At 37.6% G+C, this 64,232-nt stretch overlaps 1 protein-coding gene and 4 non-coding genes across 5 annotated transcripts; all 5 read left to right on the forward strand.

Annotated features, from left to right (window-relative positions):
• Positions 1–6,112: 6,112 nt before the first annotated feature.
• On the forward strand, positions 6,113–25,361 carry LOC111811914. Its single transcript, XM_023698972.1, has 11 exons — positions 6,113–6,529; positions 9,829–10,051; positions 12,512–12,659; positions 13,152–13,247; positions 16,028–16,185; positions 17,120–17,285; positions 18,359–18,495; positions 19,828–20,515; positions 22,042–22,154; positions 24,334–24,589; positions 24,726–25,361. The coding sequence occupies exons 1-11, from the start codon at positions 6,352–6,354 to the stop codon at positions 24,999–25,001; spliced, it is 2,439 nt and encodes an 812-aa protein (XP_023554740.1). The 5' UTR covers positions 6,113–6,351; the 3' UTR covers positions 25,002–25,361.
• Positions 25,362–36,218: 10,857 nt separating this feature from the next.
• Positions 36,219–36,291, forward strand: TRNAA-CGC. Its single transcript has one exon. It is a non-coding gene; the product is annotated as a tRNA-Ala (tRNA).
• A 1,655-nt stretch (positions 36,292–37,946) lies between these two features.
• Positions 37,947–38,019, forward strand: TRNAA-CGC. Its single transcript has one exon. It is a non-coding gene; the product is annotated as a tRNA-Ala (tRNA).
• Positions 38,020–48,473: 10,454 nt separating this feature from the next.
• Positions 48,474–48,546, forward strand: TRNAA-CGC. Its single transcript has one exon. It is a non-coding gene; the product is annotated as a tRNA-Ala (tRNA).
• A 109-nt stretch (positions 48,547–48,655) lies between these two features.
• TRNAA-CGC lies at positions 48,656–48,728 on the forward strand. The gene has a single exon. It is a non-coding gene; the product is annotated as a tRNA-Ala (tRNA).
• Positions 48,729–64,232: the final 15,504 nt, after the last annotated feature.

A 64,232-nucleotide genomic window follows, 5' to 3' on the forward strand; every position in this document is an offset into this window, starting at 1 on the left:
AAAAAAAAAAAAAAAAAAAAAAAAAAAAAAAAAAAAAAAAAAAAAAAAAAAAAAAAAACATCTGTCCAATAAAAATACCTACAAATATTCTTTAAATACCTTAACCAGTAACCTCGAGCCAAAAGATGAAAATTCTTCTATTCAAATTTTAAGTTTTAAAATGCAAATTTATATTTAAAATTTTAACAAATATAATATTTAACGTTATAAAATTTAAATTTAAATAGGTACGATATAATATATTAAACATGTTTATAAATCATTTAATAGGAAAAAAAATTAAAGTTTTTAAAAATAGAGATTTAAAGTAACACAATGATTAAGCATATTATTAGGCTCTCAAAACCCTTTTTACTGTCAGCTTTTTGGTAATGATATCACAATCATAATTATATATATATATATATATATATATATATATTCCCAAGAAAAAGAAAAGGGAATCACTGTCACAGTTTGGTCAAACACAAAAAATCATGCAAAAACACAACACACAAAGTCAAACACAAAACACAAAACCAGGGAAAATTTGTAGTCCTAATACATGTTCATGTTCTTTTATGTCAAGTAATTAAGGGAGATTCTACAAGAATGTTTTTTCCATGAAAAGCATATATTTTATGGTACCAAAAGGAAAGAATCTCGCTTTCTATCTTTCTTTCTTTTCGTGTTCTGTGTCACTNGTCTCTCTCAAGATCGCTCTCGTCACCCTCTTAGTCTTCTTCTCATGTTTTGCATCGTTCACTCATTCAGTTGGTGACGATAACTTCAAGTAGTTTCACGACTATCTCTAACGGCAAGCAAACATCGGCCTAAAACTACTCTTCTATTCAATTAAAAAAAAAAAAAGNCTTCGTAATTTGATTAATTCTCATTATTTAACATAAAAGCTCAGGTTTAACGTTAAATTTTTTAGAACGGTTTGACATTTTTTTTTGTTGGATTCTCGAAAATAGGGTTACAATCGAACCTAACCCTATCATACTTTTGAAAATATTTAAAATATTTAGTGATGGTAACTGATCTTAGTGATGCATTGTGACTTGTAAATGTTTGATATTTGAACGTCAGATAGTCAGATAGTCAGATACTCCAACAACCCAACTCAAAAAATAGAGAGTTGGTATGGATTAGCTTGTGATCTCGATTTGGGTTGCTCGGGTGAACTCAGATCACCAACCCAACCAACTCAAAATTTCGAGTTGTTCCAAAAGATTTTTTTGACCTAACCCATGTATACCTACCGACAACAAAAAGAAACCCTAACACACAAACAAACTAACAAATAAAAGGAAAAAAAAGAATCATNAACCAATATTTTACCAATACATAAGCAGCAATGACCCTTAAAAAAGTCAAAATTTCAAATCTCCAACTAAAAAAAAAAAAAAAAAAAAAAAAAAAAAAAAAAAAAAAAAAAAAAAAAAAAAAAAAAAAAAAAAAAAAAAAANACAACCCAACTCAAAAAATAGAGAGTTGGTATGGATTAGCTTGTGATCTCGATTTGGGTTGCTCGGGTGAACTCAGATCACCAACCCAACCAACTCAAAATTTCGAGTTGTTCCAAAAGATTTTTTTGACCTAACCCATGTATACCTACCGACAACAAAAAGAAACCCTAACACACAAACAAACTAACAAATAAAAGGAAAAAAAAGAATCATATATTTACCTTTTTTATTTCAACGAGAGATGGAGACTTTTTCTAAAGAGGTGTTTGGTTGACGGGAATGAAGCCTGGTCCGAGATCATATACCGAAACAATCAAACAACAACACCAAAAAAAAAAAATGGAGCTTTTGATACAAATACGTTGAATATACGATCCTCGAGCCAAACAACATTCCCATCAACCTCAACCTCTTTTTCTTGTACCACGGTCGACTCCGAGTGCGAATTCGAGATACGAGTTTGATATCTTAAACACGAGTTCAAAAGTTCAAATCTATGTCGACCCGAACCAAAGTTGGGAGGAAGAGATGAAAGAGAGAGAGAGAGGCATTTAGGGTTTGCTTACCCTTTCTCTCAATGAAAAGAATCCATAGAGTTGACGTTTAGAAAACCCTAGAGAACATCACTTTATAGAGAGACGATAAGAGGTGCTCTCCTCGGTTTTATAACCCATTATTTTATTTTCCTAAATATATTTCTTTTTATTTAATTACAAATTCAAATTCAAATTAAAACTCTTTCTCTCTCTTAAATTTGACAGCTAAAGGTTTTACCTTAAAATATGATTAATTTTTAATTATTATTTTATGAGTAAGATATACAAAATTTGGTAGTTTGAATCGGGTGAGGAAGACAACGAGTCGGGTTAGATCCCCACCCAAGACCCGGTCCACATCTCCAACCTAGCACAATAGTCATTAAAGCCCAAGCTCAAGCCCACACCCAAACCCAACAAAGTCCATGCTTGACATGACCCAATAGTCATCATATGACTCGAGGCACATGTAGACGTCAACTTGCATGTAGCTCGGAGGCTTGTCCTAGGTGTGCAACTTGACCTAAGCTGCTCTTTGGAAATGGTACACACACAACTTGGGCATGTTGCGTCCCCTATTACTGGCTCGATTAGGAATTTGGTGGCTCCCCGGCTACGTTTGATGTTTTAGAACGGTGCTATCGTTGTGTTTTTGGAAGAATTTGAAATTAGTAAGGCTATTATTTTGCGAATTTAAAAATATTTGGAGCCAAATTTAGATTAGTTAACAAAGTGAAGAGAATTGGTTTTATTAATGACGACTTAAATATGATGTGATGGGAATTCATATGTGGACTTGAACTTCAAGAGCAAGATCGGGCTAACACTAACCAGTGGTATTTAGTGATTTTAGCTTTGACCAATTGTATATGTGGATTCATTATTAGAATGTCTTCGAGCCAGGTTAGATAAACGGAGTATTATATAAATAACACGTAATTTATGGTCTATCTACATGTTATTTGATGTTGTGATATGATATATACTATTGATTACCTTATGTTTAAGAATGTTATGTGATGGAAAGCTTCATTTTAATGATAATATAAATAATATTCTACCAAATTTTTAGAAATATCAAAATTTAACATTACAACTTAAATCTATATAAAAAAAAAAATTCAACCTAGTTTAAATTTAAATATTAGAATTATAGTCTCAAATCCATTGATATTGTAGTATATAAATAATAATATTTATAAAAAGCCCCGAAATTCATAGTTTTCGTTCCAAATTTCATGGGTTTTTTTGTTTCGGATTTAGACTTGGGCAAACATGGTATCCAGATCAACTCATGATGTTGGGATATGGAGCCCTGATGCTTAGATTTGGTAGAGATATATTTGGAAGATATTTCGAAAGATAGGATAGAGATATATATGGTAGAAATTTGGTAAAGATTTGATAGAGATATATTTGTTAGATTATATCAAGTAGGTTTAAATGTTTGGAAGCTATATTTAGTAAATTGAAACCATATATATACCCCATTAGGTCATGCTGTCAAAATGTACTTCTCTTCATTCTCTGTATTTTCTCTTGTTGTACATATTTGAAGTCATCAATACAAATTCTTTAGCCAATATTCCTCCTTCTATTTATTTTCGCTCTCCTGTTCTTTGTGTTCATCTTGATCGAGTGTGTGCGTTGTTGAGCGATCCTAACAATTGGTATCAGAGCTAACAACTCGTATCGATCCTAACACATGAGCCTAGCTCAAATCGCGTCTTCGGCCAAACTCAACATACTGCGAAAGTTGATTCGCGTGCACGCTCGATCCGTTTACTTAATCGATAGTAACCCGCGTGTTTTCTTTGTAACCCACATGCGGTGCGCATCATTTAGCTGCTTAGTATGCGGCTCACCTCGGCTCGCTTGTCTGTTTAGTCCTCTACGTGTAGCTCACGTTTGACTTGACTTAAGCGGCTCATTATGGCTCAAATTAGGGTTTATAGTATTGATTCTTATAGAGCTGTTTTTGACCTCATTTGAGGCATTTAAGGTAAGTATGACTTATAATTACTCGTTTTAAATTATTTTGATCTAAAACTTGGAATTATTTGATAATTTAGGTATGCTAAGTTTGTTATGATGTCTTAATGCGATGCAGTGGGTCCACCTAGGTTGAAACAAACTTTGAAGGATGGAATTGAACCAACATTAGGAATATTTAGAGAGTCTGGCTTAGACCAACCAAGTAAGTGACTTTACTATCGCCTTGGTTGGATGAATTGCATTATGTTCAATGCATGCCCCGTGGCCCCTACACGTGCATATGTATGAGTGATAGCTTGACGATCATAAGAAACGTAAATATCGTAAATCAAAAGTCATTAGCTTGACGATCCATGGGCCTAGTTTGACCTCATTAGCTTGACGATCTAGGCCCATGGATGTGCAAGCTCGCCTGGTGGGCCAATGCTCGGATGCATGGGCCAAGTGAAAAGAAGTTCTACACATCCAACCTTGCCTTGAAACTGAAAAGCTACCGAAGGACATGCTATGATACGTTAAAAAGATAGGTCCTGCCATGTTGCAAATGTTGCATTCTCGACCTCAATAGTGAGGCTATTTATTGAGTATTTCTTAAAATACTCAAATCATGTGTTAATCTTACATTTCAAGTAAAGGTAAGACACCCCTCTACGAACTACAATCGTCGTGATGAAGGCCACGAAACCAGTGTTAGGAAAATTACGTTTATGTCTATTTTGTAGCCCTTAAGTTAGATCACAACATTATTTTTCTTATTTTCTTTGTTTTATTTAAATTTCACGTTATTTATATCCCGTTATTTTGTTTTAAATCTTTTATTACGAACATTTAAATCCATGACATTGTTTTTTAAAAACATTTTAAACGAATGTTTTCACACTTAACAATCTTGTCACGTTGCATAAATTGACTAAGCATACGACCTGAATAAACTATGTCAGGCCTAGTAACGGTCAAATATATTAATCTGTCAATCAACCGTCTGCATGAGCCAAGAAAATCACATTGGGAGGCAACTCTTCGAGTTCTGAGATACATCAAAGGTACTCCTGGTCAAGGACTCCTACTACCATCTGAAAACAATTTAAGATTACAAGCATACTGCGATTCTGACTGGGGTGGTTGTCGAACTTCCATACAGTCTATTTCTGGGTTATGCATTTTCCTCGGAAATTCAATTATTTCTTGGAAGTCTAAAAAGCAGACTAATGTGTCTAGATCATCAGCAGAAGCCGAGTATCGAGCTATGACAAATACTTGTTTAGAGTTAACTTGGTTAAGATACATTCTTCAAGACTTGAATGTTCCACTATCCGAACCAGCATTATTATATTGTGATAATCAAGCAGCATTACATATAACAGCCAATCCAGTTTTTCACGAACGTACGAAACACATTGAAATAGATTGTCATATAGTTCGAGAAAAGTTACAAGCTGGAATCATCAAACCGTGTTATGTCTCGACTAAAATGCAATTGGCAAATGTTTTCACTAAAGCTTTGAGAAGACATCAGTTTGATTTTTTGAAGGACAAATTGGGTGTCATTGACATACACCCTCCCAACTTGAGGCGGAGTATTAAGATATGATATTTGGAGAATATATTTTAATAATTAGTTATGAAGTATATCTGAGATATTTTGGAAGTTGTTAGTAGTATATTTTATATTATTTACAAGATTTAGGTAGTTATATATTCTTGTAATAGTTGATAGTTTGTATTCTATTTAAACGTTGTAAACATTAATAACGATCATGCTTTCGATCCCAATTTTATTTCTATTTCTCATTCTTAACACATGTATATAGTAGCGGCTCCATTTCAATAGAAAAATAGAGTCATTACATTATTAGCCAAAATAAATGTATCGGGTTGAAATAAAATGATGAAGATTCTCTACCTTATTCCGGGGAGCAAGTAATTAGACATCTATTGAAAGTTGAAAATAAATTTTAAATTTAATAGATAATTAAATTATGAAAATTTTAAAATTGTAAAATATTTATTAGAAATTTACAATCAAACCAATACAAAACAAAACAAAATGGTAAGCATTAGCGATTTGAAAACACAAAGAAAATTGGAGTTGTATACGTTTATGTGGAATCCATATCCATCAATTGAATCCAATCATAGAATACGCATACGGCAGCTCTTCTATTCCGCCATCTGTAAGGCCGATCGGCTTTTGTTATATCGGGGTGGAGGATTTTCTTTCTCTTTTCGGAGCAAAAAGTATCAAGCTGAGGTCATTTTGCTTTCAATTTTTCCAATACAACCTCCACATGGAGGTTAAGATTCTTCTACTTCAGCATCTCCCATAAACATGGATTCCCATTTCGAAGGGTCCTCGAATTGAAACAGAAATGCTCTGTAAACTCCCTTCCACGTCTTCCGCAGGATTGGATCCTTCGATTTCTCACCATGGTTATAATCGCAAGTTTGGGTGTTCCACTAGAAAGAATGTTCCAGAGCTCAAGTATCGGTTTAAGATTGTGGGTCTTTCTAAGGGAGATAAATGGCCTCTCAATGACATTGATGCAAGTGAGTTTGTCAATACAATTCTATGGATTTGAGTTTATTTTGTATATCTGTTTCTGTGTTTTCCTGGTATAGCTGTTTGATTTCTACTTATGTAGCTTTATGGTGAAGAGAAATTACTCTTGGCTGTGATTGAACACTAGATCATTTCATGATAATTTTACTTATGGAGCTGGAAAATAACATTTTAGATTGAATGCTGATAGTCAATAGACATGGAAACTCTAGGTGTTCTTCTTTGTTATGGTGTGTGTGTATAATCTGTGGCAGCTTTGATATTGTGAAAGTAGGAAATTTTTAAATCAGGAGGAGGAAGTTCTTAGGGTGTCATCCTTTGTGTTCCACGGTGAAGTGGAGATGAACGGAGGGAAGCGATGAGGTTGTGAACTTCTATGAAATTTGCTTAGTCATAGATGACAATTGTTGGTCATGTAGTGTCATTTGAAATGGTTGCTAGAAGTTTGATGCGTGGTGTCATAGTCATGCTTGTCTGTGACGTATTGCCTGTGGCTGCATGTTGGATGTTCCGATCATGCTTGTCTAGGGTGTGTTGTCCATGGCTGCATGCACGTTCCAAACCCCTTTTACTTACTTTCATGTGTAGTTAGGTCATGATTATTCTTGTCATGTCAATATGGGGGTGTATGACCGTTCACCAAAATCATGTCTATGCTCGCTAGGGCTAAAATGCCCCAAAATGTATCATAGGGGGATGTGACTAATTGTCAATTCTTCCTACCTAGGTTATACCTATCAAAGCCATGGTTTTTGCTTATTCGCTTTAAGCCTACAACATTATTTTCTTTCAAATTGTTTTCAACCCATTTCCTCGCTCATGTTTTCTAAAATATTTCTTAAGCGTCACTTGAGGCTTGATCATACGTCAAGATTGTCTGCAAAGTTTGACTCTCACACAGCTGACTAGTTCATTGGGTTCGAATAATTGCCACACAGTTGCTGTCTCGCTGCCACAAGAGTGCAATTGTGACATGTGACACTATGAGTCATAGTCACTAATATAGTTCAATCGTAAATGTGAACCGTCGACAAGATAAATCTAAGCTAACCAAAGAACTTAAAAGATGAGAGATTTCAAGAAAATGGCATGAGAAAAATAACAAAAAGAGAAGACAAACTAAACTGACATTTAATGCTTTAAACTGACAACACTAACATAATTAATTAAAATGATAGTGTTCGGTTAATATAACCGCAGCAACATTGTTTTGCGCTAACATCTTAACACTCCCACTCTAACCAAACGATAAGGAAATGATGTGGTTTTGTGACGCAGCTCAATGAACTTGGCCTCTGATAAAACTTTGGTTAGTCCTTTTGCAAGCGATCAGTGCTGGGATCATGCTGCACTTGCAAGGATTTGTCAAGGACTTTATTGTGAATGAAGTGTATGTCAAGTTCCACATGTTTGAAGCAAGGGAAAATGCGCTGATGTTGTTACACCAGATACTTGGTGTAGCAGCAACTGATTTCATTGAGAAGAGACTGAAACCAGCTAATCTCAGTTACTGTGCGGGCCAAAGAATGGTATTCTGATTCTGTGTTGGACCTTGAAACATGTTGCTTCTTGGATGACCAAGCAATTAGAGAATGCCCAAGGAATACTAAGTGTGAAGCTATAGATTTTCGATCATCATGTATGAGCACGCCCAATCTACATCTAAGTACGCAAAAGTGGAGAAGTCGGCAGATTTGGGAATTTGTAAGCCATGTGATACCTTTGATGTTATTGACGGCTTGCAAATGGACGGATGTAGGATTCAGAAGAAACTGACTTAATTTGGTGATGGTAAATCAAATTTTAATTCTTGTGTGTGTAAGGTATCGAAGGGTTCAATGGCAGTTCGATTTACAATGTAGGATTTTCCATTAGTTATCCTGCATTGGCTGTTAGGCATTTCTAGTGATGGCTGGTGTAGAGAATGGCTTGATGCGAGCTAGGACCAATCTTTCGAGAAGATTCGATGCATACTTGGTCTGGTTGGAATGGATTCCATTATTGTCACGATGAACTGAAATACCAAGGAAGTAGGATAGATTTCCCAAGTCCTCCAAAGAAAAAGTTTTGTGAAGTTCAACAACAAAATAGTTGATGATAGCAACGTCAGTCCCTGTCACTAACATGTCATCAACATAGCTTAGAATAAAGATCTTAGTTGATGCAGTAACAAGCAAAAATTAAGAATTATCAGCTCTTGAATTTTTAAACCTGCATAGCAGTGGCATTTGTCCAAGCCTCTCAAACCAAGCCATCAGGCTTGTATTAATCCATATAAAGAGCCTTTTGTAGTAATTGCAAGCAGTCAAGAAGCCACCACAAGCCCTAATTTCATCCATTCCATCACAAGCCCAGATTTCCTCTCCTAGCCAATCACTTGCAAGATGACGACATTATTGAGCATTCATTTGACGAGGCTCTTCATTCCTTATTCAAAAAGGAAAATCTAATTAACGCTTCAGCAAAGAAAAAAACTTCTGATTTGAGGATTTCTAAAGCCCTATTAACAGTAAGTTTTTTCGTTTTCTCCTTCCATACTGGACAAAGAAATTCCCTTCATTTCTTGAAGTTTGTGGTCTTCAAGTTCGTGAAGTTATTCCAACATCAGAAGAAAAGGTCAGTGTTTGGCCTTTGGGTTCCCTCAAGCCTTTCATGGATCATCTTTTTCGAATTCTGTTAAAAGGATAAAGATGTTTTGTTTTGTTTTGTCTCTTCTGTTGGTGTGCTTGGCAGCAGCATTTCTTGGGGTTTTGTTGTCTCAAGAAAGTGGTTTTTAGCGTCTTTGGCTTCATAGATTCTTTGTAAGCAAGCCTCTTCTTTGGCTAGATCACTTTGATTCCGCTAGTGTAGAGACTTCCTCTTGACTTTATCTATTCTAGCTTTTTGTTGGATTTTCTTTTCAGTTTAATTTTTTAATATGGGATGATTTTATTTTTTTAATTTCTAGTTTTTGCTAATTCCTTATGAAGTTTGTATCTTTGGAGCATTAGTCTCGTCATTTATCAATGAAAGTTTTGTTCCTTGTTTAAAAGAAGGTGTACTTCATTTTCACTTTTGACCAATAGGAAGTGCTTTATGTAGATTCCTTGGCAGGGGGTTGTTTAACTTCTTATTTTATGTAATTTCATCTTATTAAAAAAATGAATATTTCTCATAAAATAAAAAATGTTGATATGTCATATGAAGGTCAATGGTTAATTCTTATTGCCTTTTATCTTAGTATTGCTTTTTTTCCCCTCCTCTCTCCTAACGCAGTCTTCTCCGTGCTCTATTCTCATCCTGACAGACGCAGTGCAACAAAACTTAAACAAATGGCTGCTGAAGACGCAAAACTTCTTAAATGAAGTTACATCTCCCCGGGGAAAAATCAGTAAGAACAAAGATCATATTCCTACAGGAGCCTCCACCGACATAGAGGATCTAGTTATGGAGGAATATACTGTTAATATCAGGACACCAAATGGCCTCCTGTCTTCTACTGCTGTTGTATCCATTGAGCAATTTAGCAGGTCAGATAATTATAAAATTTGGTCATTTAATCTAAAGATAATTGACATATTGTTACCTTCTTGACTTATTTTTCATTTTAATGGCCCCTCCTATTAGACATCATCCATTACAGTGTTTAATTATTTAGCAGATTTGCCCAAAATTTGAGATCATATGAGCAACCAAAGCATATAATTGTCATCATGAACATCGTAATAAGATGGAAATAATGAAATTGTGCCTCTGGAAATCATTATTCAACAATGTGTACATTGAGTTGCAATAACGAGGCTAGTTATGTGTGAAGACTTTGTATATAAATCATTTATGTCCCATGCATATTTGTTTATGGATGAAAACCTTGTTATGGCGTGGCAACAGTTTCACTTAAAATTGTTGAATCATCAAGTTTTATTGATGAAAAGAAGCAGATATACAGATCCAAGTATTTCCTACCAGGTAATAGAAACTCAGAGAAAGCCAGGTAACTAAGTTTCTCTGGAGTTCCTAAGACTGCAAATAAAAGGTCCAGTTGTTCATTAACACATTTTTTCTGCATGCATGGCTAGTTATGGCCTGCATACGGACGAAGAAAGAAACAGAAATCCAGAGATCCCTCGACACAATTTATAGGAATCTGAAAAAGGAATAGTAAGCTTCTAGAAGGAAACAGTTTAGTCCTGTTATTACAGCATTCACTGATTTATTGTCAACTAGCTGGAAGAAAACAGGTTTCTGATTATCTGTCACGTGAGATGGCATTACACTCTCCCCTCTAGCTGATTCAAAGATATTCTATCGGTCCTGTCTTGCTGATTATTTCCTGAAAGACCTTTGGCAGTGGTTTAGTTTGCTCATGTGCAAGTTGATTTTGAATGGATGCAAAAGGAGTGCAAATAAATCTTGCTTCCAACTTCTCCTCATAAAAGAACAGACCCTCTAGGATATTGTAGAAGTAGAACCAACATCACAGACATATCCCACTGGGTTGTGTTCATTACTGATGACTACTTTGTTATTATATTCAAATTTAATCGGAGGTTTACTGTATATTTCAAGTTCTTCCAATAAGATTAACACTTAACCATTTTTTTTCTTTAGAAACTATACTTTCATTATCAAAGAAGCAAGGGAAACCAATTGTTTAGTAAGCTTCAGTTTTCTCGAAAGGGGGTTGTCCCAGTTTCTTGAGTTTCTTAGAGTATTTTTTGTTTTTTTATTCATTTTCTGCTGGTTATAGATACAATTTCTATTTCATTTCTATGGATTCTATTAAGCTGGTACTAGGAAGAGATCATGGGAATGTATTTTGTATCTAGGAAAATGTTGTTGGGATTAGGAAATATTCTGGAGTAGATGAAGAATGAAATGGCAGCCATGGTTCAAAAAATATGGAGGAGATGAAATCAAGACTCAAGACTATGAAAAAGATGGAGGTTAGTTAGATCGAGGAGGTGAAACCCTGAGGGATTCCACATTAGAGTGAAGAAATAAGGAAAAGAGACAATTGTTCGATCCAAGAAATACAAACCTATACAAGTTTTGAAAAGATCTTAGGGACTCATGGTAGGGGATTTAGACTTGCAACAACAACAATTAGCAGCAAGGAGTGAAGCTATCTATGTCATTGTATTGAGCTGAACACAACATTTTTTTGACAAGTTCTCTTGAACCATTGGAAAATGTTCTTTCATATATGGCATTTTCAACTTCATTACCTTTTAAACTCGATGGTTTATTATTTTAAAGAGGGAGGGAATTGATAGGGTATGATCTAGTAATTTAAATTTGAGTTTGTTAATTGGTTTTAGTTCTTGGATTTTTAATTAGTTAGTTGATTTAGTTACTGGACTAGCATCCTTTAGCAAGATTTTATCTCTTGTATGTGTAATCCTTTCTAAATAATGACAAAGACTCTCATCAAGTATTTTTGAAGATTAAGGAATGGTCTCAATGAATATTTGTGTAATCCCATTAAATGAGGGAAGTAGACCTCTGTATTGTTACCTAGATTTAGCTAGATTTTCTTGTATCTATGGATTTAGTATTAGATTTACTGTTACTTAATGATACTGGGGAGTATGATTTAGCTAGATTTAGTGTTTCCTAGATTTCATTAGCGGAAAAACAAAAACAGTAAGATATTTTAGACTGAAGTAATTTTGAAGATTATTTTCTTATAACTCTTATATTAAAAAAAAAAGATTATTTTCTTATAAGTTAGCTGCATGATTCACCCATATTTCCACTTCGAGGAACGAGACCTTTTCGTTTGCTCTCGTTTTAACCTGTCTACTTTTTCTATTTTGCAATAAAAAAAGTGAAACTATAGTGGTTCTTATTAGCCTTAATAAATTTTGATTCTCATTCCAGATTTGTTTATTTTTCGTTTCCCGTCTTGTCTAGGTTTTTCTTTCATTTAGTTGTGAAGAAGTACGGTATATACAATTTATTTTACACAGCCATGTCATGACATGCAGGATGAATGGCTTGACTGGGCAGAAAATGCAGAGGATATTTAAAGCCCTTGTGCCTGAATCTGTTTACAATGATGCTCGCAGTCTGGTAGAGTATTGCTGTTTTAGATTCTTGTCAAGGGACAGCTCAAATCTTCATCCTTCCCTCAGTGTAAGTACTTCATTCACCCTGAAGTTTCAGACCTTGTTTAATGATTCAATGATGATTAGATATGGAGTTCTAATTTATTTTAGGGAAAAATTAAATTTGTTACCTCTGTACTTGGAAAGGGTAATCAATTTTTTACCTAAACGGCTGTATCTTAAGCTTAAAAGAGGAAGATCTTAAAATTTCCTTTTTATTTTTGGGTTTTTAATTTCAGTACGAAGAACAAAATTTCTCATCTTCTGGGAGGCTGTGGACTAAAAAGGAAAACAAAAATTCTTTGGATTAATATTTCTTAAATTAAGGTCATTCCTTCGATATAAACCACTAAACTTTTTGTGTTAATAGGGATACAACCTTCCAATGAAGGATGTCATCAAGGAACTTGACGAAAGACGAAAATGGAAAACCCCTTTTGATATTTTCAAATGAGTATATGTTGATGACTAGAAAACAATACTTTCTTTATTGATGAATAAATTCTGTTTATTTATGCAGGAACCCACATTCCAGAGATTGATATTTATAACAATGCTTGCTTGGGAAAATCCATATCACGAGCATACTAATGCTTCAGAGGAAATTGCTTTTCAGGTTTCAACCTTATTAAATTCTTGCCATATTTTTGTATTTCATTGTTGTGAGAGAAGAACTCGGGATATCTTTTTTGTCATTCCGAAAAAGAGAAAAAAAAAAAAAAAATTACGGATATTTTATTAATGTCAAAATTGATGTGACGTGACGTGACGTGACGTTAACAATTTTAAGCGAAGCGTGAACTAATTAAAACAAATGTGTGTTATGCAAGAGCAGTGGAAAATCTTTGTGTTATCTCCTCCTCCATTGTGACTTCAGTAGTAGAGTTTGGATTTCTTTTTGGAAATTTGTTCGGGCGTACAATGGTGTAAACCTCTTTGCTTGGACGATTAGCTGGTCGAATTCCTCAATGGTTGGGGACAGAGAAAAGCAAAGGTGTTATCAAATGTGGCTTAAGCTATTTTGTGGTTAACTTGGAAGGAAAGGATTCACAGAGTTTAAAGATAAGTTCAACTGTTTTGTTTATTTTTGTGAGTTTGTACAGCTCACGGGACTTTAAGCATGACGTCAAGACAATTAAAACAATTGACCGTAAATGGTAAATCGGAATCGAGTAAACCTTGGGGGTAGGAAAAGTTTGAGGTTTGAAGCAAATCAAAGAGCAAGAATGTGTTACAGGGGAAAACACCACTTTCTGGATAATGCACGAAACAGAGCATATTGTACAAGAATTCAAGAACAACATTTGGAAGGTCAAGATTCTGATTTTTGATGAAAGACACTCTGCTCGTGGTAACAACTAGAACGTAGAGCCATAGAAATAATAAATACCAAAAACATGCAACACTCGGGTCGAAAATCGACTTACCATCCTTCTACGACCAAATTTATCTTGAAGCTTCTTTTTTTATTGCATCTAAAATGTGGAGAATTCTTTGCAATGACACCAATACCCCTGAGTGCGAAAAGGTTAAACTAGTGGCCTTGAAATTAAGGAGGAGCTTTTGCTTTGTGGGGTTAACTTCAAACCAATAGAAGGTGAAGTGGAAGATTCTAGTTCAAAAATGGCCGGGAATGCTACGTCAAATGGAAGATGGATTCCTACCAACAAACTATGAGCAACTACTCTATCAACGATACCAACGATCCAAACAAGAGAGAGAATTTAGTCGAGTATATAAGGAATTCCATTGCCTAAGTTCAAGAACAAACTTGGCTAAGAATGAAAACTTCCAAATCTGTTTAGAGAATCTGGTTGAGTATATCGAGGAATTCCATTGCCCAAGTTCAAGAACAAACTTGTCTCATAATGAAAACTTCCAAATCACAAGATTTATTGGTGAACTCAAAAGAAGAGATCCAAGATCAAATGGATACTCAACCTATAGCCTTTATGTTTGATGTCATTACCTTAGGTACCTGAACTGAGAAGAAGTTTGGAAAGAAACAAGGTAAGTGAAGGATGACCTTCGTTCAACCATGCGGCGTCGTGATCTTGACACACTCACGACCAACCTTGTGGGTAACCCAAGCCCTATATATACATTTTTCGCCCAACTTTGTGGCTTTGTCAAACTTTAGGCGAGGCTTGTTCAACATAACATGTGCGGAATTCAAGCTTGTTAGGCTGCCTGTGTGTGCATGTTCTATCATTTGCGACATAATCGACTTGCCTCTATACTAGGCCAAGTCATTAGGCTCGACCTCGCCTCTACTCGGGGCCAAGGTCTCTCAACGAAACATCACATCTCATCATGTCATCATCTAGGTTCCTGTTTAACATGTCCCACATGTCTTAACGCCATCCCAAGTCATGAGGTGTCGTCGGCCGTCACAGCTCACTCTGTCATGCCATTGAGAACGGGCCCACGTGTCGTTCATAATATCAGGACATCTTGAACATCCATTCATCCGGGTTCTATCGAGGCATTCTTTGTGTCCATGCCATGTCGTTTACGGACTCTGTACTAGATAGCGGGTGTATGATCTAACCTCCGACACATGGGCTGGGGCACAATACCAACACACCCATGCCGCTCGGTACTGTCCTTGAAAAACCCCATTTTAAAGTAAGTCGCTCGAGGCACTCGTCTCGCAACGCTCGCTCTCACTGTGACTCACGTATGTGCCACAGGGCCCAGGAATGGTGGAGAGTTAACATCATGCCTCCCCCTATAGTACAATTTGAGGCATTTCCAATCTAATGAGTGTAGACATGATTTTGACAAATGGACATACGGTGTCATGGAGCGTTTTGGCGAGCTTTCATTTTCATACTTTCATATTTCACATGGACGAACTTGACTCTAGAACCATTTGTTTAAATTCCCTTTGGGACCCTGACTTTCGAGGTTAAGGCTCGGGGCCCTATCTGACCCTTCGTCAAGCCTATATGTGACACTCAAGTCTACTCATTGCTCCTATCTTGCTTATGTCTCGTCTCCTCTTCAATGCACACATTATATGGTGTGTTGGATGATGGATTGTCCTCCTCGGTCCCATCATACCACTATTCTATATTGGCCCTCGCATGGTCAGATGGGCACCTCTTGAGAATCGACGATTTGCTTGTCTTGTGAGGGTCAGTAAGTTCAAATAGTTTTTTTTAATACCATTGATAACTTGAAGGAATATGATTTTATAAATGCTACCAAGTTTTGGTTGCTGGAAACGATGGACAAAATCTCTGATGTTATTGTGTGTGCCTCTTGTCTCATTTCTCCCTGTATGGGGGATGACTTTTTTTGTTTGATAATTGTTAAAAAATTTAGTAAATCATTATTTGATGAATAGATCAACAAGCTTTATATCAAAATTGGTTCTTTTTGGCATTGCAGAAGATGTTAGTTGGAGAAGAGGCTTTTACACGTATTGCACCAGCTATTTCTGGTGTTGCAGATCGATCCACAGTACATCATCTATTCAAGGCACTTGCGGGTGATGAACAGAGCATCTCTTTCAGTTTATGGCTCAAATATGTTGATGAACTGCTCAAGTGAGCATCATAATTCTTTCTTTGTCTTGCATTTGGCCATGGTACACTTATATAAGTCTATAATCTATAAAGTGAAGTGAAATGAAAATAATATGTCGTATAGGTTTCTTTTTCTTATATCAAATTTCTTATTATTTCTCCCTTTGAATTTGCTTGTCACCCGTTGGGATATGGAGCCTGATGACTGTAAAAGATCTGGTAGAGATATATATGGTAGATATATGTAAAGATCTGTAGAGATATATATGGTAGATTATATTTTGTATGTGGCTAAATCTGTTAAAGCTATATTTAGTAAACTGAAATCATATATATACCCCATTAATCAGTGCTTTCAAAATGTACTTTCTTCCTGGGTGTATATACCTGAAGTCATCCATAAAACCTTTAGCCAATATTCCTCCTTGAATTGTCTCTCTCCTGTTTTTTGTGTTTATCTTGTTCGAGTGTGTGCGTTGTTGTGCGATCCTAACACCATACCCCATTGACCCTCAATTGTTGCCCTTCTCCCTCAATCTCCCTCCATCGTTGGCCACTCACTCTTCGATCCTTATCATCAGCATCCTCCCATGGCCTCTTTCCATTGTTGCTGCTTTCCTTCTTCCTTGTCTCCTTTCCTCCCTTCCCTTCTCTCATCTTCTCCAACCCCCTGTCTTCCACGCCTTCTCCTTGGACTATGTGCCTCGACGGGGAAGTAACAAGAATACATAGAGAGGAAGATTTACGAGATCAATAAGAAAATTGAAGGCATGGATCATCAAGCCTGAGCAACTGTCTTGCATACAATATAGAACTTGGATTGATTTTTTATTTTATTTTTAATGTTCTAATTCGTGTCAACATTGTTGTATGGCAGTCTAAGCAAACATTAAATGGTACTGAATCTTAGGTTTAATTTGTTGTTCTAACTTAATTTCTATTGGTTTGGCTGTAGGGTCCATGAAGGACGAAAATTATATCGAGTTCGAGATAACAGACAGTTCTTTGGTGAGAATATTCTATGTATTGGTTCCAGTAAGAAGCGACCCGTCTTAAAATGGGAGAATAATATTGCATGGCCAGGAAAACTTACTCTTACCGACAAAGCTGTCTATTTCGAGGTATAATTACTTTTCAGTTGACATAATCTCTGACTAAATAATGTCACAGTATATAGAAAATAAATGCAGTTCTAGATGCATAACTAAGGACAAAAAGCTTACAATAAACTGTGATCTTGAAAAATTTAGACAAGAGGAAGAGTATGACCAAATGCCTTATTCAGCACACTGGGCCAATTGATAGTGGACCTTGCTAATACATCTATTTGTTCCATGCATTTAAGTAGGGATCATCCTAGGGCAAAGGTGTTGTAAAGGTGTTGCAAGTATAAATTATCTTGTTTACGTTTCTTCTTAATTTTTTTTTGAAAGCTACACGTACCTAGGAAAGACTAACTAAATAACTAGATGTTAGGTACCAATACAGAAAAATAACTCTAACTAAATTCCTCGATATTAGGTAACAATACAGACATAATTAAGGTTATGGTTACATATATATATATATAATTGAGGTCATTCCTTTTAACATTCCCCCTTAAGTTGCGGAATAGATATCATCTCTTCCTAGTTGGGTGACTAACTCATGAAACATTGAGTTGTGAAGTTCTTTTGTTAGTGATCGGCCATTTGGATTGTGAAGGCTCATAACTAGTGCAAATTATCTCTTTCTCCAATTTCTCCTTGATAAAATGTCGATCAATTGGAATATACTTTGCATATTATGCTCGATTGGATTACGTGCAATATTGATCGACACAACTTCATTATCAAGGCTGACTTCATCCGTAGTTATGAAGGTTCTGAATAAATTTTATCAAGGTGAAAGATCGGTAGCTATTAAGCTATTAAGGCTCCTAACAATTGTATAGTCTCCTTTGAATTTTGTTCAATTGTACCATATCTTCTCTTTGAGGTTAGTCAGCATATGCTATTATGTAAAGTTTTTTTCCTTCAAACATTTTTGTATGTTTTCATAAATGAGAAGTTCATATATTATCCAAAGAAAAGTTAAATCAACAAACTCATTGTCATCTAAAGGTTGTCTAAGTAAATACCTTAAAATATAGTGTTAGCATTTCTAGTGTTTAAGAAATATTCATTCATTTCGTTCTTTTTGTGAATCGGTATAGGCAGTTGGAATCTTCGGGCAGAAAGATGTCGTGAGATTGGATCTTACGAAAGACGGTGTACAGGTGGACAAGGCAAAAGTGGGACCTTTTGGCTCTATTCTTTTTGACTCTGCTGTTTCAGTAGCATCCAGCTCAGAGTAGGACCCTTGACTTTCATTTTTATTTTCCAAACTGCATTTGTATATTTCTAGTATGCAAATCTAAATAATCTTGCTCACATTGCTTCCCGATTTTAGAGAGGTACATATGCTTTTATAGTATAGAAAGGCTAACTGAATACCTAGATACGAGGTAACAATAAAAAACACCTAGATACTTGTAACAACACAGATATAATTAAGGTTGGAGTTTAGACAGATATAATTAAAGTCATTCTTTAAGGTTGGAGTTTAGACAGATATAATTAAAGTCATTCTTTCGCTCCTCCTCAAGTAGCGAAATGGATATCATCCATTCTCAACGTGGATACTAACCCATAAAACATTGAGCTGTGAAGTTCTTTTGTTGCCACATCTCCTAGTTGAAGTGCGAGGGCATGTAACTAACGCAAACTATCCTTTTCTCGAATTTCTTCTTGATAAAATGTTGATCAATTTGAATATGATTTGTCGTATTATTTTGGATAGGATTATGTCAATATTGATTGAATGATTTTGATACGCGACTTCAACGTCATGACACGACTTTAACAACTATGAATAAATTTGGTTAAGGTGGACTTCAACCTCAAGGCTTTAAATAGTTTTTGTTAAGGTGGAAGATTGGTAGCTATGAAGGCTCTAAATAAATTTGGTCAAGGTGGAATCTCGATATCTATGAAGGCTCTGAATAAATTTGGTCAAGGTAGAAGATCGATAAGTATGAAGGTTCTTAATAAATTTGGTCAAGGTAGAAGATCGATAAGTATGAAGGTTCTTAATAAATTTGGTCAAGGTAGAAGATCAGTAGAAGATCAGTTACTATGAAGTCTCCTAATAAATTTGTTCAAGATGGAAGATTGACAGCTATAAAGGCTCCAAATAAATATGGTTAAGATGGAAAATCGGTAGCTACGAAAGCTATGATGATGAATCAGACCTCCCAAAAAAGAATGTTGCAAGTCTAAATAATCTTGCTAACCGTTCTTAATTTTCAAAGAGGTACATGTGTCTAAATCCTTAAATACTAGGTAACAATACAAAAAATAAATCTAACCAAATCTCTAGATACTAGGTAATAATATCGAAGATTATATCTAACTAAATCCATAGATATTAGATAACAATAATAAAAAGAAAAAAATCTAACTAAATTCGCAGTTCCTTGGGTTTTAATGTTTTATGTATAAAAATCACCATAAATTTGCAGTTCCTATGTTCGCATTTGGAAATCCAATAAGCTTCTTAGTGTCATTATTGCTATCAATGTATCGTTTTATCTCTTGTTATTCTTTTTTGAAAAGGAAACGAATCTTTTCAATCATTTTACAGGAAGGAAACATGGGTTCTAGAATTTGTTGACTTGGGAGGTGAAATGAGGCGAGATGTCTGGTATGCTTTCATTAGTGAAGTTGTAGCTTCACATAAGTTTATACGTGAGTATGGGCCCGAGGATGACGACAAAACGCGCTTTCATGTGTACGGTGCTCATAAAGGAAAAGAAAGAGCTATGAGTAATGCAACTAATAGCATATCCAGACTTCAAGCCCTTCAGTTTATGAGAAAGTTATTGGATGATCCAATAAAACTCGTGCCATTTTCGTTCTTACAAAACGCACCTTACGGTGATATCGTCCTTCAAACATTGGCTGTAAATATTTGGGGCGGACCCTTGGTGAAAAACTTTCCTTTGGAGGAAAATCAGGTAGTTCAAGCAGCAAGATCTTCAGATGAAGTATACGAAGGTGGTCATCACGTGTTTGACATAGATGGAAGTGTTTACTTGCGGAATTGGATGAGATCGCCCTCCTGGAGTACGAGTGCATCCATTTCATTCTGGAAGAATCCATCAATGAAAGAAGGGGTTATATTAAGTAAAAATCTTGTTGTAGCAGGAATGTCCTTAGTTGAAAGGGCAGCTGAAACTTGCAAACAACGATACCAAGTGGCTGAGAAAACGCAGGCTACAATTGATTCGGCAATGATTAAAGGAATACCTAGCAATATTGATCTGTTCAAGGTTAGTTATGTTTTTTACTTATTTTATTTTTGCATTTGGGTGATCGAAAGTTCACAGATCCAATATTTCAGCTCTATAACTTATGAACTTGATAGCCCACAGCCCCACTATGGCCATAAATGTGTCAAAATTGTCCTGGAATTTACGGTGGTTTTTAAAAGATCTATGAATTGTTATATCATTATTGTCTCTTTTGATTGAAGGTCTCTACTAAATACTATGTTTTTCATTCTTTTGGCCTCTTTAGCAATTTTTTGGAATACTTTTTGTGAGTTCCCACGTTAGTTTGAGAGAGGAACGAAGCATTTTTTGTAAGGATGTGGGAACCTCTCCCTAGTCGACGCGTTTTAAAACCTTGAGGTGAACCCCGAAGGGTAAAGCCCAAAGAGGACAATATTTGGTAGCGGTGGACTTGGGCTGTTACAAATGATATCAGAGCCAGACACCAAGTGGTGTGCCAGCAAGGACGCTGGGCTCCCAAGTGGGGTGGATTGTGAGTTCCCACATTGGTTGGAGAGGGGAATGAAGCATTCCTTGTAAGGATGTGGAAACCTCTCTCTAGTGGACGCGTTTTAAAACCTTGAGGGGAAGCCCAGAAGGGAAATCCCAAAGAGGACAATATATGCTGGCAGTGGACTTGGGATGTTACAAATGGTATTAAAGCCAGACACTAAGCGGTGTACCAGCAAGGATGCTGGGCTCCCAAGTGGGGTGGATTGTGAGTTCCCACATTGGTTGGAGAGGAGAACAAAGCATTCCTTGTAAGGATGTGGAAACCTCTTCCTAGTGGACGCGTTTTAAAACCTTGAGGAGAAGCCCGAAAGGGAAAGCCCAAAGAGTACAATATCTGCTAATGGTGGACTTGGGCTGTTACAAATGGTATCAGAGCCAGACACCAAGCGGTGTACCAACGAGAACTTTGGGCTCCCAAGTGGGGTGGATTGTGAGTTCCCACATTGGTTGGAGAGAGGAATGACGCATTCCTTGTAAGGATGTGAAAATCTCTCCCTAGTGGACGCATTTTAAAACCTTGAGGGAAGTTTGGAAGGGAAAGCCCAAAGAGGACAATATCTGCTAACGGTGAACTTGGGCCGTTAGTTACATTAGTTACATTTTTTTTACTTGTATTTTGAGCACTCTTGCAAGATAGGTTCTCATATATTCCAAATTACATTATGATGTGGTTTGACTATGTAATTTGTTTTCCTGTTGTGGTTGTTCTGCATCATATGCATTCTTTCTCATGATAATTAAGGATCTATGCTTTGCCTCTTTTGTTCATTCTCTCCTAATTAGGAATAGGAGGACCGTAATGGGGCCACATGATGTTCCCATTCGATTCTTATGATGGATTAAACTTTGTGAAGTGGTAAAGCAGATACCGTTCAATTAAATGTGTAGCATGCTCGATTATCGGACTTGTTTAACTATGTCGATTTTTATGTACGATCTTCTTGGCCTTGTGCATCATTTAGACATCTCTTTGGTAGAAAGTGAAAAATGTATTTTTATTTTGCATATGGCAGGAACTTATACTCCCTCTAACCATGATAGCCAAGAGCTTTGAGAAGCTTCGACGTTGGGAGGAGCCACACTTGACCATTTCCTTTCTTGCAGTTGCATATACAATTATCTTCAGGTATACTTTCTGAGAGGTTTCATGCATGAAGTTCAATCATTTGTCGGCTTGTCTTGGTCGTAGTCCATATATGTGGTAATATTTGTGTAATCCCATTAAATAAGAGAAGTAGTCGACGTTCTTAATTTAGATTTATTGTTATCTAGTTTACAGGAGTTTATTTAGATTAGATTTATCGTTATCTATTATCTAAGGATTTAGTTAGCCTTTTATGAAAAGGCACCGTTTGAAATTCAATATGAAATTAGATAATTTACACTTGCAACAAGGTATCAGAGCGTCCATAGCCAATTAAGTCTAAAGTCTACCCTTATCGGTGAAATCTTCAAGCTAGCGATCTTCTACCTTGACCAAATTTATTTGGAGTCTTCATAGCTACTGATCTTCCACCTTGACCAAGGTCCATCATTGGAATAGCATTGTATAACAATCAGTCATCACGTAAAAGAGTATTCACAGCAGGAAGGCTGTATCATTAGCATTAGCATTCCTAGCTTCATTCACCGCAAGTGTGGAAACAAGCCCAATGTCAATCCATTCATCCATCAATTCACAGCAGGAGCCTCTTTTTAATGAGAGAACATAGAGATTTAAGACGGTCCTTGGGAAATTATTGAACCCCTAGACACACTAAATAACCAGCCCATGAAACCAATTATCTATCGACTCTAATTATGAGTCCACCCCCTACTACTGTAGAGTTACCAACTGAGCCATATGCTCCACCTCCATTGCTAGATTCGTTGTTGTTTTAGGTATATACAAGAAGGAAAGTCATTTCAGAATGGATACAATTCCAAACATCAACTCTAACTCAAAATGAGGATGTAACACAAGTACCAAGAGATGATAGACCCGTAGCTCTCCGAAAACTTACCAAAGAATGCACAAAACAACCCTTATACCCCTATCAAACTATATCTCTCTTGAAAGGCTATCCCTATCACACCAAAGTTTCATTGTGAGTCTAATCTAAATTCAATTATTATACCCAACATAGTTTTTAAAGATTTTTCCAAAAGAGAATGGTAGGATGTTGTGAGAGAAGGAATGCATGCTCTAGACGTGGGAAGTTGTGGATAGGTCAAAAGAAAAAAGTTGTAGTTGCGCATACGTGGCTTTTCACAGTGAAGTACAAGGCCGATGGAACGCTGGAAAGGTATAAGGTAAGGTTAGTAGCTAAGGGATACACTCAAACTTACCGTATAGATTACCAAGATACATTTGCTCCAGTTGCAAAGATGAACACGGTAAGAATATTGTTATCCTTAACTGCCAACTTAAATTGGCAGCTCTCACAGTATGATGTAAAGAATGCATTTATTCACGTCAATCTAGATGAGGAAATCTACATGAGCGTTCCTCCCGGATTTGAAAGCTCAAGAGGTAAAGTTTTCAAATTGAGGAAGGTTCTTTATGGGCTAATATGATCATTAAGGGCGTGGTTTGGAAGATTTACCAAGGTGATGAAAGACTGCGGGTAGAAGAAAAATAAAAAATATCACATTCTATTTATCAAGCATTCAGAATCAAGGGGAGTTATAGTGCTTCTTGTGTATGTAGATGACATCATAGTCATCGGAAATAATGAAGAAGAAAAACTGAACTAACATGGTATCAGAGTCATGCCCTTAATTTAGCCATATCAATAGAATCCTCAAGTGTCGAACAAAGAAATTGCTAGCCTCGAAGGTGTAGTCAAAAGGGACTCATGTGTCAAACAAAGGGTGTACTTTGATCGAGGGCTCCAGAGAAAGGAGTCGGTCCTCGATTAAGGGGAGGCTGTTCGAGAGATACATAGACCTCAGGGGAGGCTCTATGGTGTACTTTGTTCGAGAGGAGGATTGTTGGGAGGAAGTTTCACATTGGCTAATTTAGGGAAGGATCATGGGGGTTATTAATAAGGAATACATTTCCACCGGTACGAGGCCTTTTGAGGAAACCTAAAGCAAAGTCATGAGAGCTTATGCTTAAAGTGGACAATATCATACCATTGTGGAGAGTCGTTATTCCTAACCATCTTCTCCGGTTTTGAACCAAATAAACTATAAGCGAGTCTGAGAACAGTGATTTACTCTTTATCTGGTATTTTTACCAAACTTGCTCATTGGGTGCTTATATTTTCATCATCTCTGTTCATCATTAGTTGTTGGAACTGAAATGTTGATTCTTTAAACAGAAACTTGCTATCATTTGTATTTCCTACAACATTAATGATGGTAGCAGCTGGAATGCTGACATTGAAAGGACTCAAGGAGCAAGGTCGTCTCGGCCGATCTTTCGGCAAAGTAACCATTCGTGATCAGCCACCTTCTAATACCATTCAAAAGATTATGGCTGTAAAAGACGCCATGCGCGATGTCGAGAACTTTTTGCAGAATCTGAATGTTTCACTCCTGAAATTACGTACAATTGTTCTTTCAGGTCAGACTCAGGTATGAAGCTTTTCTTTTTCTCCTTTTTTTTTTTTCACTGGTTGATTTGAAGAATATTAGTGATCGAACAGCTTCCATATCGTCTCTGTCCATGTCGAACGGGGTTATTAATTAGCTTGATTGAATGCCTTTCCAGATAACCACTGAAGTGGCACTGGCGGCGTTGTGTTCTTCAATTATCCTCCTTGTTGTTCCTTTCAAGTATGTGCTATCTATGTTAATATTTGATCTCTTCACACGTGAGTTACAGTTTCGACAAGAAACTGTAAAGAGATTCATGAAATTCTTGAGAGAGCGTTGGGATTCTGTGCCTGCAGCCCCTGTGGTTGTCTTGCCATTTGATAATAATGATTTGAAGCCATCTTCAACTCAGCAAAAGGAAGTTGAGCAGCAACAAAAGCCAAAAGATTAGACAAATGGCCGAGACTACGGGAAGGATTCCTCTTTAGATAATAGGTACTGTAACTGGTATTCCTGTGATCAGTTTAGTCGGTATTTTCTTTTATAGTTCATATTCTGGATTAGGTTCATCTCTGTAATAATTGGATGAACTGAGTTGTAGACATGAAAGCTTAAGAACTCAACCGGATCCCCTCGAATTAAAAAAGAAGAGGGGGTAGGTCCCGTTGAGCAGTGCATAAAGAAAGAACTGTATATTAATATGTATACCAATAGGGTTGTTTCTAATGCAAGTTCCCTCTTGGAAAGAGAAAGAAATCAGCTTATTTCTTGGGTGCTGGTAGTGTTTTCTTTGCTTGACAAGCTGCATAAAGATTGTGTTGATTTATTACTTTAGTTCTGAAGTCCTTTTTCTTTGTTACCTTGGGTTATAAACTCTAATATTGTTGTGAACTGTTAATTAATTTCATTGCACGAATACACCACGGATCTGTTTCAGGGATTGACGACTTACCCATTTAGTGACTTTGGCACTGGACGTTCTGAAAATGGGTACTATCAAGTCGGGTGAATTCAATCCAGTGTTTCTTGGTCGTGAATATCTGAATAGGACGAACCGTCCCGTGGATTGCTTCGGAACAGAACAATTAGAATTAGGCTCGTTGAACTGGAATGTGTATTATCCATATAGGGGATCATTCAATGGGAAGATCCGTCAACCTAAGAGGAAGAAAATGGTCTATCTATTTTACTTAGTTAAACCAATGATTCGTTATTGTAACAGATAGCAACAAACATTTCATTTGGCATGCGTATTTTTTCGTTTCCCTATGGAAAGATGATCAAATCCTTCTGGATTCCTGATGGTGCATATTTTCTCAGGTAAATCCCCTCTATTAGTTATTGTTTAAATTATTTTTGCCCATATCATTCAATTCCGACCATGCGGTGATGCGTTTATACGAGCGTTACTTCAAGAAACTTCAAGAACGTCTTAGATTTCTTGATGAATCTTGTGGAAGTTTTTCTGTTTTACTTGCTTAAACTTCTAAGCTCGCCTAGATACAGTGTGTCACTACATTGTGGTATTTATATTGGCATATTACATTCAACTTCTGGTCGCAGGAAAGATCGCCAAATACCTCTTCCAATGTTCAGTTCAGTGCTGCAGCCAAAGTTTGGGGTTTAGAGTTTAAGGTTCGAGGTTCAAACGTAACTTCGTGCTCAAGTCTATGTAGCAATGACCGAATTACAAAATTCCTGTCACCATCAGAGAATTGTAAGGGTTTAAATCTTTTTATGTTATTATGGTTTATGCTTGGCATCAATTTATTTAAAAGTTCGCAACATAGCTTTTATTTTGCTATTTTGAAATGTTATAGTTTATTGGTTGAAATAGTATATTGTCTCTAATGACAACTTTGGTTTGTGAAGAAATTGTGATATTGAAACTCACTATTTGTAGGTGCATACAAGTACTTTAAATGTCACAAGTAAGGGAGAGAGGTAGGTAGAGGAACACGGTGGCCGGATCTTAGGTGGAGGAACGCCTGAAAGGATCTAGGGGAAAGAGATAATTTAGGGGAGAAAATGGGAGAGTCGGGCGAGGAAGAAGGGATCCACGAGTCTCGAGTCGGGTCTGGATTCAGAGCAACCCAAGTCCAGCGTGCCAAGCCCACAACTTAGGAGCACAACATATAGCCCACGAGAAACTTGAACCCGACCCAATTTATCGTTTCGTTCGAACGCAGATATGACCCACGTGCCTGAGTTTTCCCATGACTCGACTCGATTCGGTAACCTACACGCGCATCCTTGCCATTGCATGTGCACGATGCGTGCTTCCACCCCAGCTCGCTCGTCAACTTGATTCGCTACTCGGCTTCATCGCGGCTCGGCAGCACCAGCGCGCAACTTGATAGCTTATTCGACTTGTTAAAGGATATTTGGTACGGTTTCCTATGTTTTCGACTCTCCCGAAACTGATTTTAACCTTACATGAGACATTTGAGGTTAGTTTAATTCCTAAATGCTCAATTCAAGTCATTTTGAGCTAGAAAATGGAAACTTTTTAATAAGGTATCTGTGGGATTATTTCTTAAAACGAGCATGTGGTAATATAGGTTGAAGTAAACGATAAGGAGCATTCCAAGGCCAATTAAGTAAGTGGCTTCACTATCGGTTTGGTTGGAAGAATTTTTTTATGTATTATGTGCCCAATGGCCCCTGTACGTGTTATGTGTGATATGCTTTGATATGTGATGTTATGTTATATTACGCTATATGACGTGCCAAATAATATTATGGTATAAATGAAATGCCATGTTATGTAATGATAAGCTATGTTATGTCATGACATGCCATGATATGCTATGTCTTGGAAGCTATTTTATATATAAAATGATGTATAAGAGTTATGTACGCATAATGATCAAATTTTAAAATGGTATGAAAGAATGGAGTTTGTCTTGCATAATTTGTTATGTCATGATGGGAAGTATGGGGACCTCATGCAATAACTCCATGTTCACGTGCATCAAGATACTTTTCCATTATGATGTGTATGGATGCGTATATTATGAGACTGATTATGACCATCATGTTCACCATGATGGCACGATGGTCGCTATTCTCTCCGGGTGTCCAGCAGCACAAGTCCGTCAGCGAGTGCTAACCCCAACCAATAGGCACATGGGATGTGCTAGCGCGCCTAGTGGGTCTACATTCGCACATATGGATCGTGTGTAGAGAAGTACCACACATCCAATTTAGCCCAGATTGGAAAGCCGCCTAAGAGAATGAAATGATGTTTTAAATGATAGGTCCCCCCATATTGTATGTGTTTGCATTTCATGACCCCTGGGGTCACTTACTGAGTATTTCTTCAAATATTCAAGTCATGTGGTACTCTTACATTTTAGGTAAAAGATAAGACACCCTTGTACGGATGATGGGGGCGTCGCTCTGAAGCCCATGGAACTTGTGTTAAGATAGTCGCATTTTATTTATTTTGTAGCCTTTGGGTTAATTAGAGTGATTTAATCTTTTCTTTGATTTATTTAAGTTTCACATTGTTATGTTTTAAGGTTTTATTTTGAACGTTTAAGTCCATAATATCGTTTTATGAATAATTTTAAATGAATGTTTCTAGATAAAAAGGTCACGTCATGCATGTAGTAGTGCCTCTATTTCAGTAGGAGCATAGGGTCGTTACAAGATTGTACCGTACATGTTTGTATTTAGGGAGGTTTCATTGTGTTTTTTTTAATTTTAGAGTAATTTTTAAGGTTTTAAGTTACAATGAGTTAGTGGTCGTTATAATATTGATGGGCGTGCTTATGCTTATTTTCAATGCTATAAATAGTCATTAATGTTTAATAAGAAAATTTTGAATATTAAAATGAGAGTAGAGTTTGTAACTTTACATTTCTTATTTCTTACTCATGAGTTTGTTCCTTTACATTTCTTATTTCTTACTCATTTCTTACTCATGAGTTTGTTCCTTTACATTTCTTATTTCTTACTCATGAGTTTGTTCCTTTACATTTCTTATATTTAAATTTGTATGTTAGAGTCATTGAAGCGGTGTTGATCAAATCTTTTGTAGAGTGATTCGAATTTTGAGGTTAGAAATGAGTTTTCTTTACTTTTGATCCATCACGATAGTCTGTTCCAAAATTTTTATCCAAAACTTTTCTTTAGGTTGATTCTTTATTGTTTTTGGGGTTATTGAATAATTTAGATTAGAAGGTTATTGGATCAAATTTAAGGGCTTACGGGTACAACTTATGTTACATCTTTATAAGAAAATATTGTATCCTCTTGAGATTAAATCCTTCCCTACACAAAAATATAATTACTCTTTATCTATAGATAATTAAGAAAGTTATTAATTTTTCACATAATGAAAAATAAAAAAAATTCAAAAAATTTAGAAAGAGAATTGAAAACTATGAAAATTTGAAATACATTTGCCGAGGTGCACGAGGGAGGCGAATCATTGGAGGACACATGTAAGGCGAGATGAGGTGTTGCGTGACCCGTTACCAATGGGACACGTGTCACATTTTGAGTGGAGCTACGTGTCAGACATCTAGTGGTGAAGCGTCACGCTAGATCTGGCCCGAATTCATATTTGACTTGTCGACCCACATACGACTCAATTCAGTACCTGTGACCCGATCCATCCGCTTCACTCAACCTATAGTTTGTATTTTGCCTAAGTGTGCATAATGTCATCTTATAATATAACATAACATAATATAACATTTCATTTATACCATGACATTTCGTTCGGCTTAGCTCGGTTCCGACACGGCTCCATGGCTCAAAATTGGCGTATTTGGCTCAAATCTAGAACTTTGACACCGTTTCCTACGTTTTGGACCCTCTTAAAGCTAAATTTGACCTTATTAAAAAGATTTAAGGTCGTTTTTTATTAGTTTTAAATTAAATTAAGTTAAGAATTCGACTTTTCCTTAGGCTATTGAGCGAATATTCAAATAGGTGAAGAGTCTTGACATAAGTGAGAACGAATTCGAAGGAAGAAAGCAAACTAAATTGGAAAGAGAACGTCGGTTAAGACCATCCAAGTAAGTGGTCCTACTATCGAGTCAGTTGAAAGACTTATCTTATGTATGATGTGTGATGTCCCACATTGGTTGGGGAGGAGAACAAACCACCATTTAATAAGGGTGTGGAAACCTTCCCCTAGGAGACGCGTTTTAAAGCCCTGAGGGGAAGCCCGAAAGGGAAATCTCAAAGAGGACAATATCTGCTAGCGGTGGATCTTGGCCGTTACAAATAGTATCAGAGCCAGACATCGAACGATGTGCCAACCTTCTCGTTGTTCCTCGAGGGGGGGGGGTAGACACGAGGCGGTGTGCCAATAAGGACGATGGGCCCCAAAAGGGGGTGGATTTGGGGGCGGTCCCACATCGATTAGAGGAAGGAAAGAGTGCCAGCGAAGACGCTGGGCCCCGAAGGGGGGTGGATTGTGATGTCTCACATTGATTGGAGAGGAGAACAAATCACCATTTATAAGGGTGTGGAAATCTTCCCCTAGGAGACGCGTTTTAAAGCCTTGAGGGGAAGCTCGAAAGGGAAAGCCCAAAGGGGATAATATCTGAAGCTCGAAAGGGAAACCCAAAGGGGATAATATCTGCTAGCAGTGGATCTGGGTCGTTACGTGATGACACATGCTCATTGGCCCCTGTATGTTGATATGATGTATTATGATGATGTAGTATATTATACTGATGTGATTGACTATGATGTTATGATATGTTATATTATGATGATATGATATATTATGATGCTATGATACGTTATGATGATATGACATAGTATGATGATATTTCATGTTACGATGATGTGCATGTATGAGATTTCATGTTGCATTATGATAACGAATAATTTTCTGATACACAACCCCTTAGTAATGTTATGAATGATGAATGTACGAAAGCTTATGCATGCATGTTACCTAGGGTAATATGTTATCTCATGTTACGATGATGCTTATGCATGCATGTTACCTAAGGCATTGCTATTTTTATATTTACGTATTTTATTTTAATATTTCTTTTGTGCTGTTTTAAGACATTTTCTTAAACATATAAGTCAACGTTGTTTTGTTTTATGAAGTTGTTTTAAATGAATGTTTTCTTAAACATATAAGTCAACATTGTTTTGTTTTATGAAGTTGTTTTAAATGAATGTTTTCTTAAACATATAAGTCAACATTGTTTTGTTTTATGAAGTTGTTTTAAATGAATGTTTTCTTAAACATATAAGTCAACATTGTTTTGTTTTATGAAGTTGTTTTAAATGAATGTTTTCTTAAACATATAAGTCAACATTGTTTTGTTTTATGAAGTTGTTTTAAATGAATGTTTTCTTAAACATATAAGTCAACATTGTTTTGTTTTATGAAGTTGTTTTAAATGAATGTTTCCGTATAAGAAGTAAACTGAAATCTGGTAAATCTATATATAGTAAACTGAATCATATATAGTAGAGCTTTGTAAATGTACTTTCCATTCCCTGTATTCTTTACTACTGTACATATCTGAAGTCATCAATATAAAATCTTTAGCCAATATTCTTCTTGCATTTTCTCTATCATGTTCTTTGTGTTCATCTAGGTCGAGTGTGTGCGTTGTTGTGCGATCCTAACAATTGGTATCAGAGCTAGGTGGAAGTCACCACGATCTGTGAAGATGGAAAGTTCAAAGATTGGAATTGAGAAGTTCGATGGATCCGATTTCGGTTTCTGGAAGATGCAGATTGAAGATTATCTGTACCAGAAAGATCTTCACGAACCTCTNACAAGAAAGATCTTCACGAACCCCATTGGGGGTGAAGCCGGATACCATGACCACGGAACAGTGGAAGCTCAAGGATCGACAAGCCTTAAGGCTGATCCGGTTGACGCTATCTAGAAACGTGGCGTTCAACATTATCAAGGAGAAGACAACGTCAGATCTGTTGAAGGCGCTGTCAAATATGTATGAAAAATCGTCGGCTATGAACAAGGTGTATTTGATGCGGATCATATAAATGAATTCAATATGATCGTAAGTCAACTGAGTTTGGTGGAAATTAATTTCGAGGATGAAATTAAAGCGTTGATTTTGATGTCATCTTTACCCGAGTCATGGGATACTGTTGTTGCCGCAATCAGCAATTCTCGAGGATCTGATAACCTGAAGTTTGATGAAATTCGAGATATAGTTCTCAACGAAAGTATTCACAAACGGGATATTGGAGATTCATCAGGCAAAGCTCTTAGTGTTGATCGAAGGAAAAGAAGTAAATCAAAGAGCTCAAAGAAATATGGGAGATCAAAATCAAAGAATCGGGAAAAATCTCCAAACAAACCCAACGTAACGTGTTGAAGTTGTGGAGGAAAATGACACTTTCGGACAGATTGTACAAAACTGAAGAAGAAGCAAAATCATAAATCTGAAGATGATGATGATTCTATATATACAACAGAAGATACTGAGGACGCTTTAATCCTTAGTGTGGATAGCCCAGCTGAATCTGGATTTTGGATTCAGGTGCATCGTTTCATTTGTCTCCAAGTAAGGAATTGTTTCAAAATTTCAAATCAGGAAATTTCGGGAAGGTGTATCTTGCCGACAACAAAACCTTGGAGATTGAAGGGAAGGGAGATATCTCCATACAAACTCCAGCAGGAAGTTAATGGACATTACAAGATGTCAGATACATTCCTGGTCTCAAGAAGAACCTAATCTCTATTGGTGAGTTGGATAGCATAGGCTATGCAGCAGAGTTTGGAAAGAGTTCATGGAAGATTGTGAAGGGCGCCATGGTTGTTGCACGTGGCACAAAATCTGGAACCTTATACACTACTATAGAGTGTATAAACATGACTACTGCTGATGGGAGTACTTCCAATTCAAGTCTATGGCATAATAGACTTGGACATATGAACGTCAAAGGAATGAAGATTCTGATTGCGAAAGGAGCTTTAGAAGGCTTAAAATTTGTTAATATGGGTCTTTGTGAGAGCTGTGTTATGGGCAAACAGAAACGAGTTAGTTTCACAAAGGCTGTTAGAGAACCGAAGAAAGTGCAGTTGGAAATGGTTCATATAGACGTCTGGGGACCATCTCCAGTTTTATCACTTGATGGATCAAGGTTCTACGTCACCTTCATTGATGACTTCAGCAGGAAGGTATGGGTTTACTTTCTAAAACACAAGTCAGATGTGTTTGCCACCTTCAAGAAGTGAAAAGCTGAAGTTGAAAATCAGACTGGTTTGAAGATCAAATGCCTAAGATCTGACAATGGAAGAGAGTACAACAAATCAGAGTTTAAAACATTTTGTGCAGCTGAGGGAATTAGATTAATAAGAACAATTCCCGGTAAGGCAAGACAAAATGGTATTGCAGAAAGGATGAACAGAACCTTGAATGAGGAAGCAAGAAGCATGAGGATTGATTCTTGACTACCAAAGACATTCTGGGCTAATGCTGTGAACACAACAGCATATTTGATTAATAAAGGGTCGTCAGTACCCTTAAAGTTCAAATTGCTCGAAGAAGTATGGACATGAAAAGAACTCAAGTACTCTCACTTGAGAACTTTTGGTTGTACTGCGTATGTTCATGTTGATTCATAAGCTTGATGCTAAGGCTGTGAAATGCTACTTCATTGGCTATGGCTCTAACATGTTCGGGAACAGGTTTTGGGATGACAAGAATAGGAAAATCCTAAGACACTACGATGTGACCTTTGATGAAAATGTCCTGTACAAGAACAAAGAGAAGATAAACTCTAAGACTACGAAGCAAGTGGGAGTCGAGCTTGAGTGGCAGGAAAATTCACCTAGTGATGTTACAACAGAAGCTCAAGAAACTCTTGATCCTATTGCTGAAGAACTAGACGTGGAGCAAGTTACACCTGAGCAGGTGTTGAGGAGATCATCCAAAACTATCAGAGCATCAGATAGATATTCTCCCTCATTACATTATCTGTTGTTGACTGACGAAGGAGAACCAGAGTTCTTTGATGAGGCCCTACAAGTGGAAGATTCAACCAAATGGGAGCAAGCCATGAATGATGAGATGAACTCACTTGAAAAGAATAATACGTGGGTGCTGACTGAGTTACCTACAGGAAAGAGAGCTTTGTTGAACAAATGGGTGTTCAAAATCAAGGCTGAACTAGATGGCAAAAGGATGTTTAAGGCTTGGTTAGTAGTTAAAGGATATTCACAAAGAAAAGACATTGATTATGCTGAGATCTTTTCTCCGGTTGTGAAATTAACTACTATCCGAATTCTGCTGAGTATTGTTGCATCGGAGAATTTGCACCTTGAGCAAATGGATGTAAAAACGGCGTTTTTACATGGAGATCTAGATGAGGAGATCTATATACAACAACCAGAAGAATTTACAGCTCCATGCAAGGAGCATATAGTGTGTCAACTCAATAAGAGCTTGTATGGACTGAAACAAGCATCGAAACAATGGTACAAGAAGTTTGACTCCTTCATGTGCAAGAGTAGTTTCCACAGGAGTGAAAAGAATCAGTGTTGTTACCTCAAGAAATACACTGATTCTTATGTGTTTCTACTCCTGTATGTGAATGATATACTAATTGCTTGATCAAGTATGAGAGAGATAAACCACCTGAAGGCAAGCTTGTCTTCAATATTTGAGATGAAAGATTTGGGTGCAGTGAAGCAGATTCTTGGGATGAGGATTTCTCGAGATAGATCTGCTGGCACATTAAATCTATCCCAAGAGCAGTACATTGAGAAGGTGTTGTCCAAATTCAAGNAGAAGATGTTCTCCAAATTCAAGATGAATGATGCTAAATCCAGGACTACCCCCTTGGCAAATCGTATTAAATTGTCAAATGGGCAATCTCCCAAGACAGTTGAAGAACGTGAGCAAATGGCATCGGTCCCGTAAGCTTCTGCAGTTGGGAGTTTGATGTATGATATTGTCTGCACTAGACCTGATATAACACATGCAGTAGGAGTTGTTAGCAAGTACATGGCAAATTCAGGAAAAGACCATTGGGAAGCTGTGAAGTGACTTCTGAGGTATGTGAGAGGTACATCCAATACTTCACTTTGTTATGGCAATGGAAAAGTAGTTCTGCAAGGTTTTGCGGATGTTGATCTGAGTGGAGATGTAGACTCTAGCCAGAGCACATCTGGATATATCTACAATATAGATAGAACAGCAGTGAGTTGGATGTCCAAGCTTTAGAAATGTGTTGCTCTTTCATCTACTGAGGCTGAGTACGTGGCAATAGCTGAAGCTGAAAAGGAGATGATATGGATGACAGACTATCTAGAAGAATTAGGCCGGAAGCAGTGCAAGAAGATCCTTTATACAGATAGTCAGAGTGCCATACAGTTGGTGAAAAACCCAGTCTATCATTCAAGGACAAAACACATTAGAAGACGGTACCATTTCACTCGCAGGTTAGTGGAAGAAGGTGATATGTGTTTGGAGAAGATTGAGGGTGCAAAGAATCCAGCAGACATGTTGACAAAATGTGTTGATGTTGGAAAATTGAGGTTATGCAAAGCCTTAATTGGTATGGTGCAGTGATCGTTTAAGAATGAAATTTTCGGTTGACTGGATCAGTCCCCAAGTGGGAGAATTGTTAGGTTATGGAACCTGCTACTTATTTATAGCTTGGTCAACGGTTATATCCGGTAAAACAATATCTGGTAAAGCTACGTCCGGTAAAGCTCTATATGATAAATAGTTATATATAGTAGATGGTTAAATCTGGTAAAGCTATATATAGTAAACTGAACCATATATATATATATATCCATTCGGTAGAGCTTTGAAAATGTACTTTCTATTCTTTGTATTCTCTACTACTGTACATATCTGAAGTCATCAATACAAAACCTTTAGCCAATATTCTCCTTGCATTTTCTCTATCCTATTCTTTGTGTTCATCTAGATCGAGTGTGTGCGTTGTTGTGCGATCCTAACAGTAGTGACTTTAGGTTAGTAGAAACTAGGGTTGTTACATATAGTGACACATATCATAAAATCACATATCAAGCATATCACACATGCAGAGTCATTGGACATGTGTCATCATACATAAAGCAATTCTTCCATCCAAATCGATAGTAGAGCTACTGCTACTACGACCCCTTCTTCCAACCAAATCGACCACTGCAACTACGACCCCTTGTTGCCACCAAATCGATAGTAGAGCCACTTACATTGTTGGGCTCGGGCGCTCGTTGATGCTATGATGCTAGCACTGCTCTCTTAAATTTAATTCTAAATAAGGTATCCCACAATCATAAAATAAAATTCTACGGTGGAAATTGATTCACCTAATCTTGCATAAAATAGTTTAAACTTGACTCCAAATAATTTAAACTAGTATGTGCTGGCTTTGCATGTGTGAGGCACCGGGTTCAATTCCCAGCATCTCTATTTTTATATTTTAGCTATTAAATTCTCATATATTAAATTATAATTACCCAATCTTTTTAATTGCAAAATATAATTGTCCTAAGTTTTCATACAATGTATTTTATTGTTTAGAAATAGTGGGGTGTAGCTCATATGACTTTGCTTTGCATATGAGAGGCACCAAGTTCATTTCCCTGCACCTCCATTTTCGTATTTTAGATATCAAATGATTATATATAAAATTATAATTACCATAATTTTTCATAAAATGTCTTTTATTATTTTCAAATAAAGGGGGTGTAGCTCATATGGTAGAGCGCTCGCTTCGCATGCGAGAGGCACGGGGTTCAATTCCCTGCACCTCCATTTTATATTTTAGATATCAAATTATCATGTATAAAATTATAATTACCACAATTTTTCATACAATGTCTTTTATTTTATTTTCTAACAAAAGGGGTGTAGCTCATATGGTAGAGCGCTCGTTTTGCATGTGAGAGGCATGGGGTTCAATTTCCTGCATTTGCCATAATTTTTCATACAATGTATATACGTATATTTCGATATATGACGTACTTGATATGCATGATGCACTTTGTGACGATATGATGAGTACGATGATTGCATGATGTTTTTCTTAATATGACTTTTGATATGCATGATGCACTTTGTGACGATATGATGAGTATGATGATTGCATGATGTTTGTCTTAATATGACTTTTGATATGCATGATGCACTTTGTGACGATATGATGAGTACGATGATTGCATGATGTTTGTCTTAATATGACTTTTCCATATTGAGCATGATGTATGATGATCAGTGTCATATTGCATCATGCCTAAGAGCATGAAAATGATATTAATATAAATATCCATGAGCATGTGTTACTTAATGTAACAAAGAGATGAGATAAATATCCATGAGCATGTGTTACTTAATGTAACAAAGAGATGAGATAAATATCCATGAGCATGTGTTACTTAATCTAACAAAGAGATGAGATTAGAGCGTTGTGTCGAGATGATAAGATAGAATTAGAGGGACCTCATGCATGTGGGGGCACATGACACTAGGGGTTCCGCTGACCTCTAGACGTCGCTACAGATTAGCTTGACCAGAAAGGGTCCAAGAGGTGTGCGAGCCCACATGGGGATTCACACTCGCACGTGGGTCGTGTGTAGGGAAGTACTACGTATCCATAGTTGTTCGAGACTGGAGGCTACCCCTAGATGAGAATAGAGATAGGTCCCAAGAGCATGATTTCATGTGTTTGCAATTGCATGGCCCCCTATAGTGGGGTCACTTACTGAGTATTCTTCGAAATACTCAGGCGGTGTGCCATATCATTTTTTAGGTAAAAGCAAGGCGCACTTGTACGGATAACGGCGACATCCAAGTAGAGATTGTGGCACGTACATAGGGTAGACTCATATTTAAATTTTTAGTCTTAGGTTAGAATAGGTTGTTTGACATTTCATTGTTTTAAATTGTTTTGTATTTGTCTTTGTTTTCTCTAAATTTCAGTATTAGTGTTTAAACACGTAAAACCATGGTTTTGTTTTCTAGAGAAGATGATGTTTTAAATATTTTCGACATTTATATTATAGATGATGTTTTTTTTTAAGAGTTATATTTTTGTATTAGGGATGAGCATGGGACGTTAATAGTGACTTTAAGTATATAGAAATTTAGGGTCATTACAGGTTCAATCCCCCGCACCTCCATTTTTATATTTTAGATATCAAATGGTAATGTATAAAATTATACTTACCCTATTTTTTTTAAAGATAAAACAAAATTGCTCTAATTTTTCATACAATGTCTTTTATTTTGAAGAAAAAGAGGGTGTGTAGTTCATATGGTAGAGTGTTTGCTTTAAATGTGAGAAGCACGGGATTCAATTCCCTGCACCTCCATTTTTATATTTTAGATATCAAATTATCATTATTTTTTTAAAATGCAAAACATAATTGCCCTAATTTTTCATACAATGTCTTTTATTTTAAGGAAATAGAGGGGGTGTAGCTCATATGGTAGAGCGCTCGCTTCGCATGCGAGAGGCACGAGGTTCAATTCCCCGCACCTCCATTATTTTTTATATATTAATTATCAAATTATCATGGATAAAATTATAATTACCCAATTTTTTTTAAATGCAAAACATAATTGCCGTAATTTTTCATACAATGTATTTTATTTTAGAGAAATAGTGGGGGTGTAGCTCATATGGTAGAGCGCTCGATTCAATTCCCCGCACCTCCATTTTACTCAGACCTAAGTATAACACACAATTTTGTAGAAGTTTAAACTTGAAATTGATGTCATGGGCTCACCAAGGTTTACTTGGATTTCAATAGACAAAATCGAATTTTCATTAAGGATAAATTTGTGACATTAGCCTAAGCTAATCAGGGAAGTGACATTACTATCGGCATGGTTATATTTGATGTGAACACGTTCCCTGTGGTTTTGCACGTGTCATATATATTGATATGTGTGAATTGTTTATGGATCGATATGCTTATGATATGATATGTATATGTTATAATATGTGAATTGTATGATAATACTTATGGTACAATGTGTTCAATGATATATTTGAGATATGATATGAGAAGGATGCACTAAATATAATGTAATGATAGGAGTAAGATACGTTCATGAAACGTTAAGGTTAGGTTAGGTATCGAAGTGCTATGGATATGAGAGATTGATAAAAACGATATGGTCACGATCGATTGATAAAAAAATATGGTTAGGTTATGTGTAGAAAGGGATAGGATTGTGATAGATTGATAGAACGATAGCGTTAGGATACGTTCCTGTAATGATATGACTAAGATACATTCATGTAACATTATGACTGATAGATATAAGAATGTTAAGGCTATGTTAAGTTAGAGAACAATATAACCACGAAGTGTTTATGATATGATATGATTATGATACGACATGTGAATGAGATATATATATATATATATATATCTATCTAAATATATATATATATATATATATCTATCTAAATATATATATATATAGATACGATATGAAAATGAGATGAAATATGTTATGGTACAAGACATGTGATAATTGACATGTTTACGATGGTTAAGGATATTAGTAATAAATTATAGTTTACTATATATATTATATTTGATATTTTATTATAAGGCAAATATTAAATATTTGCCTTATTACCATAGGTATCTTTGTTATTTCTATTTATTACCATTTTTGTTATTTCCATTTATTACCATTTCCATATCCTTAATTTATTTGATTATAAATAAGATAACTTTCACACCATTTAGGTGTGATGGATTAATCAAGCATTCACATTGTATTAGAGCCCATTCGATTTAACAACCTCGATCCTTTTTCATCTATGGCTTTTGAATCCTCTAATCTTCTTCTCCACCACCCCTGCTGGCTTTGACGCCGTAGGGGCAGTCTTCATGGCTGCCGCAGACGGAGCCGATTGATTACTTTTCGGCTCAACCCTTTTGACCTCCAAATCATCTTTCGTCATACTCTGTACATACAACCTCACATTTTCCAAACATAGCCTCTTTCGTTTTCTTCCCAATTTTCCCTTCATCCTTCATCCTTCACAGAAACCCTAATCTTAGAATCTTCATCAGCGTTCTCTTCGAAAATATATAGAATCTTGATAAGCTCATCGACCTTATGCAGAGATTTACCTTTGGAATTGGGCGCCGCACTGGCCTCTTCGCCAACCAAGTTGCCGCCGCCCTTCTCGCCAAAATTGGCTCCTTCACCCAATGTGGAGACTTCTTCCTGCTGCCCTTCTTGCCATAATTGGCTCTTCGTCCAATGTGGCGACTCTTCTCGCTTCAACATTATCTTTGTCCCTTGCTCTAGGTTTCCCCTTCTACTTCTTGGGGTTAGACATATTCTCACCAGAGCCAAGGCAGCATCGTCGCTAAGCGACAATCCCTCTTCATGGGTTAAACATATTCTCGTCGAAGCCAAGGCAGCATCGCCACTGAGCGGCAATCCCTCTGCAATTTTTGATGGCCAAGAAAGTGTTTCTCTACGCCTCCTCCGAACCAGGTTGTTGACATCTTCACGAAAAGTGTTTCTCAACCACTTTGAATTTTTCAGATCCAAGCTTCACGTTCGTTCAAATCCGACGCTCAGCTTGCGGTGGCGTGTTAAGGATATTTAGTAATAAATTATAGTTTACCATATATATTATATTTGATATTTTATTATAAGGCAAATATTAGATATTTGCCTTATTACCATAGGTATCTTTCCTATTTCCATTTATTACTATTTCTATATCTTTGTAATTTATTTGATTATAAATAAGATAACTTTCACACCATTTAGGTGTGGTGGATTAATCAAACATTCACAATGATATATATATATATACTGATACGATAGGAAAATGAGATGAAATATGTTATGGTACAAGACATGTGATAATTGACATGTTTACGATGGTTAAGGATATTAGTAATAAATTATAGTTTACTATATATATTATATTTGATATTTTATTATAAGGCAAATATTAAATATTTGCCTTATTACCATAGGTATCTTTGTTATTTCTATTTATTACCATTTTTGTTATTTCCATTTATTACCATTTCCATATCCTTAATTTATTTGATTATAAATAAGATAACTTTCACACCATTTAGGTGTGATGGATTAATCAAGCATTCACATTGTATTAGAGCCCATTCGATTTAACAACCTCGATCCTTTTTCATCTATGGCTTTTGAATCCTCTAATCTTCTTCTCCACCACCCCTGCTGGCTTTGACGCCGTAGGGGCAGTCTTCATGGCTGCCGCAGACGGAGCCGATTGATTACTTTTCGGCTCAACCCTTTTGACCTCCAAATCATCTTTCGTCATACTCTGTACATACAACCTCACATTTTCCAAACATAGCCTCTTTCGTTTTCTTCCCAATTTTCCCTTCATCCTTCATCCTTCACAGAAACCCTAATCTTAGAATCTTCATCAGCGTTCTCTTCGAAAATATATAGAATCTTGATAAGCTCATCGACCTTATGCAGAGATTTACCTTTGGAATTGGGCGCCGCACTGGCCTCTTCGCCAACCAAGTTGCCGCCGCCCTTCTCGCCAAAATTGGCTCCTTCACCCAATGTGGAGACTTCTTCCTGCTGCCCTTCTTGCCATAATTGGCTCTTCGTCCAATGTGGCGACTCTTCTCGCTTCAACATTATCTTTGTCCCTTGCTCTAGGTTTCCCCTTCTACTTCTTGGGGTTAGACATATTCTCACCAGAGCCAAGGCAGCATCGTCGCTAAGCGACAATCCCTCTTCATGGGTTAAACATATTCTCGTCGAAGCCAAGGCAGCATCGCCACTGAGCGGCAATCCCTCTGCAATTTTTGATGGCCAAGAAAGTGTTTCTCTACGCCTCCTCCGAACCAGGTTGTTGACATCTTCACGAAAAGTGTTTCTCAACCACTTTGAATTTTTCAGATCCAAGCTTCACGTTCGTTCAAATCCGACGCTCAGCTTGCGGTGGCGTGTTAAGGATATTTAGTAATAAATTATAGTTTACCATATATATTATATTTGATATTTTATTATAAGGCAAATATTAGATATTTGCCTTATTACCATAGGTATCTTTGTTATTTCCATTTATTACTATTTCTATATCTTTGTAATTTATTTGATTATAAATAAGATAACTTTCACACCATTTAGGTGTGGTGGATTAATCAAACATTCACAATGATATATATATATATACTGATACGATAGGAAAATGAGATGAAATATGTTATGGTACAAGACATGTGATAATTGACATGTTTATGATATGATATATTGTGATGCGATATCTTATGCTATGATATCTTTATGCTAAAAACTTTTATGTTTGGAAGCATGAAATGTTATGATATGATATACTAATGTAATTTGAATGATATGATGTGATTGACATGCAAAACGAAGAACTAGCATGAAATACAATTCCGACGTATGCATGAAAGATATGATAAATGATATGATAAACGATATGTGAAATGATATGAACAATGATATGGTATGTATGGAACACTAGCGGGGTTGTATTAAATGACAATGAAAATGGGAAAATGTTGGGACCTCATGTATTAGTGTGTGCTCATGCATTGGGGGATACCCCTTTACCCTTCACGTTAGTATGGACGCGTACGTTACGAGGCAGAAAAACGATCATTATGGTTATCATAATGCTGCGAGGACCAAGTAGGAAAACGGTTATTATGTTTATCATAATGCTGCGACGGTCAAGCAGGAAAATGATCATTATGTTTAATCTAATGCTGCCGTGACGATTACTAGTTCTAACGGGTGACCTGCCTAAGGAGCTCCCAGAGTATGCTCGCCCAACAAGGAAAGTGGCCGAGTGGTGTGCGGATTGACTGCTGAGTCCATACCTGCACATATGGACTGTGTGTAGAGTATATGGTACACATCCAAGTTACCCGTTAGAATAGTACCATAGGAAAATAGATCGAAAAGATAGGTCCTAACATTGTATTCACATGTTCTTGCATTTAACCCCAATAGTGGGTCACTTGCTGAGTATTTCTTTAAATACTCAAGCCACGTGCTACTTCTATTTCAAGTTAAGGCAAAACATTTATGTATTGCTGACGACCGTATTGCAACTCGAGACCATGACACGTGCATAGGGTAGTCGTGTTTATTTTCTTAGACTTAGGCTAGAATAGGATATTTTTAATTTAAACGTTTATTTATTTTATTTAGTCTTTTGTTGTGTCGTTTTTAAACGTGTTTTCAAAACACGTAAGTCCATGACTGTGTTTTAAGATGAAAGTGACGTTTTATGAAAGTTTAAATGAAATATTTCCGTATTTGATGTTCATGATATGTATACAGTGACGACATTAAATTAAGTATAAAATTTTGAGTTGTTGCACTTTTCAAGTCACCATACTTTGGAAAAGGGAAGAAGAGAGGATGAAGAAGTAGAGAAAGAAAAAAGACGAGAAACGCGACCAAACCAATTTGACGAGGTTTTTCGGCAAGATTCGAACCCGTGACCAAAATGACTGAACTCGATTTAGTGACGAGGTTTTCAAGTCACCATACTTCGGAAAACAGAAGAAGATAAGTATAAAATTAAGTATTTCCCATCTCCATTTTTATATTTTAGATATCAAATTCTCATATATTAAATTGTAAAATATAATTGCCCTAATTTTTTATACATATGTCTTTTATTTTAGACAAATTCTAGCTCATATGGTAGCATACTCACTTTGCATATGTCTTTTATTTTAGACAAATAGTAGGTCTAGCTCATATGGGAGAGTACTCTCTAGCATACTCACTTTGCATATGTCTTTTATTTTAGACAAATAGTAGGTCTAGCTCATATGGGAGAGTACTCACTTTGAGAGGTTGAGGTTCAATTCCATGCACCTTTGTTTTAATGTACCATTATTTAAAATTTTCCGCACCTCCATTTTTATATTTTAGATATATGACATTATAATTACTTTTTTTTTTTTAAATGAAAACATAATTGCCCTAATTTTTCATAGGATGTATTTTATTTTAAAGAAATAATGGGGTGTAGCTCTTATGGTAGAGTGCTTATTTTGCATGTGAGAGGCACGGGGTTCAATTCCCTACATCTCCATTTTTATTATATTTTAGGTATGCATGAAAGATATGTTAAATGATATGAACAACGATATGGTATGTATAGAACACTATAGCAGGGCTGTATTAAATGACAATGAAAATGGAATGGATTATTGTGTGCTCATGCATTGGGGGATACCCTTTACCCTTCACGATAGTACGGACGCGTTACGAGGCAGGAAAACGATCATTATGTCTAATTTAATGTTGTCGTGACGGTTACTAGTTCTAACGGGTGTCCGGCCTAAGTAGCTCCCAAAGTAAGCTCGTCCGACAAGGAAAGTGGCCGAGTAGTATGTGAACTGACTAGTCTTGTCATTGCATTCACATGTTCTTGAATTTAACCCTAATAGTGGGGTCACTTACCGGGTATTTCTTTAAATACTCAAGCCACGTGCTACTTCTATTTCAGGTTAAAGCAAGACATTCATGTATGGCTGACGACGACATTGCAACTCAAGACCATGACACACGAATAGCTAGTCGTGTTTATTTTCTTAGACTTAGGCTAGAATAGGAAGTTTTTAATTTAAACGTTTATTTATTTTATTTAGTTTTTTGTTATGTCGTTTTTAAAGGTGTTTTCCAAACACTTTAAGTGAATGGCTCTGTTTTAAGATGAAGGTGACGTTTTATGAAAGTTTAAATGAAGTATTTCCGCATTCAATGTTCATGATATGTATACAGTGACGACATTAAATTAAGTATAAAATTTTGAGTTGTTACACTTGTCAAGTCACCCGAAAGGGAAGAAGAGAGGTGGATGGAGAAGTAGAGGAAGAAAAAAGACGAGAAACGACACCAAACCATTTTGACGAGGTTTTCTGGCAAGATTCGAACCTGTGTCCAAAACGACCGAACTCGATTCACGCAATGAAAAGGTGGATGGAGAAGTAGAGAAATTGAGAACCCGTGGTTGTAGCACTTTTGAAGTCACCAGACTTCGGAAAAGGGAAGAAGAGGTGGATGAAGAAGTAGAGGAAGAAAAAAGACAACAAACGTGACCAAACTAACCTATAACAGGCCTAGCCCGAACAACTAACCTACACATCCATTACCCGCCTCGCCTGCACCCCATGAATCGAGGCCCAATCGCCTCATCAGCCCACGACCCATGCACCCCCGCCACAACCCGAAACTGCCTACACACGCATCGACCTCCTGTTGTGCACCATGGTGCACCAGCAGCAAGCGACTCCTTCGGCTCAATGGCTACAATCGACTTGACTTTGATTCCTTTGGCTCCAAATCAATTGATCGACTCCGGTACTCCAATTTTAGCTCAATTTTCCCCGTTCTGACCATCTCGAACCTGTTTTTTACCTTAATTAATGTAATTGAGGTTGTTTTAATATCGTATTTCACATATGTCAGTTGGAATTATTATTAAATTGTGAAATACTAACGAAATGTAACAAACGATCTAATAAGAAACAAACCCCGCCGACATTTGGAGCAACTTTTGAGGAACGGAAGCTAACATATAGTTAAGCTAGGTAGAACTCTGGCTAAGGCCAACCAAGTAACTGGCCTCACTATAGAATAGATTAGTAACTTGCTTGATATTTAACGACTCGTGTCTAGTGGCACCTACACATGTATCGTCCCTAATTTTCTTAACTTAATTAGGGACCTCAACCCATGCATACTTAAATCATAAATGGAGAAATTCATAATAAACATTTTAAACATTTTGAAATTAAAGCCGACTTACATAATCGATTTATAACCTGAAAATTCAATTTAGCATAGTTTTAAATGAAAATCAAGCTTGAAAAAAAAAAAAAAAAAACTAACGAAAACTGCCCTACTATACCCCATATCAACTTCCACTGGTCTTCTCAACGTTCACCGTCATTCGTGCATGAAGCTTTACCTTTACCTAAAAATTAAGGTAGCACATGGCTTGAGTATTGTATAAGATACTCAATAAGTCATCCCACTATTGGAGTTAGATATGCAAACACATGCAAAACATGGGTGGGATCTATCTTTCATAAGTTTTACATAACCTTAGGCTCTTTCCAGATCTGGAAAGGATTGAACTTTTTGTACTTCTCCACACACGGCCAATGTACGCACACATGGGCCCACCAGGTGGGCTTGTATACATACCCCCTGCGTCTGACTTGGTCGGGCACAACGTATTACACGTCACCAGATGCCACATAAAATAGACCCACATGATATCATGACAAACATAAATATCAAACGTAGGCATCCGTACTAACATATTATAATGGGAAAGTATCACAATGCATATGACACACATACATACATGAGGTCCCGTGATTTACTTTTCATAACATAACTTTTAATTCTTTTCTTTTCTTTACATTCCATAACATAATTCCTTCATGGAACGTGTATTCAACGTAAAATTTATCTACCCATCACATGTAAGACATACATTTCATTCTCAGCGTTTAAGTTCATTTTTTGAAAGTAGTGTAATAGATTACATGCATATGTGGCATTCGTTTCATATCAATGCAAGGATACATAAACATCACATAATCATAAACAAACATATCACATATAATATGGTGCATGCAAAAGCCATGAGGAATGCACCATCATACATCATATAAGCTAACGCCAACAGTAAGGTCACTTGGTTGGCCTTGGCCGAAGTCACTCACAATAAGGTAGTCGCCTCGATGGTACAATTCCAACTCCTAACTATTTCCTATAAAAATCCATAATCTACTTAGGTCCTATTCATAACTTAACTAAGCTAAACATCATGTTTAATTACCAATATAAGTTCTTAAACTAATCATATTTGGTAAATAAAAGTCATACCGACCTCAAATTGCTTAAATAAGGTTAAAAAACGAGACAATTAAGCCAAGACGCCAAGACGCCAAGCCACCAAGTCGAGCCATCAGAAAAACGGAGTCAAGCCAACGTTGTGCACACGTTTGAGCCGAGGCGAGTTTGCTCACACGTGCGAGCCGAATACACGCGAGTCTTCTAGGCATAGGTCGCGGGTCGTAGGCTTGCCGATGGGTCACAAATCTACTGGGTTGATGTCTTCACTTCGGCCGAAATCGTGTTGGGCTTGGACTGTGGCCAGCGGATTACGTCTGGGCTTTTATAATTTGATTAGTTGTGGGTTGGATCATGGGTTGTGAGCAACTGGTTGGGCCGAGACAATTATGTTGAGGTGATAGGTTAGACTCTGCGTGATCGTGGGTATTTGAATGTTGACAAATTGACAAGACTCGTACCGACAAACCATCTTCTTTACCCGATAATAGATCACAAAACCCTAAATCTTATTCTGTTGGATTCCAACGAGACTTCGACGCCAGTGGCACCAGCACGTGTCCTTTATGCTTTATAATTATGACGTATGACGTATATATTAAGATGTATGTTGACGTCTGATGATGTGTGATGATGAGCATGATGTATCTCCGATAGTATTATGACGACGATCTGTGATGATGATGCATGATGTTGTTTACCTTAATATGACGTTTTTTTTCCATATTATATTGAGATGCATGTTATGAATGCCATATTGTATTATGTCGATAATTAGACCTAGGACACAACCCTACAAAATATTAATAGGACGTTAAGAAGAGAAGTTAATGCGCATATATTACTAATAGTAATCCACAGATGAGACTGGGGTTGTTCCATAAAGACGTTTTAAAAGATGAGAAGTTAGAAGTACCTCATGCATTTATGTATGTACATAAGCATCAGGATACTTTTCCTTTGATAATGATGATTTCGGATGCACGCATTACGATGATGACGGTGATCATGTCAAGCATGACACTTAGGAGCCTACTGTCCTCCAGACATCACTACGGACAGCTAGCTCAACGATGATGGGTCCAGGGGGGTGCTAACCTCCTCAAGATTCACACTCACACGTGTGGGTCATGTGTAGGGAAGTACTACACATTCAAGTTAGTCTAGACTTGAGGGCACCCCTAGGATGATTTAATGATAGGTTCCTAGAGCACTGTTGCATGTGTTTATAATTTTCACGACCCCTATGGTGGGGTCACTTAATGAGTAATCTTCGAAATACTCAGACCATGTGCTACATCATTTTTCAGGTAAAGGAAAGGCGCCCATGTACAGTTGACAGTGGCATCACAAAGTAGAGACCATGGCACGTGCATAGGATATCTTTTATTTTAATTTCCTAGATTTAGGTTAGAATAGGTTGTTATGCCTTTCATGTTTTTAAATTTATTTCATTATCATTTTCAATTTCATTTTTAAATTATATTTTGAACACGTAAGACCATGTGTTTTCATTGATGAAGTATATTTATGTTTGAAAATTATTGCTATATTTCGCATATGAGCTTAGATTAAGATGATGGTAGAGACTTTAGGTATCTAGGGTCGTTACATCCATTTTTATATATTACATATCAAATTATCAGGTATAAAATTATAATTACCCTATTTTTTTAAATGCAAAATATAATTGCCCTAATTTTTCATACAATATCTTTTATTTTAGAGAAATAAAGGGGATTTACCTGGTAGAGTGCTCACTTTGCATGCATGAGATTCAATTCCCTACCCCTCCATTTTTATATTTTAGATATCATATATAAAATTATAGTTACCCAATTTTTTAATTTCAAAACATAGTTACCCTAATTTTTCATACAATGTCTTTTTTCCAAAGAAATTGAGGGTGTGTAGCTCATATGGTCGCTCGCTTCGCATGTGATAGGCACGAGGTTCAATTCCCTGCACTTCCATTTTTATAAATTTTAGATATTAAATTATCATGTATAAAATTATAATTACCCCTTTTTTTTAAATGCAAAACATAATTGCTCTATTTTTTCATACAATGTCTTTTATTTTAGAGAAATGGAGGGGGTGTAGCTCATATGGTAGAGCGCTCGCTTCGCATGCGAGAGGCACAGGGTTCAATTCCCCGCACCTCCACTGTTGTATTTTATTATCATATATAAAATTATAATTACTAAATTTTTTAAAATTCAAACCATAATTGCCCTAATTTTTCATACTATTTCTTTTATTCCAAAGAAATAGAGGGGGTGTAGCTCATATGGTAGAGCGCTCGCTTCGCATGCGAGAGGCATGGGGTTCAATTCCCTGCACCTCCATTTTTTATATTTTAGTTATCCAATTATCATATATAAAATTAGAATTACCCAATTTTTTTAATTGCAAAACATAATTGCTCTAATTTTTCTTACCACGTCTTCTATTTCAAAGAAATAGAGGGGATGTAGCTGATATGGTAGAGTGCTCACTTTGCATGTAAGAGGCATGGGGTTCAATTCCTTGCACCTCCATCTTATTTTTTTAGATCTCAAGAAATAGTGGGGTGTAGCTCATATGGTAGATCACTCTCTTTGCATGCAAGAGGCACATAACTTGAGACATTGAATTAAGTATACTCGATGAACCAATTTGGCATCACAACTTGAGACATTGAATTAAGTATACTCGATGAACCAATTTGGCGAGATTTTTCGGCAAGATTCAAACCCATGACGAAAACGACTAAACTCAATTCACGCCACGAAAGGGATACTCGATGAACATCAATCTAAGGTAAGTTTTACGTTCCTCCTATGTGCATCTTTGGTGAAGTTTTTCGGGGAGATCCGAAATCAAGAACCCATGGTTGTAGCATTTTTCAAGTCACAAGACTTCAAGAAGGGGAAGAAGACAGATGGATGGAGAAATAAAGGAAGAAAAAAGATGAGAAACTCGACCAAACCAATTTGGCGAGGTTTTTCTGCGAGATCTGAACCCGTGGCCAAAACGACCAAACTTGACGTCGAAACTCTCAATTCATAACACAAAGGGATCCTCCATGACTGTACATCATCTAAGGTACGTTTCGCGTCCCTCTTGTCTGCATCGTTGTTGGTAACGAGGTCGAAAATTTGGTTTGTTGAGATACTTATAGATCTGTGGTTGTAGGACTTTTGAAGTCACAAGACTTCGGGAAACGGAAGAAGAGATGTGGATAGAGACGTAGAGGAAGAAAAAGGATGAGAAACGGCTTTGGCGAGATCTAAAATCGAGAACCCACGACCAAAGCGACCAAACAAATTTAGGAAGGTTTTTTGGCGAGATCTGAAATCGAGAACCCGTGACCAAAACGACCAAACTTGACATCGAAACGCTTGAATCACGCCACGAAAAGGATCCTCAACGACTATACATCAATCTAAGGTGAGTTTTGCATCCCTCCTATTTGCGTCGTCGTCAGTAACAAGGTCGAGAATTTGTGATATGGAAATCAACCCAAGGGAAAGTATGGAACGGATTACCTTGATGATCAAGATCAAGAGTAAAGAAAACTCGTTTCTAAACTCGTGATTCGAATCACTCCACAAGAGGTTTGATCAATACCACTTGAATGACTCTACATGCAAGTTCTAAACACAAGAATTTGCAAAGAAAGTTTAGCTCTCAACAAAGCTAAAATAGAAATTCTATTCTCAATTCCAAAATCTGATGTCTAATCAAAGAAAAGAAGGCTTTATATAGCCTTTACAAACCTTAACCTATGTGATACATAACTCCAAAATTAAATGGGCTAGTAAATGAGAAATACCATAACCTCCATATTAAAATGGCTAGTTAATAATGGAATATAGTAACCTATGTGGGTTACAATATAACCTTAACTCCTATATTTAAAACTACTTAAATATGACAACAAATAGTTAAACTATAATTAAATAATGTAAATAATAAAATGTGCTTATTAGTCATCCTTGGACTATTTGATAAATTCAGCGGAGTTCATTAAATGCAACTTAAAGTGCACTTAATTCATCTCAAGTTCAACTTTGCATAACTTATAAGGGAGGTCTCCAATGTCTTCTAGAATTTCCTTTGATGAGCGCACCATAGCTTGAATATAACTGTATAACGTTTGTTGTAGCTAAAGCTCTCGTCCTTGTAATTGGACCTTGAGGTAGGGAAATTCCTTGGTCGTGGTTCATATCAATTTGGTTTGTTGAGATGCTTATAGATTTTTGGTTGTAGCACTTTTCAAGTTATAAGACTTCGGGAAAGGGAAGAAGAGAGGTGGATAGAGAAGTAGAGAAAGAAAAAGGACGAAAAATGGCATCGAAAACGTCGAATAGAGGAGAGAGAAAAGTCGCCATTGAAAAACCACGCAGAAGTCGGGTAAAGAAGAAAGGATCCATCGAATTCGGAATTGGGTCAGATTCAACCTGTAACAACTGCCCATCCATTCGCTGCAACCAACGTGAAATGAGCCCCAACCTGTAACTAGTCTACCCCTAACAGCTAACCTGCACATCTGTTACCCGCATCAGCCCAGCCTACAACAGATGAGACCCGTGTACCCGAAAGTGACCCGTGCACACCCTCCACGATAAAGAACTACCTACACACGCATCGACCTCCTGTTGTGCAACATGGTGCACCTACAACAAGCAGCTCCTTCGGCTCAACGGTTGGAATTGGCTCGACTTCGATTCCTTCGGCTCCAAATCGGCTGATCGGCTCGGGTACTCCAATTTTAGCTCAATTTTCACCGTTCTGACCGTCTCGAACCTATTTTCGACCCTAATTAAGGTAATTGAGGTCGTTTTAATGTCGTATTTCACATATGTCAGTTGGAATTATTATTAAATTGTGAAATACTAATGAAAGGTGATGAATGATCTAATAGGAAACAAACCCCAGCGACATTTGAAGCAGCTTTTTGTTGGGTTTTATGTCCTAAAACTCATAGTTTGTAAACAAAAACATATTCTGTTTNAAGTTCAACTTTGCATAACTTATAAGGGAGGTCTCCAATGTCTTCTAGAATTTCCTTTGATGAGCGCACCATAGCTTGAATATAACTGTATAACGTTTGTTGTAGCTAAAGCTCTCGTCCTTGTAATTGGACCTTGAGGTAGGGAAATTCCTTGGTCGTGGTTCATATCAATTTGGTTTGTTGAGATGCTTATAGATTTTTGGTTGTAGCACTTTTCAAGTTATAAGACTTCGGGAAAGGGAAGAAGAGAGGTGGATAGAGAAGTAGAGAAAGAAAAAGGACGAAAAATGGCATCGAAAACGTCGAATAGAGGAGAGAGAAAAGTCGCCATTGAAAAACCACGCAGAAGTCGGGTAAAGAAGAAAGGATCCATCGAATTCGGAATTGGGTCAGATTCAACCTGTAACAACTGCCCATCCATTCGCTGCAACCAACGTGAAATGAGCCCCAACCTGTAACTAGTCTACCCCTAACAGCTAACCTGCACATCTGTTACCCGCATCAGCCCAGCCTACAACAGATGAGACCCGTGTACCCGAAAGTGACCCGTGCACACCCTCCACGATAAAGAACTACCTACACACGCATCGACCTCCTGTTGTGCAACATGGTGCACCTACAACAAGCAGCTCCTTCGGCTCAACGGTTGGAATTGGCTCGACTTCGATTCCTTCGGCTCCAAATCGGCTGATCGGCTCGGGTACTCCAATTTTAGCTCAATTTTCACCGTTCTGACCGTCTCGAACCTATTTTCGACCCTAATTAAGGTAATTGAGGTCGTTTTAATGTCGTATTTCACATATGTCAGTTGGAATTATTATTAAATTGTGAAATACTAATGAAAGGTGATGAATGATCTAATAGGAAACAAACCCCAGCGACATTTGAAGCAGCTTTTTGTTGGGTTTTATGTCCTAAAACTCATAGTTTGTAAACAAAAACATATTCTGTTTTCAATAAAGTTATTATTGATATTTGTTCAGTAAAGATTGTTATTGAATAAAGTGAATTTTACGATAATTAATCTAAATCCAATAAACTAAGAACACTCTTGCTATAGTATGATTACTTGAACTATATGTAGAGACATAAGAGTGGATCAAGTTCAAGTATGTAGTCAAAATGATCAATAGTACAGGGATAAGGCTGAGTACCTTATTCTGGGGACAATATGGATGCGGCCCACTTTTGTATATGATATAAACAATGTGATCACTAAATTGTACATGTGGAGACATGTGAGTGGGGGCGTCCTATGCAATGAGTATTGCATAAGATCGAATCATAAAGAAAACCTCTCTCACTTTATAATGTCGTTTACTGTTGAGACTGATTTTTTCATTCGATGACCTAGGTAACTCGATCTTAATCCTGAGCTAACTATGAACTCCTGTTTATTCGGAATTATCCTTAGATTTGCATGGGTGAGAGTGACCCGAGTTCGCCGACTTAATAAGCCTCCCATTTCAGGGGTAAAACTGGGTGAATGGCTGGGGACATAGGGTGTAAGATGGAATTCACTCCTACCTGCTTTTAGGGATAGTAGAGAGGTTGTTCCCTTAAGTACTAACTCCAAGTTTTGAACAAGGGGCCCCACCCTCTCATTGGCCCGAGAGGGATTCAATTTGGTGGTTGGACCACAAACCAATTGTTCATTAGAGGATCAATGGGACTTAAGCAACAAGAAGTAACTTTAGGGGTAAAACGGTAAATTGACCCAGCTCTAGTTACGAACAACCTGTGAATGATCGACTTACTAATCATGGTTATATCAAATGGACAAAAATATATCTATAGTGAGGGAGTGCAACTACTAGGCTATAGTGGAGTGTCTTAGTAGTTAACGAATGTTGGTTAACAAGGTTAATGAGTTTAGCCGGTTAATCTCGGATCATTGAAGCCCATGATCTGTAGGTCCATTAGGTCCCCCTGCTAGCTCATATCGGACTAAACCTTAGAACAACGTGACGAGTGAGTTCGAAGTGTTCGAATTCAAATTAGGGAATATATGCTAAATATATATATAATATATTTAACCGCATTTTGTTTTAATTATGAATTAAACAAAAAGAGAGTATTGGAGATATTTAAATAAGATTTAAATATTTTAATTATGAATAGAGATTCATAATCCATATGAGCCGAGATTGATTGGGATTGGCATTTGATTTAATGTTATATATTAATTAAATTGTTTAATTAATCATTTAATATTATTTTAATTTGAAATTAATTATTTAAATTAATTGTTGAATTAAAATAAAGAAAGTCAAAAGGCTTACTTCACTTAATGGAAAAATCCATATTTGAGTTAGTGAAATATTGAGTGTCAATATATGGTTTAACCAAACTTGCATGTTTGCCACATAATCCCACAAATTTGAGTGGAATTTTGAGTGTCAAAGTTTCGTTCACTCAAACTTACCTGCTTGACACATAATCCCGAGTAGAGTTTTGAGGGTCAAAATTTGGTTAACTCAAATTTTCATACTTAGACACATAATCCCACAAATCCCACAAATTTGAGTAGAATTTTGAGTCTCAAAATTTGGTAATCGCAAATATGACTCTATAAATAGAGTGATCAACGTACATAGAAATTCTGCTTTGAGAAAATATCTCAAAACTCTCTCTTTACATATACTAAATTCCTATCAAGTTTAGTCACTCACCCGATTCCACAATCCCATTCTAAGGCCGCATCTCAATCATGTAAAATTGATGGACTAAGAAACGAGAATAAGGAAATAGAGAGTTATCTCGGTTTGTTGTTGTTTTTCAATCGAAGTTTCCTTCTCTTAAGCTCTCACGTCCACCTTTTTGCCCTAATCAATCCTTATTGGCCTACTTTTTCTTTTGCTGTCAACAGCTGTTGGATTAAGGTTTTCTTCTTCTTTGGTTTTGTAAGGCCCACGCTTTGGGCCCATGGGCCAATAACAAAATAACAGTTATAAAAAAAATATAAAAAATAAGCTCCAGGGTTCAGCAGAGGAGCCAAACCCTTAGCCAGCCGCCGCCGCCCTTCCTTCCCTTTTTTTCACTTTTCTTCCTTAAGTCGTTGCCACCCAACGCTCACGGTCCCACAGCCGACTGTTTTCCACACCACTTCGTGCCCTTCCCACATCAGAAAAACCGTTGCCCATCACCTACATCGCCGCCACGAGGGAACGCCATCGTCGTTGCTAGATCCGACATCAAGAGGATTAAACGCAGCAAAGATTCAATGCCTACGTAGGAAGAAGGCTCAGTTCGAGGAGAGTCATTCCGTCGTTGATTAGGAAAGGCCAAGAGAGCAGCTCCTTAGGTAAGGGACACACCTATTGAAACTAAACGTTTTGTTTTTTTTAAAAATGGGTCGAACAGAATTGTCCTATGGCTAGGTGCTATGTAATCTGATTGTCAAGTGTAATCTGATTGCCGAGTGTAATATGATCGCCGTGGGTGTAATATGATCGCCGTGTGTGTAATCTGAACGTTTTGTTTTTTTTAAAAAAAAAATGGGTCGAACAGAATTGTCCTATGGCTAGGTGCTGTGTAATCTGATTGCCGAGTGTAATCTAATTGCCGAGTGTAATATGATCGTCGTGTGTGTAATCTGATCGCCGTGTGTGTAATCTGATCGCCGTATGTGTATTCTGATCGATGTGTGTGTAATCTGATTGTTGTGTGTAATCTGATCGCTGTGTGTAATTGTGTGTAATCTGATTGTTGTATGTAATCTGATCGCTGTGTGTAATTGTGTGTAATCTGATTGTTGTATGTAATCTGATCGCTGTGTGTAATTGTGTGTAATCTGATTGTTGTATGTAATCTGATCGCTGTGTGTAATTGTGTGTAATCTGATTGTTGTATGTAATCTGATCGCTGTGTGTAATTGTGTGTAATCTGATTGTTGTATGTAATCTGATCGCTGTGTGTAATTGTGTGTAATCTGATTGTTGTATGTAATCTGATCGCTGTGTGTAATTGTGTGTAATCTGATTGTTGTATGTAATCTGATCGCTGTGTGTAATTGTGTGTAATCTGATTGTGGTGTAATATGGTTAGGTTGTGTAGTCTGGATAGGTGTCTATTGCCGGCATATTGTGCTAGTAGGTAGCCACGGTTAAGGAGTTGTGATAATAGTTACACACTGTGTGTTTCGGATAACTAGCCACCAATAGTCACCTTTAGGGTGATTCTAGAAAACGACTATCCAGGTAAGGATTACACGCTGTGTGTTTCAGGTAACCAGCCGTTGATAGTCAATTGGAGGAAATAAGGAGGTGAGGTCCTTGTGGTAATGGTTACACGCTGTGTGTTTCGAGTAACCAACTAGGAATAGCCACTTTAAGGAGTAAAGGTGGCGTTGAGATTGTGGTGGCAATAATCACCTGATGTGTGTTTTCGTTGATCGCTGACGATTTATATGTTGACCCCAATAGAGGAGTTCCTTACTGAGTATTTTTATACTCATCCCGTTTTTAAAATGATTTTATACTCACAAACTTGAAGAAGCCACTTGGGAACGAGAAGAGAAAGTACCCTGAGCTCTTCAGTGCGGAAAGGAAGTAGCGCAAGCCTTATGTATTTAAGTGAAGCTTTCTAGGACGAAAGTATATTGTAAGGCCCAAGTTTTGGGCCCATGGGCCAATAACAAAATAGTTATAAAAAAAAATATAAAAAATAAGCTCCAAGGTTCAGTAGAGGAGCCAAACCCTTAGCCAGCCGCCGCCCTTCCTTCCCTCTTTTTCACTTTTCTTCCTTAAGCCGCTGCCACCCAATGCTCACGGTCCGCAGTCGACTGTTTTTCACACCACTCCGTGCCCTTTTCCACATCAGAAAAACCCCCACCCATCACCTACATCGCCGCCACGAGGGAACACCATCGTCGTTGCCAAATCCAACATCAAGAGGATTAAACGCAGCAAAGATTCAACGCCTACGTAGGAAAAAGGCTCAGTTCGAGGGGATTCAGACCGTCGTTGAAAAATGGGTCAAACAGAATTATCCTATGGCTAGGTGCTGTGTAATCTGATTGCCGAGTGTAATCTGATCGCCGTGTGTGTAATATGATCGCTGTGTGTAATCTAATTGCTGTGTGTGTAATCTGATTGCTGTGTGTGTAATCTGATCGTTGTGTATAATCTGATTGCTGTGTGTAATCTGATTGGTGTGTAATTTGATTGTTGTGTAATCTGATTGTTGTGTAATATGATTGTGGTGTAATATGCTTAGGTTGTGTAGTCTGGATAAGTGTCTATTGTCGGCATATTGTGCTTGTAGGTAGCCACTGTTAAGGAGTTGTGGTAATAGTTACACGCTGTGTGTTTTGGGTAACTAGCCACCAATAGTCACCTTTAGGGTGATTCTAAAAAACGACTATCCACGTAAGGGTTATACGCTGTGTGTTTCGAGTAACCAGCCGTTGATAGTCAATTGGAGAAAATAAAGAGGTGAGGCCCTTGTGGTAATGGTTACACGCTGTGTGCTTGGGGTAACCAACTAGGAATAGCCACTTTAAGGAGTAAAGGTGGCGTTGAGGTTGTGGTGGCAATAATCACCTGCTGTGTGTTTTGGTTGATCGCTGACGATTTATATATTGACACCAATAAGGGAGTTCCTTACTGAGTATTTTTATACTCATCTCGTTTATAAATGATTTTTTAGGCGAAGCTGTGGCACGGAGGTGACGAGTAGGATGCCAAAGTCAGTCACGGGGCGATTCAAGGATTTTTATGTTTTTTTTTTTTGNATTTTATGGGATAGACATTTCCACACTTTTGTTATTAATTTAAACTATGTTGTGGACGCCTAATTTGTGGGAACCAGGCGGTCACACCGAATTTTCTTTTTATTTTAAATTTCCTACTTTGTTTTGAATATCTTTAGGCGACATTGTTTTTTTTAATTTTAAAGGGGTACCCCGCACTTGATTTCTAATAAATGATCATTTTGCATGGTTTTCATTCTTTTCCAAATAAATTACATTATTTTTCGTAACGACCTTGACCGCTACTGATATGCTGAGTTGGGTCGTTACAGTTGGTATCAGAGCCCAGTTATGGGATTTTGTAGACTGCTTACATCGTAAGCCAAAGAGTCGCCCATGACTGAACGACAAACCCTCGTCACTTCCAGGTACGCTTAGCCATAAAATGGAGGAATATGTATTGTCGAATATTGAAATTACCTTGGTTATCATGGATGATTTTATGTATGCTTGTAACGCAAAAATAGTGGATAATGCATGTTGCTTAATATACGAATATGTATTGTCTAGCATTGATATTGTGATTGACTATCATGTGTAGTTTTATGTACTCGTCAGTCATAAAGTAGTGTATAATACACGTGGTATAATACTCGGCTGAAAAAAGAAAAGAAAAGAAACTTTACGAGGTAATTAATTGTGGATTAGGAACGAAACAAGCGAAAGGATGTCTGGCCAAGTAACAAATTGAGGAGGTAAACGTGCTTGAAGCGGGCCGGCATGGGTACAGGAGAACCCATCTTTAGAGGCCCCACCTCAAGAACATTCAGTAAATGCGAACCCAAATCCGGGGATAGGAGTTCCCTCATCTGGTCTACCGAGAGCAAACTTTGATACTCCGGAAATACCTAATATGACTGTGATGATGGGACTGATGCAATCCATGGCACAGACAAATGGGAAATTGGCACAACTGATCCCAACCTTTAAGCAAAGTGCCAGGCAGATGACCCATCACAACCGAGGGGACGCAGACGCATCAGAAGAAAGCAAGTATTTTTGAGCTTTCAAACGTCGGGACCTCGAAGTATTCGAAGAAAAATCCAAGGACCCTGTCGTAGCTGAATTATGGTTGTCGGCTATTGATGAAATTTTCTACGTATGAAGTGTCCGAGGAACATAGACTGAGTTGAGTGACCTACCTGTTACGTGAAGATGCTAAACTGTGGTGGCAATCAGCCTCCCGGGCGATTGCTGCAGATGAGGATGACATCACCTGGACGTAGTTTAGAACAACGTTTCTCCAAAAATACTTCAAACCAGTTGTGCGATATAAGAAGCAACATGAATTCCTAAGCATAGAGCAGGGAAACAGGTCAGTAGAGGAGTATGAACGAGAGTTCACCTGTCTGTCCCGTTTCGCCCCAATAATGATCTCAACAGAAGAGCTGAAAGTAGAATGTTTTGTTATGGGTTTGCGGCCCGATGTCCGAGGGGCGGTGTTAGCTCACCTTCCACCTGACTATGCAACAGCACTCCGACTTGCCGAGACGCTCGCGATAGGAAATATCCAACAATAGACACCCAAACCCACTTAAACACGTCGGTTGACCAGAAGAGAAAGAGAGAGCAGACGTCACCTACCTCCTCAAAGGTACCTTGGCACCAGGCCAAGAGAAATTTAAACCAAGAGCGCAGGCAACCAAAGTCTCGCCCACAGAACACGCCACATGATAGACCACGTTGCACGAACTGTGGGAGATGTCACCCAGAACAGTGTAGGTTTAAGAATAGGGTATGTTTCAACTGTCACCAAGAAGGCCACGTTGTCGCGCATTGCACCCAAGAGAGAGAAATTAGTACCAATAGACCCCTTGGTAATCAACCGACCTCAAACTCGAGGCCAACTCCGCAACAGGGGCGAATGTATGCTACCACTCGCTAGGAGGCAGAAAACTCCAACACTGGAGTCATAGGTACGCTCTCTATTTTTGGGTACTACGCATGGGTCTTATTTGATTCTGGGTCAACCCACTCTTTTATCTCCACTAACCCTGTAAAACACGCAAGAGTAGAAGTTGAACCGCTAGGGTACGAGTTGTCTGTGGGTACCCCGGCAGGGGTAAGTATGGAAGCCTTCGAGAGGGTAAAAGATTGTCAAGTGTGTGTGTCAAACCACACAATGGATGTGACGCTGATAGTCTTAGATATGGCCAATTTTGACGTCATCTTAGGGATGGAGTGGTTAGCTAAAAACCATGCATCCATTGATTGCTTCAACAAGAAGGTTGTGTTCAGACTTCCTAGTCAGTCAAGCTTCAAATTCAAGGGGACCAAGGTGGGAACGGTCTCAAGGATAGTCTCGACATTAAAGGCAAGGAAGATGCTATCCCAGGGTGCTTGGGGGATATTAGCTCATGTGGTGGAATTAGGGCGAACTGAGGCAAGCATTAACTCAATGCCAGTAGTGAGAGAATTCGTCGACGTGTTCCCAAAAGATCTCCCCAGCCTACCCTCGGAGCGTGAGGTGGAATTCGAAATTGTAGTTGAGCCAAGAACAACCCCTATATCAAGAGCCTCGTACAGAATGGCCCCTGCTTAATTGAAAGAACTAAAGTTGCAGCTTCAAGAGCTACTAAACAAAGGCTTTATATGACCAAGTGTGTCTCCTTGGGGAGCCCCAGTGATATTTGTGAAGAAGAAGGACGGCTTTATGCGCTTGTGCATGGACTATCGCGAACTTAACAAAATGACAATTAAAAACAAGTATCCTTTACCCTGGATCGATGACCTGTTCGATCAGTTGCAAGGAGCAGTTGTGTTCTCAAAGATTGACTTATGGTTAGGCTACCATCAGTTGAGGATTAAGGAGAGTGATATCTCAAAGATAGCCTTTCGCACAAGGTATGAACATTACGAGTTTAGGGTAATGTCGTTTGGCTTGACCAATGCTCCAGCAGCATTTATGGGGTTGATGAACAAAGTGTTCAGAAAATTCTTAGACAACTTCGTGATTGTCTTCATTGATGATATCCTTGTGTATTCCAAGACTAGGGAACAACAAGAGGAACATCTCAGGAAAGTGTTGACCATTTTGAGAACGAACAAGTTGTTTGCAAAGTTCTCCAAGTGTGAATTCTGGGCAGAACAGGTGGGATTTCTTGGGCATGTAGTTTCACAAATGGAAATCACCATAGACCCAACAAAGATTGAAGCGGTGACACATTGGCCTTGCCCGACCACAGTAACTGAGGTACGAAGTTTCCTTTGTCTAGCAGGGCATTATCGGCGGTTTGTGCAGGATTTCTCCAAGATCGCCACCCCCCTCACTAAGTTGACCAAGCAAGGAAAGTCATTCACCTGGAATGATCAGTGCGAGGATAGTTTCCAGAAATTTAAACAGAGGTTAGTAACAGCCCCGATACTTACTGTGTCGTCAGGAGATGGAGGCTTTGTAGTTACGGTGATGCTTCAAAACAAAAAGGGGGTTAAGATGTTTCCTCATGCAACATGGGAAGGTTATTGCCTATGCTTCGCGTCAACTAAAAGAATACGAGTGAAACTATCCCACCCACGACCTAGAACTCGCAGCAGTGGTATTTGCACTAAAGATTTAGAGACACTACCTTTATGAAGAAAGAACCCAAATTTTCACTAACCACAAGAGTCTTAAATACTTCTTTAATTAGAAGGAGTTAAACATAATTTTCACTGACCACAAGAGTCTTAAATACTTCTTTACTCATAATGATTTAAACATGAGACAACGCAGGTGGTTGGAGTTGGTTAAAGACTATGACGTGGAGATACTCTATCACTCGTGAAAGGCGAATGTGGTAGCCGATGCGTTGAGCCGAAAATTAGCACACACGTCCGCTGTAATCACCACACAAAAAGCGATCCAGCAGGATCTGGAACGCGCCGGTGTAGCGGTGGCCGTGGGAGAGGTCGCTGCTCAATTGGCCCAGTTAACGATAAAACTAACTTTGAGGCAACATCTTATTGATAAACAACATGGTGATCTAGATTTGGTTGGAAAAAGACGTTTGATAGATGTCAATCAGACAGAGGAGTTTTCATTGACAGCCAATGGGGGGCTCTTGTACCATGTGCGATTGTGTGTGCCAAATGAAGAAGAACTAAAGATAGAAATCCTAACCGAGGCTCACCACTCGCCATTCGCCCTACATCTTGACAGTACCAAGATGTATCAGGATTTGAAACGACATTATTGGTGGCGGAATATGAAACATGATGTGGCCGAGTTTGTGAGCAAGTGTCTGAGTTGTCAACAAGTCAAAGCCCCAAGGCAGAAGCCAGCGGGGCTGTTACAACCACTTAGCGTACCAGAATGGAAGTGGAAGAACATCACCATGGACTTTATCGTGGGATTACCGAGGACGGCCAGAGGCTACACAATTATATGGGTTGTGGTTGATAGACTCACAAAGTCAGCTCACTTTCTGCCAGGGAAATCTACGTATTCCGTGGATATAAATGGGCTCAGTTGTACTTGAAGGAAGTAACAAGATTGTACGAGGTATCGGTATCCATTGTGTCAGATAGGGACCCCTGTTTAACATCAAAGTCTTGGAAAAGCCTTCAGAAAGCGTTGGGTACACGGCTAGAATTTAGTACAGCATTCCACCCACAGACGGATGGGCAAACTGAATGCTTAAACCAAATTCTAGAGGACATGTTACGGGCCTGTATGTTGGACTTTACCGGTAGCTGGGACACACACTTGCATCTCATAGAGTTCGCTTATAACAACAGTTATCAAGCGACGTTGGGTATGACACCTTCTGAGGCCTTATACGGGAAGAAGTGTCGATCCCTAGTGTGTTGGGATGAAGTGGGAGAACGCAAGTTGTTGGGCCCCAACATAGTGCAAGCAACTAATTAAGCTGTCCAGAAAATAAGAACTAGAATGCATACGGCCAAAAGCAAGCAAAAGAGTTATGCCGATGTGAGACGAAGGGATTTGGAGTTTGAGATGGGAGACAAAGTATTCCTTAAGGTGGCTCCCATGAAAGGCGTTCTTAGGTTCGAGCGCAAAGGAAAGTTAAGCCCACGCTTCATCGAACCATTTGAGATCTTGGAGCGAGTGGGACAAGTAGCTTATCGATTGGCCCTACTGTTGAGTTATGGAGTCTGCTCCCTGTATTTATAGCTTGGTCAACGGCTATATCCGGTAAAGCTATATTTGGTAAAGCCATATATGGTAAAGCTATATCCGGTAAAGCTATATATGGTACATAGCTATATATACTAGATGGTTAAATCTGGTAAAGCTATATTTAGTAGACTGAACCATATATATATCCCGTCCAGTAAAGCTTTGAAATGTACTTTCTATTCTCTGTACTCTCTCTTGTTGTACATACCTGAAGTCATCAATAAAAAAATTCTTTTAGCCAGAGTTCTCCTTGCAATTCTCTCTATCCTTTTCTTTGTGATCATCTAGATCGAGCGTGTGCGTTGTTGTGCGATCCTAACAACTGGTATCAGAGCAAGGCAAAATTCACCACGATCTGTGAAGATGGAAAGTTCAAAGATTGGAATTGAGAAGTTCGATGGATCCGATTTCGGTTTCTGGAAGATGCAGATTGAAGATTATCTGTACCAGAAAGATCTTCACGAACCTCTGTTGGGGGTGAAGCCGGATACCATGACCACGGAACAGTGGAAGCTCAAGGATCGACAAGCCTTAGGGATGATCCGGTTGACGCTATCATCATCAAGGAGAAGACAAGCCTTAGGGATGATCCGGTTGACGCTATCTGATCGCCGTGTGTGTAATTTGATCGCTGTGTGTAATTTAATTGCTGTGTGTGTAATCTGATTGTTGTGCGTGTAATCTGATCGTTGTGTATAATCTGATTGTTGTGTGTAATCTGATTAGTGTGTAATTTGATTGTTGTGTAATCTGATTGTTGTGTAATATGATTGTGGTGTAATATGCTTAGGTTGTGTAGTCTGGATAGGTGTCTATTGTCGGCATATTGTGCTTGTAGGTAGCCACTGTTAAGGAGTTGTGGTAATAGTTACACGCTGTGTGTTTCGGGTAACTAGCCACCAATAGTCACTTTTAGGGTGATTCTAGAAAACGACTATCCAGGTAATAGTTATACGCTGTGTGTTTCGGGTAACCAGCCGTTGATAGTCAATTGGAGGAAATCAAGAGGTGAGGCCCTTGTGGTAATGGTTACACGCTGTGTGCTTCGGGTAACCAACTAGGAATAGCCACTTTAAGGAGTAAAGGTGGCGTTGAGGTTGTGGTGGCAATAATCACCTGCTGTGTGTTTTGGTTGATCGCTGACGATTTATATGTTGACACCAATAAGGGATTTCCTTACTGAGTATTTTTATACTCATCCCGTTTATAAATAATTTTTCAGGCGAAGCTATGGCACGGAGGTGACGAGTAGGATGCCAAAGTTAGTCACAGGGCGATTCAAGGATTTTTATGTTTTTTTTTTTTGTAGTCTCATTTTGTAGGAGAGACGTTTCCGCACTTTTGTTATTAATTTAAACTATGTTGTGGACGCCTAGTTTGTAGGAACCAAGCGGTCACACCAGATTTCCTTTTAATTTTAAATTTCCTACTTTGTTTTGAAAATCTTTAGGCGGCATTGTTTTTTTAAATTTTAAAGGGGTACCTCGCACTTGATTTCTAATAAATGATCGTTTTGCATGGTTTTCATTATTTTCCAAATAAATTACATTATTTTTCGTAATGGCCTTGACCGCTACTGATATGCTGAGTCGGGTCGTTACAGGTTTCACAGCAGTTCACTGCAGCAAAGGCTGCTATGCAATTCGATTTTTCTCCCAAAGTGTGTCTTCTCCTCTTTCTCCTTTTATATTGAGCATGGGTTCCCCTTCAGTGCTGAAAAGCAATGAGTCGTCCACATAGGATTTTCCTCATTGGGTAGTTAATGGCACACTTGTTCTGCTAATGTGGATTTAAAAATTTTCATGTCATCTCCCATTTATTTTTACTCTCTCATGGTTCAGCATAAATATATGAAATTTTATCATATAGCTCAATTAAATATACAATTAAGATTGATTTATGTCAAATCATATTTTTTTTTTTCATGTTGAACTGCAACAAACAACTTCATGCTCACTAAGTAGAATAAATGAGGTAATAAA

Source organism: Cucurbita pepo, chromosome LG15 (assembly GCF_002806865.2).
Source record: "Cucurbita pepo subsp. pepo cultivar mu-cu-16 chromosome LG15, ASM280686v2, whole genome shotgun sequence".
NCBI lineage: Eukaryota > Viridiplantae > Streptophyta > Magnoliopsida > Cucurbitales > Cucurbitaceae > Cucurbita > Cucurbita pepo.

Excerpts from the sequence above, each read along its gene's own strand:
- LOC111811914 (XM_023698972.1), top strand. The coding sequence starts at position 6,352 with ATGCTCTGTAAACTCCCTTCCACGTCTTCCGCAGGATTGGATCCTTCG. Across the intron at positions 10,052-12,511 it reads TCCATTGAGCAATTTAGCAG|GATGAATGGCTTGACTGGGC; the intron begins GTCAGATAATTA and ends CATGACATGCAG. Across the intron at positions 18,496-19,827 it reads TCAGTAGCATCCAGCTCAGA|GAAGGAAACATGGGTTCTAG; the intron begins GTAGGACCCTTG and ends ATCATTTTACAG.